Genomic DNA, 72,089 nt, shown 5'->3' with positions numbered 1-72,089 from the left:
TTGGAACAAACCATCATTTGCAGTCAACGATATTTCATGTTGCCCTGATAGGAGACGAAGATGCAAAGTCATTCAAGTGGTTGTTCAATACATTTGTACGGTGCATGAACAACAAGCACCCAACTTGCATTCTAATAGGTGAGTTCAAAAAAACCTCTTCAAGTTTCATCATCTTTTCAGTCTATGGGTATGTGTTGGGTACATTGGTTTTGTTTGAAAATAATATAAAGAATGTAGTTCAACCACTGTTAGCACAGAAGTCCAACTAGCAGTACAAGAAAGCAAAATTATCTGGCACATGTTTAGAAAAAAATTAGTTATGAATGTGAAGTTCAAATACATGAATCATAGAAGTTCAAGGACAAAGCTGTAAGATAAATATATGTAGCATGTTTAGAAAAATATAGTTATTTATGTGAAGTTCAAGCACTGCTACCACAGAAGTTCAACAACAATGCTTTAAGAAAAATTTGAGTGTGACACTACTAGTTTGTCCTACTACTAACAGTGAAGTTCAAGCACTGCTACCATAGAAGTTCAGCAACACTACTGTAAAGAAAAAATACATGTGACATTCTTAGATACCATACTGCTAGATGTGAAGTTCAAGTCCTTGTACAACATAAGTTCACCATCAGTACAAAAATGAATCAAGTTTCATTTTTTTAATTCATGCAGACCAATGCCCATCGATGGCGAAAGATATACCACAATCATTTCCAAACACCGTCCACAAGCTATGCCGTTGGCACATCATGAAGAAGTACAGGGAATACCTCGCGTTGTTGTACAGAAAGTATAAAACATTCAAAGAGGAGTTCACAGCTATATTAAACTGGCCGCTAATGCCAACGGAGTTTGAAGATGACTGGGCTCAACTCGTGCACAACTACAACCTGGAGAACGACCAGATGATGATGCAGCTCTTGAGTGATAGGAAGATGTGGATTTCAGCATATTACAAGAACATTTTCTGTGCTAGAATGACTTCCACACAACGAAGCGAGAGTATGAACCACGTGCTAAAGAAAGGGTTTGTCAAGGGGACCCAGAACCTACACAAGTTTGCTAGGCGGGTCAATGCTTGCATACAAACTCGGATGCAGAAGGAGAACGAGCAAACAATGACCAGCATGGTATGATGACAAGTACAAAACACCCCCATCATGTTCTGTTTACCTTCAACATGTGCACTTTGAATTTAAAAAAAATGAAACCCATGACTCTGCTTCGACTAATATCTCACTTTTTGACATGTGCAGACCAATCCTGTGACAAAAACAACTTACGGCTACGAGGAAGACATGTCTATCAAGTACACGAGAGCCGTGTACACCGAGATGAGGAATAGGATGAGAAAGGCCATGCTATTTCGCGCAAAGCATACAGCAGAGCCCACTAAGTACCTTGTGTACTACCACAACAAGCCTGGCCATGATGATGAAGAAAGATTTTCCTGGTCAAAGCATGAATTCCAGGTTGTAGTTGACCCAGAGAATGAAATATACGAGTGTGAATGCAAGCTCTGGACACACACAGGTGAGCGAAAAACAAACTCATTAAATAGCTAGACTAGTAGTATCATATCAAAATTTATGAAACTCATTGCTGGCTCACAAACTATATATTCTGCATTCATCACAAAATGCAGGCCTGTTCTGCCTTCACATCATGAACATACTGGACTACCTCAAGCCTGACAAATTTCCAAACAAGCATATCCTCAAACGATACACAAAGACTGCAAAATCACAACCAACCTTTGATACAAGGGACTACAACACAACCACATCGGATGGCAGCTCAAGGCTATCGAAGCAAGACATCTTGCTGCTACTGAATTTGATGGTTAACAAGAAAGCGATGAGATGTGACCAGCAATATGACAGAGCCTACTATGTTCTCAAGAGGCTCGTGGAAGAGCTTCATGCAATACATTCAGCAAATCAAGCGGATGCTGACGAAAGGATGGCTGAAGAGGACGCTGAAATTGAAGATGACCTTCATTATTATGCAGCGGAAATGCGCAAGGCCGCCGATGAAGCCAACCAATGCACGTAGGGTGATGGCCAATCAATGGAGCAGCGACAGCAAGAGACGATGAAACTGCCGTTGTATTCTCAAACAAAGGGTAGGAAGAAAATTACTGCAGCAAAGAAAAGTGACAAGAGAGCTCAAATAAAGGCACCACCTACAGGAAGAGTCGTCGTTCTCGATGAGAACGGAGTACCACATGGACACAGGAAATGTAGTGTGTGCAACCAGGTTGCGGGACACAACAAGCTGACCTGTCCAACACTCTTGGAAAGAAATAATGCTGAGGAGGTCAAGCAAGCCAAATCTCAAAAACAGCAGCCCAAAGTTATGGAACAAAAGAAGGGACCACACCCAAAGAAAGCAAGTAGCAGACTTTGTAGCATATGAAAGGAGTATGAACCACATAATGCAAGAACATGCCCGAAGCGCGCCGATGCTGAAGAGACAAGCAAAAAGACAAAGAAGAAACATAAAGCAAAACCTAGAGCCATCAACAAGAAAGTGGTGGAAGATGAAGAGGAAGATGAAGATGAAGACACCGTCGAAGAAGAGGAAGACGAAGAGGAAGAGGAAGACGACAATGAAGAGGAAGAGGATGATGAAAAGGAAGAGGTACATGTCAAGAAAAAACCTCTACCACCAAAGCCTAGGAGGAGCGCAAGGCTGATGAACAGTTAGAATAGGTCAATTAACACAATGCAAACTTATGTCATGTCAATGTGCAGAACATTATGTCATCCCCTGGTAATATACACTATGAAGTTCAAGTAATATTACTGCAGAAGTCCTTGTATGTTATGAGAGGAAGTGATGTGCTCGTGATGTATTGCATGAAAGTGCAAGCAGTAATAAGTTGAAAAATATACACTGTGAAGTTCAAGTAATATTACTGCAGAAGTCCTAGTATGTTATGAGAGGAAGTGATGTGCTGGTGATGTATTGCATGAAAGTGCAAGCAAGAACAAACATGAAAAACATACATTGTGAAGTTCAAGTAAGCTTACTGCAGAAGTCCTGGTATATTATGAGAGGAAGTGTTGTGCTGGTCATGTATTCCATGCAGAGTGCAAGCAAGAACAAAAATGAAAAACATACATTGTGAAGTTCAAGTAATATTACAACGGAAATTCTGGTATATTATGGCAGGAGGTGCTCGTGTTGTATTCCATAAAAGAGCAACCAGCAAATAATCATACAGTCTTGAAGTTCAGGTCACCTTACAGAAGAAGTTCTGGTATATAAAATCGATGTAGGAAAAAATATGCTTAAAGAATAAAGTTTCACCGCATAAACTAAGGTTAGCAAGCCTAAGACAGTGCATTCAAATGTGAAGTTCTGCTTGGATACGTGCAGAAGTACATGTACAATGCCGACAAAAGATAAAGAAATGTCAACAATATTTCTGCATAAAGTTATAGCTGAAATACATTCGCACTTGAAAAAACACAAAAAAACAAATATAGGTTCTATGCAAAAGAATACATATTGGTTGGGTTGAAAATTACCAATACATTACACAACACAGAATATCCTCTCCATCTAAAACCAGTAGCACAGCCACATCTCAAAGCAGAAGTTCAAGTCTATGATCATATGTTGGGGCCCGAAATAAACAACACAAAAAAATCAAGCAGTTCAACCACAACCGAGGGAGAAGTTCAGGTACATCTGTTGGGGCAAAAATATTCGACACATGGATACTGAAAAATGACGCGGTACATTGAAATTCATAAAGCCAAATCATTCTTCACACCAAATACATTTGTCCACAATATCATAAGTAATAGTACTGCACCTATAGATACACAAATCACTAAAACATTCTTACAACCAAATATTTACGGAATTGTTCCAATCATTATCAAACCTAAAAATCTGTACAAAATCAAATCTACAATGAAACTAATGCTTCGAATTCACGGGCCAAAGGACTGGATCTCTTTAGGGAGCTCTGAACGCATGACTTCATTCTTCTCGCTAAACATCAGAGTGTGCATGAACTCAGCCTTCCAGTCATCTGCAGCAGCCTGCAAATAAAGAAAGGTGAAACGATGGTTTAGCAACGGGTATCTAAAACCACAGCAGGAGCGTCTCGGCAAAAACACACAAGAAAAATCAAAGGATGATGAGACAAGAACAAAGACAGAACACACTTCCACATCACCAAAATCTTCAACAATCTCATCACCATCATACGAACAGCAGAACTTCATAGTAAAGAAACCACAATCATTACTCTTCTGCTTCAGAACATCGATGAAAGTCGGCCTCTTTGCAATAGTCACCCAGTTAGGCTGCTTGCTCGCCTTGTACGCAGCCTTGCCGTACACCTCCTCGAGCAACCCAACAAATCTCTTGATCTGTCAGAAATAACAAAATTAGATGAAGTCAAAAACATGTTAACCAAAATAGTTAAGTTCAGGTACATAAAAAAGCGACACTTGCATAAGATCCACCTAAACAAAATAGCAGAAGTTCAACTTCTAAATGATAGTCAGTTCAAGCAGTATTACCAAAACAGATACAACAACATATTTTGTCAACACAAGGCATAATAAACTTCATGTCAAACAAGAGAATGTGAAAGGAGGTTCAGGCTAAGAAACACTCACGATATTTTTGACAGTCCCCATGGAAACTCGATCGCGACGTTTCCATATTATCGTAAGGAAGTGAATCGGAAGTCAATGCTCCCACGATATCTATTCACCACATACACACTGTAGTGTGCCATTGTGCCAATTGGCTTGAATAGAATCAAGAAAACCTGCCAAGAATGAAAGGACCGGTGAACACAAACTATAAAGCATATGTACTGAAGAACTGGCATGAACAAAAACTTCTTGACAAACTCAGCAAAACGATGCACATGAAATTAAAAAAAGCAAGAGTTATGAAAACCTAACCAGCTTTGCATTAAGAAGGTCTTCTTCCTTGCGAACAAACATTGGGAGGAGACCAGCAGATTTTTTTGCATCAAACTTTGGAACTGTTGCGGCGTAGAAATCATACTCCAGGCAGTATTGTGCATTCACCAAAACACAATTAAAACACCTCCCAAATGCCACTACAACAAAACTATGGCAAAAAATGGAGATAGGGGTGCAAAGAACTAAAACCTGTATGAAGTAGGGACTAAGTACAACCCTGTCAGTATTAGTGAATATCTTAGAGGTCTCCGGCTTATCCTTCCACAAATTTATGAGATAATCCATTATGTCTCCTTCCATCTGCTGTCCTTCACCGAAAAGCATATAAAGGACACATCCTATGAGGTCAATCACATTCCCAGGGATGGTAAACATGCAGTAGCTTGTCCTGCAGAATACAAAAGGATGGTAAAACATATATTAGAAGTTCAGATACAACAACAAACAGAAGTTCAGATACTATAACTCAAAAGGCAAGAGGAGACATAAAACAGAAGTTCACATACTACAACAACGGCAGTTCGGATAATCCAACAACAAAAGTTCAGACACTATAACTCCAAGGCAAGGAAGAAATGAACAGAAGCACACATACTACAACAATAGAAGTTTCAGACACAGAGTAGCATCTCTGGCAGCAACAAAGTTAAGAAGGAGAAAACTCACTCAGAATACATCTCCACACCATCTTCACTCAGCACATACTGTTTCAACTTCCGGGCCTCGGATAGATGAGGGTAACTGTATTTTTTCAGGGGAGCGACAAGAGAACGCCACTTCAAATGCAATCTTGATGCTCTCTTGGAGGAAGTAATGTTGCCAGACTCAACTACCGGTTTCCTCCTGGTGATGACAGCATTCTTCCCACCTCTAATAGCAACAGTACCAGTAGCACATTTAACATTCTTCGAGTAAGAAATCTTCTCAAAATCATCATCGAACGAAATCACTTCTGCTTCGGCTGCTTCGACTGCATCAGCCTTCCTGGAGCAAGGGTTTTTTGGAGTACCACGAATACCACCAGCTTGCTTCCCCAACTTGGAAGGAATAAGGGTCCGAGGTCTATCATCATCTATCGGAGCTGTACTCATCGGTTCCTCCCTAGGCTGGTATTCCTGTGACCCGAGGAATGAGTAGTGGTAGTCGGTCAACTGCAATGGATCCACTGTCAAAGAAAAAAGGAAGAGAAAACATCACCATTAAATACAACTGAAGTTCAGGAACATCACAATGTGCAGTCCAACTAATAAAGATGACATGGTTACTACTCAAGCTGACCTAAAAAAATTAGTTGCCATAAAGAACTAAATGAAGTTCAGGCACACCCAAAGGCACAGTTCAACATAAACCGATGAACTGGAAATCATTCAACTACAGCTAACAAAACCATAGAAAGGCATCATCTCTGAAGTTCAATTAGAAAAGAAAATGCTCATGTCCATTTAAGCAATGGAAGCGCAGAAATTACTGAAACAAAACACACAAGCAAAATTAAAAAGATAGAAATGGAGTTCATGTACTAAGAAAATGCTCCTCTCCTTCCGAAACCAGTAGCCCAGCCAAATCTCAAGCAGAAGTCCAAGTTCAGAGAAAAAAATGAAGTTCGGGTAGAATAAAAGATGCAGTGCAGGTAAGCAGTCCAAGTTCCAAATACTTACATGTGTAGCAGCCAAACAGAGCTTGGAAGTCTGTCTCAAATAGGTTAGAAGAAGCGATTGAGTACAGCCACGTCTTCCTAATATCCGCGATATTCTCATGGGAATAATTTGCAAGAACGCTGTCATGATACGAATTAACATTCATAAGCATGAAGAATCCGCAGTCGATACTGCCATCAAACGCAGTAACAGAATAGTGTTAGAACAGAAAAAGAAAGCCAACAAATTAAACACGTCGCAGCTTAAGTACAACTATAGTTAAACAGAGGTGTTAAAGAGAAAAAGTGGAACTCATACTTGTTTTGCTGTTGGGGGACATCAATCCAATCTAGAGGGAAATTGTCAATGGTAAGAGGACTGAAGGGTGTCTCCCTGTCATTGCTGGCATCCTTCCAAAGCCTCTTGATGTTGTCGGTCATCCGCCGAAGCAGGCATACCGCACATTCATCTCCTGGTCCATAATAGGAGTCGAAAAGCTGGAACCTTGAATTCTTCAGGTCAAGAAATATTGAAACCCAATGACCAACACCACCCATGGAAGCAGGAATCTCAGGCGGGTCAAAAGTGGGGAAAACAACCTGAAGCATCATAAACACATGAATCATTAAAAACTGAGAAGTAATATCAAAACGGTACAAAGAAAAATAAAACAAATATTAACATAGTTGATCACACTGCAAAACTAATATAGAGGCAAAGAACAAGATATTGCATACCGAATCATGTGCATCCATGTTATCTGGACCACTCGCCATGAAGTACTTCCTCACACAGGAATCAAATTGACCTCTAAAAATCTTGTCCTAAAATAATGCAGACAACACCAACATATGAAAAAAAATACAAAAATGAGACAAACAAGTTTTAACTAAATTGGTAATGAACAAAATAGAAAAGAAATCGCTGTATGGTTGACTTACACAAACCCAATACGGCAGGATGAGTTTATCCGATCCCTAATACTTCGCACGTAGACAGTAGAGTGCACACTCAGTGTGATGCCCCTGATTCAATCGTACACTAATCATACACGCAAACGTGTACAATCAAGATCAGGGACTCACGGGAAGATATCACAACACAACTCTACAAATAAAATAAGTCATACAAGCATCATATTACAAGCCAGGGGCCTCGAAGGCTCGAATACAAGAGCTCGATCATAGACGAGTTAGCGGAAGCAACAATATCTAAGTATAGACATAAGTTAAACAAGTTTGCCTTAAGAAGGCTAGCACGAACTGGGATACATATCGAAAGAGGCGCAGGCCTCCTGCCTGGGATCCTCCTAAACTACTCCTGGTCGCCATCAGCGGGCTGCACGTAGTAGTAGGCACCTCCGGTGTAGTAGGAGTCGTCGTCAACGGTGGCGTCTGGCTCCTGGGCTCCATCGTATGGTCGCAGCAATCGGGTATAGAAAGGGGGAAAGGAGGGAGCAAAGCAACCGTGAGTACTCATCCAAAGTACTCGCAAGCAAGGAGCTACACTACATATGTATGCATTGGTATCAAATGGAATAAGGCTATCATATGTGGACTGAACTGCAGAATGCCGGAATAAGAGGGGGGTACCTAGTCCTATCGAAGACTACGCTTCTGGCCACCTCCATCTTGCAACATGTAGAAGAGAGTAGAAGGTAAGTCCACAAGTAGCATCGTGTAGCATAATCCTACCCGGCGATCCTCCCCTCGACGCCCTGTTAGAGAGCGATCACCGGGTTGTATCTAGCACTTGGAAGGGTGTGTTTTATTAAGTATCCGGTTCTAGTTGTCATAAGGTCAAGGTACAACTCCGGGTCGTCCTTTTACCGATGGACACGACTATTCGAATAGATCAACTTCCCTGTAGGGGCGCACCACATTTCCCAACACGCTCGATCCCCTTTGTCCGGACACACTTTTTTGGGTCATGCCCGGCCTCAGAAGATCAACACGTCGCAGCCCTACCTAGGCACAACACAGAGGTCAGCACGCCGGTCTAAATCCTATGGCGCAGGGGTCTGGGCCCATCGCCTTTTGCACACCTGCACGTTGCGAACGCGGCCGGAGAGAAGACCTAGCAACCTCCAATACAAAGGAAGTTGCGTTTCGCGGACCAACCCGGCGCACGCCGCGCAGTCGCTGACGTCAAGAAGGCTTCGGCTGATACCACGACGTCGAGTGCCCATAACTATTCCCGCGTAGTTGGTTAGTGCGTATAGGCCAGTAGCCAGACTCGGATCAAATACCAAGATCTCGTTAAGGGTGTTATTTTGAAATAACCACGGACGCCGACCAAGGCCAGGCCCACCTCTCTCCTAGGTGGTCTCAACCTGCCCTGTCGCTCCGCCACAAAGTAACAGTTGGGGGCCTTCGGGAACTCAGGCCCACCTCTACCGGGATGGAGCCACCTGCCCCTTCAGCCCCCAACATCGGAATCACTCGCGGGTACTCCTATGAGTTGACCCAACTTTAGTCACCACCTGTATAGCATGTATATATGTATAAGTATATACCTGTGATCACTTCCTGAGTGATCATGGCCCGATAGTATAGCATGGCAGACGGACAAGAATGTAGGGCCACTAATGATAAACTAGCATCCTATACTAAGCATTAGGATTGTAGGTAAAGGTAACAACAGTAGTAACAAGGACAGGCTATGCATCAGGATAGGATTAACGGAAGCAGTAACATGCTACACTACTATAATGCAAGCAGTATAGAGAAGAGTAGGCGATATCTGGTGATCAAGGGGGGCTTGCCTGGTTGCTCTGGCAAGAGAGAGGGGTCGTCAACACCGTAGTCGTACTGGGTAGCAGCGGCGTCGGTCTTGGTGTATAGCGAGAGAAGAGGGGGAAGAAACAATAAATATAATGCAAACAAATGCATGACGATGCATGACATGACAAAGCGTGATGCTAGGTGTGCCCTAATGCGGTACGAGGTGGTACCGGTGAAGGGTGAAAACATCCGGGAAAGTATTCCCGGTGTTTCGCGTTTTCGGACAGATGAACCGGAGGGGGAAAGTTGCGTGTTTGCTATGCTAGGGATGCGTGGCGGACGAACGGGCTGCATATCCGGATTTGTCTCGTCGTTCTGAGCAACTTTCATGTACAAAGTTTTTTCATCTGAGCTACGGTTTATTTTATATGATTTTTAAAAGATTTAAATCATTTTAGGATTAATTTAAATATTTTAATTCAACATTATCCAGAACAGTGATTGCTGACGTCAGCATGACGTCAGCAGTCAACAGGGGGTTGACTGGGTCAAACTGGCGTGTGGGTCCCGTCTGTCATAGACACATCACCCTAACTAACAGATTAGTTAGGTTAATTGTATTTTTTAGGTTAATCGCGTTTAATTAGTTTAACTAAACATGATTAATTAAGCTAATTAATTAATTAATTTTATTATTACTTATTTTTTATTATTATTATTTGAAATTCTTTTCTTTTTTTATAAAACATTCTAGGGGCAGGGCCCCACATGTCATAGGGCCATATGGCCTAGCGGGCACGGGCGCTACGGGGCGGGTCGGGCGTTGCGGCGCCCGAATGGGCGTTCGCCCAGATCGCCGGGGCAAGGAGGCCCGGGGCACCAGCGAACAGGCGCGGGGCGACGGGGTTGGGGGCGCGCTCGGCGGCGCGGCGCATGGAGTGCAGAGAGGGTCACGGGGGGACCAGCAGGGCGCAACGGTGCAAGAGCGGGGCCGCGCGAGGCTAGGAGGGCGAGGCCGCGGCCGCGGTGGGCGCAGCCGACGCGGTCAGACGCCGCAAAGTGGGGCGGGCGGCTCGGGGAGCCAGCGGAGCTAGGCCGTGGCGACGGAGGCGAAGCACCAGGCTCGGCTAGGCTGCGGGGAGCACGGCGGGGTAGCAGGCGGAGAAAGGCAGTGCGCGCGCGTGCGTTGCGGGGCCGCGCGAGGTCAGGGGAGGAGTGGAGGCCGGCGCAGGCCGGCGGGGCCGCAGCAGAGCGGGGGAGGGGATGCAGTGCGCGGGCAGCGCACGGGGCAAGGGCGGCAGGAGTGCGTGGGGCGAGGGGTGAGCGCGTGCGGGGCACGGCCACGGTGGGCGCGCGCGGGGCGCCGGTGCGCGAGCGCATACACGCGAGGTAGAGAGGAGGAGAGGGGAAGCTCACGGGGCCGGTAGGGTAATGGCAGCAGGTCGTGGGGAGGTAGACGGGGACAACGGCGTCGAGGAGGCAATCCGGCGAGGTAGTCGTCGACGACGGGCGGCGGGGCGGCGTCGGGCGCACGGGGTCGAGGGGCGAGGGGATCGGGATCCCGATCCAGATCCAGAACGACGAGGGGGAGTGGGGGGCGAGTGGGTGTCGGTGGGGCTGGGGTTTCGGGGCAGTGGGGGGATAAGGGCGCGGTGAGGTGGGCCGGCCTGGCGGCCCGGTGGGTAGAGGCCCTAGGGGGGCGCGGTGGCCAGCTGGGCCATTCGGCCCAGTTGAGGGGGGGCTTGCTCCTTTTTTTATTTTGTTTGTTTTCTTTTGTTTTCCTTTTCTGTTTTTTTTAAACCTTAATTGCTTTAGTTTAAATAAAACACAATAAGAGCCTCTAAATTAGTGTTACTAAATAGTCCACTACCACAAATAACTTGGCACATTAATTAAAGTAGTTTTTAATTATTTATTAATTTAAGAGCATTTAAATAATAGTTTTACCATTGTTTTATTTATTTTAGTGCATTTAACTACTTTATAAAAGTGTGAATTCTCCACCATAATTATCTATGCAATATTTGGCTCCACCCGAACATTTAGTTTTAATATTTGAAAACTTTTATTGCTTGCCTATATTTTAAATTTGAAATTTGAACTGGGTTTCGAACTGACGCGAGTTTATCAACAGTAATCGAGGTGACGTGGCTTCATTAGCGGAGGTTAACTGTAGCTTAGTTATCCGGGCGTCACAATTCTCCTCCACTACAAGAAATCTCGTCCCGAGATTTAAGAGGGAGAGTAAGGGGGAGATCTGGTTATGAAACTCTAACGAATCTTCTCGGTCTTGGTTGCTCTTCTCGAAGAGGTCAATCCATTAAGTTGATGCCTTCGTTTCCTATGCATCAATGCATCATGATGAAGTTGTTGTCCTTCCTTCGGGATCTTCACCGTACATACGAAAGGGTAAGAAGGGACAACTCTATATGGATGGATTCTAACAAGATCGAGCATCAGACGGTTAACTCAGGGATGAAGCATAAGTATCTCTCGATTTGAAACTTAAGAAGGTATCATCTGAAGTTTCAAACGGATAGGCATTCGTTCGATGCCTAATTAGAAGGTGAAAGGGTTTCAGGGCAATGAGAATAGGTATTGTGCCTCATACCAGAATAGATCACTAGACAGGTGGTCCATGAATTACATACGAAGTCAAGCGCGAGGAACAACCTTGCGAATAGGGGGTGTACAGGAGAGTCAGGTTTCGATCCTGTGGAGCTGTGGGTTATGGGCCCACCATGTGGGTTAATAGTAGGAAGAGGGGTGACGTCTTGCACGATCATGCAAGCAAGGCATGTCAGAGAATAACCGGTCAGTTATGTTGACAACATCGTTGGTACCAAGGGCGAGGGACGAAGAGAACCATTTTCCTGCTCGTTGAACGAGGCGGACCAATAGGCAAAGTTCTCGTCCATCGGCGGCTACCAGAATGTCACCATCAATAGTAACAGGGTCTTGCTGACAGAATTGTACAAAGAGGTGTTTACCTAAGTAGGAGAATATTACTACTTAGATCATATAGATCACAAGAAAGGTTAAACCAAACAATGGAAAGGAAATTATGATTATCAAATTAGACAGAATAATGGAAAGGAAAATGTGTTAAAACACATATTTCAGGGGCATTTCCTTCCCAAGGACAAATAGAGTATGATATCCATGATAGGATATAATGTAGAAAACCCTCTAGGTAGGGGGGAGAGAAATTTTCATGACATTACCGATACAACGGTGTTTGGATAATTGAGCAAGAAACAATTAGCATTGGGATAAGTGTTCTTGTTGAAAATTGGAGTAACACAGACATGCTTCGAGATAGCATTGACATGGTCTTCAAGCAAAGGTCGGACTTGGATACAAAAAGGATTCATCAGGAACAACATATAGAATAAGTCTTACAATATACTTGTGGAAGAATGGCTAACCTTGCTAGAAAGGAAACTATAACAAGTCCTCCGGGCAGGTGTGCTAAGCATGACATCACCTTACCGAGTCATATAAAGACCAATGTTATAACTCTTTGAAAAATGTTCCAACAATCATATCTGACCGAGATTCAATTCCGATTGGTGTCTGGATACCTCAGACTCAGTATGCCTATGAAGAAAAGGTGCAACACAAATTGATGAGATGACATTGTAAGATTCTCGGGAAATGAACTATGAGAGCGAGTTCTGACACAAGAGTTCATTTAAACCAAGGAGAGGATGAGGTGGCTGATGGGCTCAGGGACAATCCATCGAGATTTCCAAAAAGATGAATTTACACAACCATGTGAACAAGGAGATAACATTTGTCAAGTCAAATAATATACTGATGTATGCTCGAGGAAAACATACACAATTTGGTTGAAAGGTGCACCCAAAATATGGACCAGGTAGCACAGTTAAAATCATCACAATAATGATATAGCCAAATAGGGTAGGAAGGACATGATCGGGTACAAACTCGTAAGCAAAGAAGATGTATAATAGTTATTGAACCGTAGTGTGGAGTCGGTTCAATTATCGGTCTTTGAGTGTTTAATAACTCAGAGCCCATGAAAAATTGGAATCAGTGAGAATGTAGTACTTGATGAAGAACTCATAAGAGGTCAGGTAGTACTTGATATTATTGAGGTACCATGGTGTAATACTCGACAGAAGATCAAAGTAAAGGTTGGACTGGTGTAATGATCCACAGAAGACAAGTACTTAAACTTGCCCGTGAAATGGGGTCAAAGAAGAACATTTGGTCGAAACCACGATTGCAAAAGGCCGGATCCCAGATATAAGAACTTATACCAAGGGAAAAATTTAATTTAAGAGAAGCTTTAATGATAAGATCTACATCGTGTCCATGGGCATGAACACAAAGTTCAAGGTCGACTCCCATTTCTTCAATGCATAACCTTTCATTCACTGCTCTAGATAAAAATGATTTCGGTGTCAAAACCTACCTAGTGAATTACCAGAGGAGTATGACCCGTGAAAACTTTCGGGTTCACACAGATTAAGAAAGCCATAGGTTCAACCCGTCAAGGTATCGTGGAAAGATATACCACAAGCTTCAATCGTAAATACCACCAGCTCGAAAATAGAGCATGGTTTAGAAAACAGAGGATACAATTTACCAAAAGCATTATGTATCCGAGGAAAGGCTCACAAGGTTATTGAATAAGGAGGACACTGTCGAATAATATCCAATAAAGGATCTGACGGTCCATAGCGGAGCTGATGTGAGCATCGGCACACAATCAGTTGAAGAAAGGATGCAAGCGCATCATATTATAGAACACCTGAATGATTCGATGCTTAGATATCAAATGAATTATGATTTCCAAATAGAAGGATCAGAAGCAGACGCTCTGATCAAGGGTGGATAAGTTCAATAGACCTAAGAGTACAATTGACGGCAAACAGATTGGTCGAGAACAAGCTCATGTTCAAAAAAATGACGTCTGAGCCAGAAAGATAACTTAAAAGGATCAACTGATGATTGCGTGCATTCGCACTCATGCTGAATCAATAGGATCAAAATGACGGTGTCTAAGGATACCAACGAAAATTGCCAGACATATGGAAAGCATCCATAATTCAAGCAGACAAGTATTGCAGAGCAATAAGCTACTAAGGATTTTTGGAGGATCGAATAGTATTTCGAAGACCATTGTGAAACACATGAACAACTGGGGGATGAGCGGATACTCGATAAGTGCAAGAATTATCCATAGGGGTATTCAGGTGACAAAGAACAGCAAGGCAGTAAGCTCAAAGGATTATCGAAACAACGACGAGTATTTCAGGGTATCTTGTAATAACAAGACCAATTGGGGATGAATGTAAGAATAACAATGGCAAGTAGTTATCCATAGGGGTTGACGGTGGAAGGGGAATTGCAAACGCGATGAACACAAGTTCTCGGGTTAACAGCGGGGAGTATCTTCAGGGTCTTCACGTGCAACAGACGATCATCAGTAATAAGGGGCTCTCCGGGTGAAAGTGATAATGAGATCCTAATGTTAGATTTAGGAAAATTCATTTAACCCGATTAGAAGAGAGATCAGAGTTCTAGAGTATAGACGAGAAATAAAAGATCCTAATACCACCCAATGGCGACGTGGGCCCATGGGCTGCACAGCCAAATTAGTAAAATGTTTTGGAATGACTAGACTCAATTTCGGCCAAGGAGTGTGGAAGGGGGATTCCTACATGCAGTCGGCTCTGATACCAACTTGTGACGCCCCTGATTCAATCGTACACTAATCATACACGCAAACGTGTACGATCAAGATCAGGGACTCACGGGAAGATATCACAACACGACTCTACAAATAAAATAAGTCATACAAGCATCATATTACAAGCCAAGGGCCTCGAAGGCTCGAATACAAGAGCTCGATCATAGACGAGTCAGCGGAAGCAACAATATCTAAGTACAGACATAAGTTAAACAAGTTTGCCTTAAGAAGGCTAGCACAAACTGGGATACAGATGGAAAGAGGCGCATGCCTCCTGCCTGGGATCCTCCTAAACTACTCCTGGTCGCCATCAGCGGGCTGCACGTAGTAGTAGGCACCTCCGGTGTAGTAGGAGTCGTCATCAACGGTGGCGTCTGGCTCCTGGGCTCCATCTTCTGGTCCTAGCAATTGGGTATAGAAAGGGAGAATAGAGGGAGCAAAGCAACCGTGAGTACTCATCCAAAGTACTCACAAGCAAGGAGCTACACTACATATGTATGCATTGGTATCAAATGGAATAAGGCTATCATATGTGGACTGAACTGCAGAATGCCGGAATAAGAGGGGGGTAGCTAGTCCTATCGAAGACTACGCTTCTGGCCACCTCCATCTTGCAGCATGTAGAAGAGAGCAGAAGGTAAGTCCACCAAGTAGCACCGTGTAGCATAATCCTACCTGGCGATCCTCCCCTCGACGCCCTGTTAGAGAGCGATCACCGGGTTGTATCTGGCACTTGGAAGGGTGTGTTTTATTAAGTATCTGGTTCTAGTTGTCATAAGGTCAAGGTACAACTCCGGGTCGTCCTTTTACCGAGGGACACGGCTATTCGAATAGATCAACTTCCCTGTAGGGGTGCACCACATTTCCCAACACGCTCGATCCCCTTTGTCCGGACACACTTTTCTGGGTCATGCCCGGCCTCGGAAGATCAACACGTCGCAGCCCTACCTAGGCACAACAGACAGGTCAGCACGCCGGTCTAAATCCTATGGCGCAGGGGTCTGGGCCCATCGCCCTTTGTACACCTGCATGTTGCGAACGCGGCCAGAGAGCATAGCTAGCAACCTCCATTACAAAGGAAGTTGTGTTACGCCGACCAACCCGGCGCGCGCCGCTCAGTTGCTGACATCAAGAAGGCTTCGGCTGATACCACGACGTCGAGTGCCCATAATTGTTCACGCGTAGTTGGTTAGTGCGTATAGGCCAATAGCCAGACTTAGATCAAATACCAAGATCTCGTTAAGCGTGTTATTTTGAAATAACCACGGACACCGACCAGGGCCAGGCCCACCTCTCTCCTAGGTGGTCTCAACCTGCCCTATCGCTCCGCCACAAAGTAACAGTCGGGGGCCTTCGGGAACTCAGGCCCACCTCTACCGGGATGGAGCCACCTGCCCCTTCAGCCCCCAACATCGGAATCACTCGTGGGTACTCCTACGAGCCGACCCGACTTTAGTCACCACCTGTATAGCATGTATATATGTATAAGTATATACCCGTGATCACTTCCCGAGTGAACACGGCCCGATAGTATAGCATGGCAGACGGACAAGAATGTAGGGCCACTAATGATAAACTAGCATCTTATACTAAGCATTAGGATTGCAGGTAAAGGTAACAACAGTAGTAGCGAGGACAGGCTATGCATCAGGATAGGATTAACGGAAGCAGTAACATGCTACACTACTCTAATGCAAGCAGTATAGAGAAGAGTAGGCGATATCTGGTGATCAAGGGCGGGGGCTTGCCTGGTTGCTCTGGCAAGAGAGAGGGGTCGTCAACACCGTTGTCGTACTGGGTAGCAGCGGTGTCAGTCTCGGTGTCTAGCGAGAGAAGAGGAGGAAGAAACAATAAATATAATGCAAACAAATGCATGACGATGCATGACATGACAAAGCGTGATGCTAGGTGTGCCCTAACACGGTACGAGGTGGTACCGGTGTAGGGGGAAAACATCCGGGAAAGTATTCCCGGTGTTTCGCGTTTTCGGACAGATGAACTAGAGGGGGAAAGTTGCGTGTTTGCTATGCTAGGGATGCGTGGCGGACGAACGGGCTGCGTATCCGGATTCGTCTCGTCGTTCCGAGCAACTTTCATGTACAAAGTTTTTTCATCTGAGCTACTTTTTATTTTATATGATTTTCAAAAGATTTAAATCATTTTAGGATTAATTTAAATATTTTAATTCAATATTATCCAGAACAGTGATTGCTGATGTCAGCATGACGTCAGCTGTCAACAGGGGGTTGACTGGGTCAAACTGACGTGTGGGTCCCGTCTGTCATAGACACATCACCCTAACTAACAGATTAGTTAGGTTAATTACTAGCACATATGCCCGTGCGTTGCAACGGGAAAATTTGATGTTTTGTGCAAGCATAATGTCCCATGACACCGGATCCGCTATGAAGAACATGTTGCATCTCAACATCCTTCTACAAAATGAACATAAAAAATAGATGCAATTTAGCTGCGTCCATATTTTCTTTGCCGGACATAATCTCCTACTAATTCCATTGAAGTACAATCCTTCCATTCATTAACATGACATGCTCACCCATTTTAGTCGGAAATCAAATCCTTCCTTTTCTAATTTAGTAGCCCCACCACATTGAGGCCTACGGATCCTTCCTTTTAATTATCACACCTTTATACCTCAAATTCTTCCTTTAATTAGCACCATCTATTTGAATATTCTATTTATTAAGCCCATAGAAGGCCCATCAACGTACAAGTATCTGGCCCAGATATTTTTCACGGTCTCTACGCAAGCCCATAGAAGGCCCATCAACGTACAAGTACATGTAGCCCAGATGGCTTAGCTTGTGATTAGCGTGCGCTAAAACAAAACGAAATCAACTAAAAGGACTGATCCAAACCAAGAATACCTATTCCCTTTAATAGTAGGTATAAATATTTTTTTAGGTTAATCACGTTTAATTAGTTTAACTAAACATGATTAATTAAGTTAATTAATTAATTTTATTACTTATTTATTTATTATTATTTTTTAAAATTCTTTTTTTAATAAACGTTCTGGGGGCAGGGCCCCACATGTCATAGGGCCATAGGGCCTAGCGGGCACGGGCGTTATGGGGCGGGTCGGGCGTTGCGGCGCCCGACTGGGCATTCGCCCAAATCGCCGGGGTGAGGAGGCCCGGGGCGACGGGGTTCGGGGCGCGCACGGTGGCGCGGCACATGGAGTGCAGAGAGGGTCGCGGGGCGGGACCAGCAAGGCGCAACGGCGTGGGAGCGGGGCCGCGCGAGGCCAGGAGGGCGAGGCTGCGGCCGCGGTGGGCGCAGCCGACGCGATCAGACGCCGGAGAGCAGGGCGGGCGGCTCGGGGAGCCGGCCGAGCAGGGCCGTGGCGACGGAGACAGAGCAGCAGGCTCGGCAAGGCTGCGGGGAGCACGGCGGGGCAGCAGGCGGAGCAACGCGGTGCGCGCGCGTGCGTCGCGGGGCCACGCGAGGTCAGGGGAGGAGTGGAGGCTGGCGCAGGCCGGCGAGGCCGCAACAGAGCGGGGGAGGGGATGCGGTGCGCGGGCGACGCACGGGGCAAGGGTGGCAGGAGTGCGCGGGGCGCGGGGTGAGCGCGTGCGGGGCACGGCCACGGTGGGCGCACGCGGGGTGCCGGTGCGCGAGCACGTGCACGCGAGTTAGAGAGGAGGAGAGGGGAAGCTCACGGGGCCGGTAGGGTAATGGCAGCGGGGCATGGGGAGGTAGACGGGGATGACGGCGTCGAGGAGGTAGTCCGGCGAGGTGGCCGTCGATGACGGGCGGCAGGGCGGCGTCGGGCACACGGGGTCGAGGGGCGAGGGGATCAGGATCCCGATCCAGATCCAGAATGACGAGGGGGAGTGGGGGGCGAGTGGGTGTCGGTGGGGCTGGGGTTTCGGGGCAATGGGGATAAGGGCGCGGCGGGGTGGGCCGGCCTGGCGGCCCGGTAGGTATTGGCCCAAGGGGGGGTGTCTAGCTGGGCCAGTCGGCCCAGTTGAGGGGGGGGGGCTTGCTCCTTTTTATTTTGTTTGTTTTCTTTTGTTTTCCTTTTCTGTTTTTTTAAACCTTAATTGCTTTAGTTTAAATAAAACACAATAAGAGCCTCCAAATTAGTGTTACTAAATATTCCACTACCACAAATAACTTGGCACATTAATTAAAGTAGTTTGTAATTGTTTATTAATTTAAGAGCATTTAAATAATAGTTTTACCACTGTTTTATTTTTTTAGTGCATTTAACTACTTTATAAAAGTATGAATTCTCCACCATAATTATCTATGCAATATTTGGCTCCACCCGAACATTTAGTTTTAATATTTGAAAACTTTTATTGCTTGCCTATATTTTAAATTTGAAATTTGAACCGGGTTTCGAACTAACACGAGTTTATCAACAGTAATCGAGGTGACGTGGCTTCATTAGCGGAGGTTCACTGTAGCTTAGTTATCCGGGCGTCACACTCAGCCACATTAGATCGAAGCATTCCACGACGACCAAAGATATTGCAACTTCTTCGACAGAAGCTTCGCACTCCTTGTTCCGGAACATAATCATTTCTCTAAAACAAGCGAATAGATAGTAAAACAAGTTCAGCGGCAGGAACTCGGGAAGTTCATAACACATGTTAGCATAGAAGTTCAGCTATATCACAACAGGCGGTACAGTACAAAAGAAGCTAGAAGTTCAGCACCAGAGAAGTAAAAAAAGAAGTTCATGTACATAGAGTTGAGAAGTTCAGGTATGAAACCACAGGCACTTCACAGGGGGTACATGGATGATGTAAATATTGAGCAGTTGCACTCACCTCTTGGAACGATCATTCCTAAGCCTAGTTACACTGTAATAAAAGTCATCAACCTTCTTTCGGACGACAGCAAGGTCGCTATCTGCTCACCAAAAAGAAATAGCAATTAAGAGCAACACTCAAAGAACATAGATTCACGATAGTTTCAATTAAGTCCAATATTCAAGCGCAAACATTCAAAACATAAGCACATCTCAGCTACTACATCAGAAAAGATAAAACCACATCATCATAGACATCACAACCCATGCATTACAAACCTCCGCCCACATAGAAAACAGGTTCACTTAACATTCTTTACAACCCACACGACAAACAACAAAACCAGAAGTTCAACTTAGACCACACAGGCAGTTCACAGGAGATATCATGGACTAAACCAAACAACAAAAAGGGAAGGGGGTGGGGAAAGAAGAGAGAAGCATGATCCTCTCTTCATGGATCCTTGCCTAGACCAGTGGCAGCACTGGAATGATCAACCTCCTCTCCATAGGTATCGCTTTCGGTATCTTCATCGTCGTCTCCATTAGACGTTGCAGCGTCGTCAGGAAGGACACCAGCAGCAGCTAGAGCAACTGGAGAATCTGAAACAAGAAAAACTTTTGGTTGTGCCTGTACAGTATCAACATCAGCTGATGGCTCTGCTGCAGGAGACTTCTCCGGGCTTGCAGCAGCACTACCACCAGTTTCAATAGCAGACTCAACAGGATCTTTCTCCAAAATGATGTCTCCAGTTGTCTTGCGCTGCTCAGCATCAGAAACCTCGGCGCCAATGGACGACTGAGGTTCAGTCAGGACCACCTCGTTGGAGCAGCCGGTGCCTGAGACGGACATGTCTGCAACCTTCTCTGGAGGAAAACTAACATCATCATTCTACTGCTGCAAAAAGAAACAGAAAGTCCTTACAAAGGGCTGACCGAACCTCATGCACAGGGGCAGCAAGTACGTCTCAGGGGCAACAAGACAAATGGACAAGAAAAATGGTACCTTATTTTCACTGCCATGAACCTCATCAAATATTAGGCCACTAGCGGGAACAGGTTCATGCACAGGGGCAGCCTCATGCACACGAGCAGCTTCATGTGCAGGTAAAACATCCTCCTCAACCCAAGCATCATCATCAACAGCCTACAAAAAATCATGTAGAAAACAAATACCTAATCGGCAGAAGTTCAGATTGCATAATTAGAGAAGGTCAGCTATCACAACTGACACATAATGGAAGTCCAAATACAGTAAACATAGCAGGTCAGATATCAAACTACTCTAAGATACAAAAGGGAACAAAAAAGGGCCAGTCATGGAAGTCTAGGTGTTGTAGCAATTGAAGTTCAGGTTCTATAAACAGAGAAGGTCACCTAGGAACACTACTGCTAAAAAGAAACATTTTACGACACATCAAATCAATAACGATCGCCTATGACTACAAACTATAATAACTGAAAGCTAACATTGAACATTAGTGCAAAGAAATATCAAAAGCCAACATAAACAAACCTCTTTAGTATACTCCACATGGCCTCCTTCACAACCCGAACGAACAGAATCCTGCCTCTGAATCTGTCTCAAAACAACACTTGCCTCATCTTCAAAAGGCTTGCAATGAGCATCCTGCATTTCCTTGAACAGCCCAACGCTAGTCCGGGGGTGGGAAGTGCTCTGACAAAGCTCTTCAAGAAATCTAACTTCAATAGACAAGACCTCCTTCGAAGACTCAGCATCAAATCCATGTCCGGGAGGAAGAATCCCATCAACACGACTAAGACGCTCAGCAGTCGAAGTACACGAGCCAACTCCCCACAAACAGTTTCAAGAAGACTGTCTATCCTAACCAGAGAAACATTGGCAGCTTCAAACAAATTCTCGGAAGAAACTCCACCTGCAACACTCACACTAGCAGAAGAACCTCCTGGATCTACAGGGGGGCACCGGTATTAACATCCCGGGAGAATTCAAATCTTGGGGAACTTCCACTCCCTAGGCCGGCAGAACGAGGCATAGTTAGAACAGGACGTTCAATAACCCTAAAGAACACAACCTCAGCATGTGTCTTCCACTGCATACAAAAAAATTCAATGCGTCAGAAAACAAATGAAGGAACATGGGAACAAAAAATATACAAGACAATACCAGAAGTTCAAGTTAAACTACACAAGAAAAAATAATGCATAAAAACACTCACAGGCAGTCTCCCAAACACCCAGTTGGCTGGTCATCACCTTTCGTGACCAAGTCAGCCGCAGCAAGCTCAAGAAGCTTGGCCTGATCCATGAAATTGATGTGAGGGGTCCTCAAGTCAATATTAGGCGTCTTGCCAATGATAAGGCAGTCTAGATACATAAGAAGCGGCACGATGGCACAGCCTGTGACAGCTTTTCCTCTGCTAGTACCTTGCTGATACCTAACAATAGCACTCTAAATATCGTCAACAACCAACTGGCAGTAGTCCATGTCTGCCATATCCTCAAACACAAGGTTCTCGGCCATTGCTGCCTCCCTGGACACTCGTGTAGACGTTCCAGGGATAACCACCTTCATGAAAACAATAAGGTAAAACACCTGCACAGCAAGATCATCCTTCGTCTCATCCTTCACAAGTTCAGCGAGGATATTCCGCAAATCCTTTGTCTTGATGTCGTCACTCCTAGCATACCCAAGCTTGCCCTTCAACCTCATAACAACATCATCGAAACCGTCATTCGAGGGCCTAGGGGGTACGATTACCTTGAGGGAACCCAAAGATACGGTGATTAGCATCACTTGTAATACGTATAACCTTGTTCGCCTCACCCATGTCCAAAATCATGGTTGAAGGGCCAATCCTCGTGTAGATGTTGCCCATCAAAGGACGAGAAATGTTGTAATCAACCTTCAAGTCAAACACACAACCAAAACCAGCCTTGATAACCCTCATCTTGTGCCTAGCTTGTAGCATTTTCGCACATGTCTTGACCTCTCCTAGTGAGCAGCGAACCGTCTTGTTAAAATGTTTTGACTCACCTCCTCCTTGGCCACCTTCTTCAGGCGCTTTGCCTCCTCCCTTCCTCCTCTAAGGACGCTGCACAAGCTGATACTGAAAAAAAAATTACATTGACAAGGAAAGAAGGCAGAACAATGAGACACACAAGCTTCACCAAAATTCCACTAATGCCTACATACACACTACATCTCAGAAGTCCAACTATGTCTACATAGGCAGTACAACCATGTATGACCAGAAGTAAAGATGCTTTCAAATTGTTGGAAATTTACAAAGTAGAAGTTCAACCATGTATACCAAGGCAGTAATCAAACATGTATCTCAGAAGTCCAACTATGTCTACATAGGCAGTACAACCATGTATGACCACAAGTTAACATGCTTTCAAAAATGTACGAAATTTAAAAAGCAGAAGTTCAACCATGTACACTAAGGCAGTAATCAAACATGTATACCAACAAGTTAAGCTAATTTCTTCATGTATATACCCAGAAGTCCAACTATGTACACAAAGGCAGTAATACCATAAAAGCAAAGCACATCGGCTAATTTATTCATCTATATGGAGCAGAAGGTCAGCTATGTATGCCAAGGCAGTGCTAAAAACAATAAAACTACAGCAATAGCGACAAATGCTATAAAAACAGTAAACATGAGACATTCATACCTGATTAGCGGCAGCATCATCATCGTCGTCATCCTCATCATTAGCATTGAAATCAGCATCATCCTTGTCCTCTGGATTAACACGAGAACGCTTCTTCACATCCTTGTTGACCTTTGCAGGTGGAACCTTGAGCTTCATGCTACATTTCTTCCCCTTACCAGATGCACCAGCACCAAGTGGAGAAGGTGTAGGCGCGACAGTGGCAAGCACACGAGGACTACGGCGTGGCGTACCACCAAGGCCTAGACCTTCATCTTCAACAACTTCTGCGGGCCTTGAAACACGTGGGCTCCTCCGAGGAGTAACTTCACCAACAACTAGCTTCCTTGTAGCAGTCTTCTTGATTTTCTTCTTAACAAGGACAACCGTGCCATCACTGCCACACGGCACGTCTTCCTCAACGGTGAGCTCAGCCGCATGAACAGATCCAGGAACATCAGAACCTTTCTCAAGGCGAGCCACCCTCTTCTTCTCAAAATCTTCTTGCTTCTTCCTCTTACGTTGGTCCTCCAGGAGAAGCTGAAGAGGCACATCCTTGGGTTGCGTGACAGGTTCAGAGCCATCAAAAGACTGCGACTGCGTCTCTGACATCTGAAGAGAGCACAAAGGATCCGGAATGGAATCACAACCTTTGACTGACGGAGCCCCCTCCTCAGCAGCAGCAGGGGTTTCTGATAAACCCAACTCATATAAAACATCGTTGATGGTGTTCACAGCTTCCTCCTCTATGGACACATCTGCAAAGAACACAAAAAATTGAAGCAAAAAAAAGTCAGGAACAAAAACAAAAACAACTGACATGAACAAGCTAAAAAAACATGGCTCAAAACTTTAAAATGAAAATAAAAGGAGTTTCACATACTAGGTGAAGCAAGAGCTGTAGAAGCAAGATCCTCGAGGCTTGGAAAATTCTCAAGGATCGAAGCAACCTCGACAATCACAGTCAAAGGGATAATGGGTGATTTAGCCGCATCAGATATTGGAGCATCAGTATTAACCTCTGAAGCTCCATCTTGATCGCAGGCATTTTTTCAGAACTATTCAACTCATCACCAACTACAAAAAATGCAAGTAAAAGGCAGCTGAGTTCTAATGCACAATCCTACACCAAAGGGACTTCTACTTTGACAACAATGTCCAATACCAAGAAGTTCAACAATACCTAACAAAGCAGTAAACACAACAAACAAACTAAAAAACTACAAACTAAATATAAAAACAATCTACACCAGAGGGGCTACTACATATAACATGAATGTCCAGAAGTTCAACGATATATAACAAAGCAGTACAAAAAATGTGCATACCAGAAGTTCAACCAAATTTCATTATAAACAAACAATAATTAAAACCAAAAGTTCAACTATGTGACCCAAGCAAGTAGCACATAAAAAAGATGTAGCATGACCACAAATAGTATTTCACAGGCAAACTAAATATCAATACCATCAACATGATAACAAAACAACAAAGATATACACTACAAATATGAAACATCTAGGAAGTCCAACAACACTTGGTGACATAGTTTGACCTGCAAAATCATCAACTACAAAGTAAGCAAACACTATTCTAACTCAAACTAATGGTAAAAAGCATACACATAACCTTTCCTAGAAGTTCACACTATTAAGAATGGCAGTCCAACATGAATACTAAGTGAAGATATGGGCAGACATATATAAGAATAATGCTATTTAAAATACAAGATACAACTACATTAAGATACCTGGAGAAGGTTTTGAAGCCATGAAAACACAACCGCCTTGATGAATGCAACTCCAAACACTAGAACAACCTGGTAAAAACAGGGGATTGATTGCATATAGTTACTAGTTAGCAAGTACAAAATCATATAACAAAATACAAAAAGAAACGGAATCAAACTCTAGAATGAAACAACCAGAACATACCAACAAGTATAAAAAGATGAACAGTAGCACATCTAGGCAAGCACAAACAAAAAAGAATCCATAAACTATCTAGCATGTGAGAGACACCATATAGACTTCAAAATCAAAAACACTAAAACAAATTAGATACATCAGATCCAGCATCACACCACACCCTCTCTTACATGCATCTGAATGCTAAAATCAAGAAAGGGGAAATGAAATCCACACAAGCCTGAAGGGACAAATAGCACACACAAGCATCACATAGACAAATCTGGCCACGGGGGAATGCAATCCACCCACCACACGCACAAGAACCCTACCTAATCTACCACCAAACCATCAGAAGAAGGGGATAGAGAGGCGGACGCGAGAGCACACAGGAGGCGGACTCGACAGATCTGGCAAAACTAGAAGCAAGCATTAGGGCGGGCAGCACTTGTACCTCTCTAGACGGCCCCCGCACGAACGAATCCGCGACGGTTCTTCAACTCCCCACGACGCCACGCACACCTTGCAACCGCGCAGGCAGTTGCCGCCCTCGCTTCGAAGCAGGAGAGAGCGGGCTGGGCGAGGGAGAGCGAGGCGTGGGGGAGAAATAAGAGTGGGGGCATGCGCCGGTTACTCCACTCACGAGGGCAGGGGACAGACACGGAGAAATCGGGAGGAGTTGTAGGCGACGAAGGCAGCAGAGCGACAGAGAGGGGGGAGAGAGCGAGCGACAAGGGAAGAGGGGTTTTTTGACATGTGGTGGCGAGGGAGATGGTCAATTAATGCCTCTCTATCGTGGGACTTGCAACACAGGAGAAATTACAGTTTTACCCCCCCCCCAACAGCTAAAAAAGTAAATACATCTATAGATAAATGAATGCACCATTTGAATGCATCTATTATAATGAGATAAGATCACACAACAGCACTGCTGATATCCTCAAAACCCAAAATAGATGGCAAATACACTAGCAAAGGAAGAAACGTACATACATAAATATGCACCTAAAAAACACAAGAGAAAAGAAGTTCAAAAAATAAAGAATAGAAGTTCAAGTACTCTAATAAAAGAAGTAAAGGAATAAGAATAAATAAACCCAAAGAAACAAAAAGAAGAAGTTCACGTACAAAAACAGATGAAGTTCATATCTAACCCTAAACCCTAAAAACCCTAAGATAGATAGTGGGGTCACAGATGTGACGGATTCGCCTCCGCATGCGATGACGCGGCACGCCGCGTCGTCGCCTGCTCCAGCTCGTTCCTGTCTCGGCCTCGCAGGGGGAGGGGAGGGGGTCCCGACCCCCTCCCCCCTGCTCGGCCTCGCGCTACCGCATTGTTGCGCGCTAGGATTTGACAGGACGGAATGCGGTTATTCTGTTTCCACCCCCACCGCACGCACCCTAAACCCTAAAAACCCTAAGATAGATAGTGGGGTCACGGATGTGACGGACTCGCCTCCGCATGCGACGACGCGGCACGCCGCGTCGTCACCTGCTCCGGCTCGTTCCTGTCTCGGCCTCGCAGTGGGAGGGGAGGGGGGTCCCGACCCCCCTCCCCCCTGCTCGGCCTCGCGCTACCGCATTTGTCAATACACGCAATGCCGATTTCAATGTCTACAAAATATTTAAATACAAAAAATAACAACCTCAAATTAACATGTTAAAAACGATTATCACAAAGAAGTTCAGGATAGTTATTCAGTGAAGAACAACAACTATTATAAGTACAAAAACATACTAGAAAAAATAAAAAAATATGCATATCCATCGCCCAATTACATGGCTATTCATGGGATTAAGTCAAAAAAATCCAAACCAATGCAAAGAATGAAAAGTAACATAAAAAAGAAGGGAATACAGAGGACTTGCTTTATTACTTTGAAAAGAAGGAAAAGCAGAAGTTCACGTATAAACAACATAGAAGTCCAGCTTCTACAACGACCCTTACATGATCTGGAAAAAGTGCATGCATACTTGGGCTAATCCCATGATTGCTCACGAGACAAAAGTATAAAAAAGAACATCTAAAGAATTAAAAATACAAAGGAAACCAAACAAAGAAAATATAGAGCACCATGCACCTTCGCCTTGCAAATGTGGAATGCAGTCTGGAAAACCAGAAGTTCAACCATTAATAAAAAAAGAGAAGTCCAGATCTTACCGAAGATAGTGGATGATCAAAAAACTATACCAAAACATAGACTAAGGGAAAAGAGGATGCATGTGCCTGTGGTCCAGCTCCACACTTACACACTAGCTACAACAAAAATTGCAGAAGAAATCTAGTAAGGGTTTCTGATACAAAGGACTTGCTGCATTATTTTGCAGCGAAAGAAAAGAAGAAGTTCAGGTATGACAACGCAGAAGTCCAGCACAGAAACCCGGACAAACCCAACAGGATCCACCTGATCCTCCCCCGATCCCGATACCGAGCCGCCCCAGCCCCGACAGGATCCAAGGAAGGAAAAGAAGAAGTTCAGGTATGAAAGGGCAGAAGTCCAGCTTGTAGACTGACCATTAGAAGATCTAGAAATAATGAACAAACGAAGTCGTCTGAAGCATAAAATCATCTGCACAAGATTGCAACACGTCTGCACCCCCTTGGAAATGATCTGGCAACTACCGTTCGACAACTGAAATGACCAGAGGGCAAATTTCAAAACCGCAAAAATAACCTATGCAAAAACCCGCGGGAGTGCCAACATCAAATCGCTAGAAATCAAACCGTAAGGACCCTCCCGCGGGTGAAGAATAATTTATTCTACACCCTCGAGGGGAAGCAGCTAGGCGCACCACAAAGGTGGCCAGCCAGCCCTAGGGCTCCTGCCCTGGCCTGCGCCCCCTGCCATAATTCCCCTAAGGGGGAAGGAAAGAGGAGGAGAGGGAAGGAAGGAGGAGGCCTACTCCCCTCTTTCCTTCTCTCCCCTAGAGCCGACTGCCATAGAGGGCTGGTGTGCTCCCTTCTCTTGGCCCATATGGCACATAAATCTCCCGGGGCTTACCGGAACCCCTTCCGGTGACCCGATGACTACCCGGTATGCCCCGAAACTCATCTGGTGTCCGAATATCATTGTCCTATATATCAATCTTTACCTCTGGACCATTCCGGAGCTCGTTGTCATGTCCGTGATCTCATCTGGGACTCCGAACAACATCCAATCACCAAATCATATAACTCATATAACACTATATCGTCAACGAACGTTAAGCGTGCGGACCCTACGGGTTTGAGAACTATGTAGACATGACCGAGACACCTCTCCGGTCAATAACCAATAGCAGATCCTAGATGCCCATATTGTCTCCTACATATTCTAGAAGATCTTTATCGATCGAACCTTATGACAACATACGTAATTCCCTTTGTCCATTGGTATGTTACTTGCCCAAGATTCAATTGTCGGTATCTTCATACCTAGTTCAATCTCGTTATCAGTAAGTCTCTTTACTCATTCCGCAATACATCATATTGCAACTAACTCATTAGTCACATTGCTTGCAAGGCTTCTTATGATGTGTATTACCGAGAGGGCCCAGAGATACCTCTCTGATAGTCGGAGTCACAAATCCTAATCTCGATCTATGCCAACTCAACAAACACCTTTGGAGATACCTGTAGAGCATATTTATGATCACCCAGTTACGTTGTGATGTTTTCTAGCACACAATGTATTCCTCCGGTATCCGAGAGTTGCATAATCTCATAGTCGAAGGAATATGTATTTGACATTAAGAAAGCAATAGCAATAAACTAAACGATCAATATGCTAAGCTAACGGATGGGTATTGTCCATCACATCATTCTCCTAATGATGTGATCCCATTATCAAATGACAACTCATGTCTATGGTTAGGAAACCTTAACCATCTTTGATCAACGAGCTAGTCTAGTAGAGGCTCACAAGGGACATGGTATTTGTTTATGTATCTAAGTTTCCGGTCAATACAATTCTAGCATGAATAATAAACCTTTATCATGAGTACGGAGATATAATAATAATAACCATTTTATTATTTCCTCTAGGGCATATTTCCATGATTTCTGCCCTGCCTATAGAGAGCATCCACTTTAATTTCAAGAAAACAAAAACTACGCGAGCCCAATAGTGAGTTTTAATTGTCTTTCCTAGGGTGAAAGTTGATTAAGAGTTATCATAGACCCTCACTCGTCAAGGCAAAATGGAATATTATTTTTCTTCCGAGACAAGTCTAATACATTTGCACATACGGGCAGAGCCATCTACTCTTTCGTGCCTCTTTCTCACCCCAAGTGGAGGGTTCACACTCATGGTCATGTATTCACGCTCTCCTCTAGTTGACAGGTACATTGACATGCTTTGTCGGTACAAACTTCAACAAAGGTGGTGGTTGATAACTCACAAATCTAGGGGGATCAATTGTAGATATTTTGATAAGTGCGAGTGTTGAACCCAAAAAGAACTAGGGGAATGGGCCAATAAAAATTAGCAAGGAATTAGTGTAAAATATGCAAAGATTGTTTACTTGTTTGTTTGATCGAGAGAGCAAGTGCAATAATGTAAATTGCAATAAAATTAAATGGGTGCAGCAACTGCCCGATAGTTAATTCTTCTAAAGAGAAGCCAATGGTGTTTCTTATACGGACAAAATCATTCTCGTTGACTGTTGATAAATAAGCATCACTATGATTATATGGACAAGATCTATGTAGTAACCATGGTGTTCTCACCTATATTATAGGGACCAAGGTAAAATTTAATGTCTTGCTTTGTATACCAACTTTTTTTCTTTACTGGGATCATTAATACATTGCATGCATGCAAGGAAGGAATAGGAAACTGAGTGGAGTGTCATTATGACTATATGCATGTAAGTATTAAACATGTTGCTAGTATGAGCAATATCATTAACTTTTGTTTTGATTACTGTTGGTGGCCTTGTAGAGATGCAAAATGTATTTTTCATAGTGGCCTTGTATAAGTAAATGGAGGGAGTAGTTACTAATGTAAGTGCATCTAGTGCCACCCCTAATTGGATTTGGAGTATTGATGACAAACTTGGTTGAGGGACTAATGTGTTTGTGAGATTCACGGGAGCACAGGTAGAAGTCCCTATTGATTCGGTTTACCCATCGAAGATGACCCCTAAAAATGTAAGAAGACATTGGTGGTTTGCGAAGACATTCATGTCGAAGATAATGATGTGAGAAGACATTCACTTGAAGACAATGGAGTGCAAAGACATACTTTGTTTCGTAGTTTCATTTTACGAACCACTGAACTGTTAAGTGGGGTCCAGGTGAACAAAGTCAGAAAACTGACGTGATGCTCAACCCAAAATCATGTCTTCGAGAAAATACAAATGAGAGAAAATCTTATCCCGAATTGGATGAGTCAGCTTTGCTTGTAGCCCAAGTTAAGTTGTCGCGTGTGTTTGAAATCCAACCGTTGGACACGTGTCGGTTGTCCATTGACCCAGGGTCATTTCAGACAAATCATGTCGGGTTGCCCTGGCTATAAATAGCCACTACCTTCCACCATAAATTGGTGGTTGTTGTGAGTTAGTGCACGTATTTTGTCGTTTGAGAGCAACCCACTGATGACCCACAAGTATAGGGGATCTATCGTAGTCCTTTCGATAAGTAAGAGTGTCAAACCCAACGAGGAGTAGAAGGAATTGATAAGCAGTTTTTAGTAAGGTATTCTCTGCAAGTACTGAAATTATCGGTAACAGATAGTTTTATGATAAGGTAATTTGTAATGGGTAACAAGTAATAAATGTAAATAAGGTGCAGCAAGATGGCCCAATCCTTCTTATAGGAAAGGACAAGCCTTGACAAACTCTTATATAAAGGAAAGCGCTCCTGAGGACACATGGGAATTATTGTCAAGCTAGTTTTCATCACGTTCACATGATTCACGTTCAGTACTTTGATAATTTGATATGTGGGTGGACCGGTGCTTGGGTACTGCCCTTCCTTGGACAAGCATCCCACTTATGATTAACCCCTCTTGCAAGCATCTGCAACTACAAAATAAGTATTAAGGTAAACCCAAATATAGCATGAAACATATGGATCCAAATCAGCCCCTTATGAAGCAACTCATAAACTAGGGTTTAAGCTTCTGTCACTCTAGCAACCCGTCATCTACTTATTACTTCCCAATGCCTTCCTCTAGGCCCAAACAATGGTGAAGTGTCATGTAGTCGACATTCACATGACACCACTAGAGGATAGACAACATACATCTCATCAAAATATCGAACGAATACGAAATTCACATGGCTACTTATAGCAAGACTTCTCCCATGTCCTCAGGAACAAACGTAACTACTCACAAATCATATTCATTTTCATAATCACAGGGGTATTAATATGCATAAAGGATCTGAACATATGGTCTTCCACCAAATAAACCAACTACCATCAACTACAAGGAGTAATCAACACTACTAGCAACCCACATGTACCAATCTGAGGCTTTGAGACAAAGATTGGATACAAGAGATGAACTAGGGTTTGAGAGGATATGGTGCTGGTGAAGATGTTGATGGAGATTGACCCCGTCCCGATGAGAGGATCGATGGTTATGATTTCCCCTTCCCGGAGGGAAGTTTCCCCAGCATAACAGCTCTGCCGGAGCCCTAAATTGGTTCCGCCAAGGTTCCTCCTCGTGGCGGTGGAGTTTCGTCCCGTGAGCTTGCTTATGATTTTTTCTCGGACGAAAGACCTCATATAGAAGAAGATGGGCACCGGAGGCCTGCCAGGGGGCCGACGAGGCAGGGGGCACGCCCCCCACCCTTGTGCATGGTGGGTGGCCCTCCTCCGGTACTTCCTTTGCCCAATATTTTTTATATATTCTGAAATGTGCTCCCGTGAAGTTTCAGGACTTTTGGAGTTGTGCAGAATAGCTCTCTAATATTTGCTCCTTTTCCAGCCCAGAATTCCAGCTGCCGGCATTCCCCCTCTTCATGTAAACCTTGTAAAATAAGAGAGAATAGGCATAAGTATTGTGACATAATGTGTAATAACAGCCCATAATGCAATAAATATCGATATAAAAGCATGATGCAAAATGGACGTATCAACTCCCCCAAGCTTAGACCTCGCTTGTCCTCAAACGGAAGCCGAAATTAAAAAATATGTCCACATGTTTAGAGATAGAGGTGTCGATAAAATAAAATACGGACATGAGGGCATCATGATCATTCTTATAACAACAATATATATATATATATATATATATTGTCATATGATCTCTTATGCTAAAGTAACAATTCATTTACAGTTTCAAGTATGAATCATAAAGTTCATTGAAAACTAAAAAACTATAATCTCAGTCATTGAAGCAATTGCAATTTATCATAACATCGGAAAGAGTCAATATAAGAGCTTTTCAGCAAGTCCACATACTCAACTATCATTTAGTATTTCACAATTGCTAATACTCACGCAATACTTATGGGTATGAAGTTTTAATCGGACACAGAGAAAGATAGGGGCTTATAGTTTTGCCTCCCAACCTTTTACCTCAAGGGTAATGTCAACAATAATAGTTCATGAAAACTCACATCCAATTAGCTATATATATCAAGATCTTTCCAACACATTGTGCTTGCCAAAGGATAAAATGTAAAAAGGAAAGGTGAAGATCACCATGACTCTTGTATGAAGTATAAGACAAGAATAAAAGATAGGCCCTTCGCAGAGGGAAGCAGTGGTTGTCATGTGCTTTTATGGTTGGATGCACGAAATCTTAATGCAAAAGAACGTCACTTTATATTGCCACTTGTGATATGGACCTTTATCATGCAGTCCGTCGCTTTTATTTCTTCCATATCACAAGATTGTATAAATCTTATTTTCTCCACACTAATAAATCATACATATTTAGAGAGCAGTTTTTATTGCTTGCAACAACGACTACTTACTTGAAGGATCTTACTCAATCCATAGGTAGATATGGTGGACTCTCATGGCAAAAAATGGGTTTGAGGATATTTGGAACCACAAGTAGTATCTCTACTTGGTGCAAAGAATTTGGCTAGCATGAGAGGGAAAGGCAAGCTCAACATGTTGGATGATCCATGACAATATAATTTATTTCGGATGTAAGAAATCATAACCCATTACGTTGTCTTCCTTGTCCAACATCAACTCTTTAGCATGTCATATTTTAATGAGTGCTCACAATCATAAAAGATGTCCAAGATAGTATATTTATATGTGAAGACCTCTCTTTCTTTATTACTTCCTATTAATTGCAACGATGACCAAAACTATGTTTGTCAACTCTCAACAACTTTTATTCATCATACTTTTTGTATGTGAAGTCATTACTCTCCATAAGATCCATGTGATCTCTTTAATTCTTTTAATTCTTTCTCTTCCCCTTTTTTTATTTTTTATTTTTATTCCCTCAAGATCATAGCAAGATGGCAAAGCCCTTGACTCAACACTAATCTTTATTATATATAGCTCACGGACTCGATTACATAGAAGGATCATAAAGCAAAACTCAAAACTAGATCATACTAATACTTTCTGCTACTAGATCAAAATATTAACAAAAGGATCGAACTAAGAAAAACGGTAAAGATAAAAGTGTGATGGTGATACGATACCGGGGCACTCCCCCAAGCTTGGCAGTTTCCAAGGGGAGTGCCCATACCAGATACTCAGTTCTTCTTTTTTGGTGGAGAAGATGATGGCGATGATGGATAGCCGCACATCGAGCGTAGGAGATCCTCCAATTTGCGGATGATGCCCTTGAGTGCGATGATATGCTCCTTCAACAAAATATTTTCACTTGTAAGATACTTGTTTTGAATGCGAGCTAACTCAATCATCTTAAAAGCTTCAATCTCTGTTTGGGTAAGGAGATTGTGATGAGGTTGAAGGATGTCTTCGTCTTCTACTGCCAGAACTTTATCTCCCATGGCCTTCCTGATCCCATCATCCTTGTTGATCTCCCGGGGTTCTTCTCTCTTTAGCTCTATCTTCATTAGCCAAGCATCGTTTCCCTCATTGTTGGAGGAAGGAGACAACATGATGCCTGGCCTTGACAACCCTCGCAAAAAATAGCTCGAAACAAAAACATGAGATATTTGCGTGGTACGGTGGTCAAAACCTTCGGGAGATTATATAATGATTTTTTACCGACCAAAAGATGTATCGTGCAAGAAAACAGAGTCCGGAGAGCACACGAGGTGCCCACGAGGCAGGGGGCGTGCCCTCCACCCTCGTGGAAGCCTCATGTCCTTCCCGGACTGCTTCTTATTTTCCTATTTTCTTAAATATTCCAAAATGGAGAAAAATTGCTATTAGAACTGTTTTGGAGTCGGTTTACTTACCGCACCTCATACCTATTCCTTTTCGGAGTCTGAAACATTCTGAAAAGTGTCCTTTATGTATTCCTCCAGGGTTACGGTTTCGATAACATTAGTTTCAACATTTATAGGATTACCTGAGATATAATGTTTGATTCTTTGATCGTTCACCACCCTCGGATTTGTGCCTTCGAAGTTGTTGATTTTTATGGCACCGGAACGATAGACCTCCTCGATGATGTAAGGACCTTCCCATTTTGAGAGGAATTTTCCTGCAAAAAATCTTAAACGAGAGTTGTATAACAATACATAATCACCTACATTAAACTCACGCTTTTGTATCCTTTTGTCATGCCATCTTTTAATTTTTTTTCTTTAAACAGTTTGGCATTCTCATAGGCATGGGTTCTCCATTCATCAAGTGAGGTAATGTCAAAAAGCCTCTTCTCACTAGCAAGTTTGAAATCATCATTGAGCTCTTTAATGGCCCAATATGGCTTATGTTCTAGTTCGAGAGGTAAGTGACATGCTTTTCCATAAACCATTTTATACGGAGACATACCCATAGGATTTTTATATGCAGTTCTATAAGCCCATAGTGCATCATCAAGTTTCTTGGACCAATTCTTTCTAGATCTATTAATAGTCTTTTGCGAAATTAATCTAAGCTCTCTATTACTCAGTTCTACTTGACCACTAGACTGTGGATGATATGGAGATGCAATTCTATGATTAACATCATACTTAGCAAGCATTTTACGAAAAGCACCATGAATAAAATGTGAACCACCATCAGTCATTAAGTATCTAGGAACTCCAAAGCTCGGAAAAATAACTTCTTTAAGCATCTTAATAGAGGTGTTATGATCAGCACTACCGGTTAGAATAGCTTCTACCCACTTAGTAACGTAATCAATAGCAACTAAAATATGTGTATACCCATTAGAGGAAGGAAACGGTCCCATATAATCAAATCCCCAAACATCAAATGGTTCAATAACAAGTGAATAATTCATAGGCATTTCTCGACGTCTGCTGATTTTTTCCAATTCTTTGGCATTCATCACAAGACAAAACAAACTTACGGGCATCCTCGAAGAGAGTAGGCCAATAAAAACCGGATTGCAATACCTTATGTGTAGTTCTATCTCCAGTGTGGTGTCCTCCATATGTCTCAGAGCGACACTTGCGTAGGATCTATTCATGTTCATGCTCAGGTACACAACGTCTAATAATACCATCTACTCCTTCTTTATAAAGGTGTGGGTCATCCGAGAAGTAATGTCTTAAATCATAGAAAAACTTTTTCTTTTGTAGGTATGTGAAACTAGGTGGTATGAATTTAGCAACAATGTAATTAGCATAATCATCATACCATGGAGCAGTACGAGAAGCATTTATGACAGCTAATTGTTCATCGGGAAAGCTATCATCAATAGGTAGTGGGTCATCAAGAACATTCTCTAACCTAGACAAGTTGTCTACAACGGGGTTCTCCGCTCCCTTTCTATCGATAATATGCAAATCAAATTCTTCTAGCAAGAGAACCCATCTAATAAGTTTAGGTTTAGCATCCTTCTTTTCCATAAGATATTTAATAGCAGCATGATCAGTGTGAACAGTTACTTTAGAATCAACAATACAAGGTCTAAACTTATCACAAGAAAATACAACTGCTAAAAATTCTTTTCCAGTAGTAGCATAATTTCCCTGGGCACTGTCCAGAGTCTTACTAGCATATTGGATAACATTTAATTTCTTATCAACTCTTTGTCCTAGAACAGCCCCTACAGCATAATCACTAGCATCACACATAATTTCAAAGGATAAATTCAAATCAGGTGGCTAAACAAAAGGTGCAGAAATCAAGGCTTTCTTAAGTATTTCAAATGCTTCCACACAATCATCATCAAAGACAAATGGGGCATCTTTTTGTTAGAGATTAGTCAGAGGCCTAGAAATTTTAGAGAAGTCCATAATGAACCTCCAATAAAAACCGGCATTACCAAGGAAACTTCTTATACCTTTAATGTCCTTAGCACACAACATATTTTCAATATCATCAACTTTAGCTTTATCAACTTCAATACCTCTTTCAGAAATTTTATGCCCCAAGACAATACCTTCATTAACCATAAAGTGGCACTTCTCCCAATTCAAGACAGGATTAGTTTCTTCACATCTCTGCAAAACTGGATCAAGGTTGCTTAAGCAATCATCAAAAGAAGTTCCATATACGGAGAAATCATCCATGAACACCTCAACAATCTTTTCACAAAAGTCAGAGAATATAGTAGTCATACATCTTTGAAAGGTAGCAGGTGCATTACATAAACCAAAAGGCATACGTCTATAAGCAAAGGTACCAAAAGGGCAAGTAAAAGTTGTCTTTTCTTGATCCTCTTTTGACACAGGAATTTGAGAGAAACCAGAATAACCATCTAGAAAGCAAAAATGTGTATGTTTGGATAATTTTTCTAGCATTTGATCAATAAAAGGTAAAGGGTAATGATCCTTTTTAGTAGATTTATTTAGTTTGCGGAAATCAATTACCATTCTATAACCTGTAACAATTCTTTGTGGGATCAATTCATCTTTATCATTAGGAACAACAGTAATACCTCCCTTCTTAGGGACACAATGGACAGGACTTACCCACTGACTGTCAGCAACGGATAAATTATACCTGCCTCCAGAAGCTTTAGTATTTCTTTTCTTACCACTTCTTTCATCTTAGGATTTAACCGTCATTGGTGATCAACAACTGGTTTTGCATCTTTCTCCAATTTTATTTTGTGCTGGCATAGAGTGGGACTAATGCCCTTAAGATCATCAAGAGTATATCCAATAGCCGCATGGTGTTTCTTCTGAGTTTTCAATAATTTCTTTTCTTCATGCTCTGAAAGGTTAGCACTAATAATAACATGATATATCTTTTTCACATCAAGATAAGCATATTTAAGAGTATCAGGTAAAGGTTTAAGGTCAAACACGGGATCACCCTTGGGTGGAGGAGGATCCCCTAGGATTTCAACAGGCAAGTTGTGTTTCAAAATAGGTCCCTGTTTAAAGAATACTTCATCTATTTCTCTTCTTTCATTCATAAACATATCATTTTCGTGGTCGAGCAAATATTGTTCTAAAGGATCATTAGGAGGCACGACAATAGAAGCAAGACCAATAATTTCATCTTTACTAGGCAATTCTTTCTCATGGGGTTGTCTATGAAATTTAGCAAAATTAAACTCATGAGACATATCCCCCAAACCAATAGTAACAACATCCTTTTTGCAATCTATCCTAGCATTAACAATATTCAAGAAGGGTCTACCAAATATAATGGGACAAAAGTTATCTTGTGGGGAACCAAAAACAAGAAAATGAGCAATATATTTAACTTTCCCACACAAGACTTTAACATCTCTAACAATCCCAATTGGTGAAATAGTGTCTCTATTGGCAAGCTTAATTGTAACATCAATTTCCTCTATCTCAGCAGGTGCAATATCATGCATAATTTCTTTGTATAAGGAATGAGTATTGCACTCGCACTAGCACCCATATCACATAAGCCATGATAGCAATGATCTCCTATTTTAACAGAAATAATAGGCATGCCTACAACAGATCTATGTTTGTTTTTAGTGTCGGGTCTAGCAATTCTAGCAGCTTCATCACAGAAGTAAATAACATGCCCATCAATATTATCGGCCAAGAGATCTTTAACCATAGCAACACTAGGTTCAACTTTAATTTGCTCAGAGGGTGTAGGTGTTCTAGTATTACTCTTACGAACCATAGTTGAAGCTTTAGCATAATCCTTTATTCTAACAGGGAAAGGTGGTTTCTCAATATAAGCAGTAGGAACAACAGAATCATTATAAGTGGTAGTCTTTTCTTCAACTTTAATAGGTGCAACTACTTTTACTTCAATGGGAGGATTATATTTAAACCACTTCTCCTTAGGGAGATCAACATGAGTAGCAAAGGATTCATAGAAAGAAGCTACTATCTCAGAGTCAAGTCCATATTTAGTGCTAAATTCACGGAAAGCATCGGTATCCATAAAAGATTTAACACAATCAAACTTAGGTGTTATACCTGACTCCTTACCTTCATCGAGATCCCAATCTTCAGAGTTGTGTTTAATTCTTTCCAATAAATCCCATTTGAATTCAATAGTATACATCATAAAAGAGCCGGTACAAGAAGTATCGAGCATGGAGCGATTATCGAGAGTAAGCCGAGCATAAAATTTTGAATAATAATTTCTCTTGAGAGCTCATGATTGGGGCATTAATATTACATTGACTTAAGACTCCCCCAAGCTAGAGCGATGCTTTCTCCTTTGCGAGGCCAAAAATTTATATATATAATTACGATCACGATAAACAAGATGCATATCATAAAACTTCTGATGCAATTCCAATTTCAATCGGTTGTAGTTCCATGATCCCATATCATCACATAGCCTAAACCATGTCAATGCCTTTCCCTTCAAAGATAAAGGGAAGACCTTCTTCTTGATAACATCCTCGGGCATACTTGCAAGCTTAAATAATCCACAAACTTCATCCACATAGATTAGGTGCAAATCGGGATGTAGTGTTCCATCACCTGTGAAAGGATTACCTAGCAGTTTCTCTGTCATACCCGAAGGAATTTCAAAGTAAACATTTTTAGTAGTTTCAATAGGTTGAGGAGAAACTCTTTGCTCTACTGGTTGGGCTGAAGATACCCCAAACAAGCCCGTCAAAGGATTATGTTCCATAGTAACAAGTGACAGTAAATTTTAGCATACTATATAAATTTTTCCTTACCAAATTCCACCTACCAAAGACGCTTAACTCCCCGGCAACGGCACCAGAAAAGAATATTGATGACCAACAAGTATAGGGGATCTATCGTAGTCCTTTTGATAAGTAAGAGTGTCGAACCCAATGAGGAGTAGAAGAAATTGATAAGCAGTTTTCAGTAAGGTATTCTCTGCAAGCACTGAAATTACCGGTAATAGATAGTTTTGTGATAAGGTAATTTGCAACGGGTAACAAGTAATAAATGTAAATAAGGTGCAGCAAGATGGCCCAATCCTTTTTATAGAAAAGGACAAGCCTGGACAAACTCTTATATAAAGGAAAGCCCTCCCAAGGACACATGGGAATTATTGTCAAGCTAGTTTTCATCACGTTCATATGATTCATGTTCGGTACTTTGATAATTTGATATGTGGGTGGACCGGTGCTTGGTTACTACCCTTCCTTGGACAAGCATCCCACTTATGATTAACCCCTCTTACAAGCATCTGCAACTACAAAAGAAGTATTAAGGTAAACCTAACCGTAGCATGAAACATATGGATTCAAATCAGCCCCTTACGAAGCAATTCATAAACTAGGGTTTAAGCTTCTGTCACTCTAGCAACCCATCATCTACTTATTACTTCCCAATGCCTTCCTCTAGTCCCAAACAATGATGAAGTGTCATGTAGTCGATGTTCACATGACACCACTAAAGGATAGACAACATACATCTCATCAAAATATCGAACGAATACCAAATTCACATGACTAATTATAGCAAGACTTCTCCCATGTCCTCAGGAACAAACGTAACTACTCACAAATCATATTCATGTTCATAATCAGAGGGGTATTAATATGCATAAAGGATCTGAACATATGATCTTCCACCAAATAAACCAACTACCATCAACTACAAAGAGTAATCAACACTACTAGCAACCCACGGGTACCAATCTAAGGCTTTGAGACAAAGATTGGATACAAGAGATGAACTAGGGTTTGAGAGGAGATGGTGCTGGTGAAGATGTTGATCGAGATCGACCCCCTCCCGATGAGAGGATCGATGGTGATGATTTCCCCCTCCCGGATGAAAGTTTCCCCGGCAGAACAGCTCCGCCAAAGCCCAAGATTGGTTCCGCCAAGGTTCCGCCTCGTAGCGGCGGAGTTTCGTCCCATGAGCTTGCTTATGATTTTTTTCTCGGACGAAAGACCTCATATAGCAGAAGATGGGCAACGGAGGCCTGTCAGGGGGCCCACGAGGTAGGGGGCGCGCCCGGGGGGTACGGCTTGCCCCCCACCCTCGTGGATGGTGGGTGGCCCTCCTCTGGTACTTCCTTCACCCAATATTTTTTATATATTATGAAACATGCTCCCGTGAAGTTTCAGGACTTTTGAAGTTGTGTAGAATAGGTCTCTAATATTTGCTCCTTTTCCAGCCCAGAATTCCAGCTGCCGACATTCCCCCTCTTCATGTAAACCTTGTAAAATAAGAGAGAATAGGCATAAGTATTGTGACATAATGTGTAATAACAACCCATAATGCAATAAATATCGATATAAAAGTATGATGTAAAATGGACGTATCACCCACCTCCGAAGCCTTTGAGAGAGAATCTTTGTGAGGACAAAACCCAAAACACCCAGAGCCCAAAGAGTGTTTGTCATCACTATAGTCTTTCTGTTCCGTGTGAACAGAAGACTTATTACACTTGAAGACTGTGATCTTCTAGTCGGTTAGGCCTCGCGTTCTGAGCATCCAAGAGTCATTGTGGATTGCCGGTGAACAAAGTCTGTGAAGGTTTGAAAGTCTACCTTGAAGACTTACCTGAGTGATTTGGCGAGGTCTGAGTCACCTTAGCTCAAGGGGAATAAGGTGAAGACGTGGTCTTCTGAGTTCAAACTCAGCCTCCCTAACTAGATGTACAATTGTCACAACAACTAAAACTAGTCTACCAAATCCTCATCTTCATCGAGCAACTGGTTCTATCACTTCACTCCTTTACTTATAATTTAGCTTCGTGAAGTCATTGCTTGCCTGCTTTGCTTGAATACACTATGTGAAGCCATTCACTCGGATTGCATATTTGGCCTCACGCTGTCTTCCTATTCTGTTCTGGTCTACCTAGCAGCTATTTGTCTTTGTGCATCTTTTGTACTGTACTTTGACTCTATTGCATGGCTAGGGGTAGCTTCTGTTTCGTTGTATCTTATTTAGTTATTGTTTCAGTTGTCTTTCTTCGAAGACATTGCATGTTTCGAAGACTTTCATAAAAATTGCCTATTCACCCCCCCCCCCTCTAGTCAATAGCTAGCACTTTCAACTAACAACATAGTTCCTCTTGGGTCCTCAAGAACGGAATGGACTACTCACAATCCATCATAATGAACATGATTATTGGGGCAATGATATGGATAACAATCTGAACATACAAATCATCCATCAATAAACCACTAAGCATCAACTACAAAAGTAGTAATTAAGACCATGAAGTGATCTTTTTTATATCTGGCATAATAGTTCATACATTTAAAAGGGTATGGTGATGGAGATGGAGATGGAGATGGTGAAGATGGAGTTGGTGATCTCAACAAAATAAGCCCTCCGGGAGAGAAATTGCTATTGTGTCTTTCAACCTCGCTCCCACGAGCGTAAAACCCCGCCAAATAGAATCAAGGTTTTTGGGATGATATAGGACCAAGGTTGCTTGAGAGGGGCCAGTGGGTACCCTATGGGCCAATGCGGTGGATCTACGCAGCCCAAGGCATGGCCATGTGGTGGCCCATGTGGGCCCCGCAGACCATGCCCTGGCCTTAGCCTGCCCCCACACTCTCCTTCTAGGAATGTCTCTCAATTTTTTTCTTTGTTGATCTTTTTGGTGCTTTATGGCAGTTTTCCAAAACTTCCCCCTCCTCGACCGCAACATGCAAAATAAGAGGAAATAGGAATAAGAATGGCGTGATAACATGCAAAACATGGATACTAGTGAGGGATTTATAATAGGAAATAGTGATGCAAACTAGACGTGTGAGTGGTGCACAACAAGTAGGCCTGCAAGTGATGTGATGTGGCAAGGAGGCATGGACACATCCGACTGGACGATGGGAGAAAAGGAACAACACAAGACGAAACTCTTGAACTGAATGTTGAAAAGAGAGAAGTACCCATGTCCAACTGGATGAAGATTAACTTTTTTGGAAAGGAGGATCAAATCCTAGCATCTACATCGGCTGATTCACACAACTATAACCAATTAATTATTCAAGATGCAAAACAAAGGTAATCCCAGCATACCATTTGAATGCGGCAAATGTCCATCCCATCTAGTAATGCCTCTCCGACATTGAACAGGTGCAGACACCGAGGACACAACATGCGCGACGCTCTCGACCGGTGAACTTCTTCAATGCTAGCGCCAGTGAGAGGTCATGTCCGCTCTGGGCTGGTGTAAATGTGGAGTTGACGCTTTAGAGAGGAATGAATGTCGGCAACGGCTTCGGGCAGGAAAGGGGGTGAGCGAGGGGGAGGGTTTAGGGTGGGTCAAGGTTTTCGGACATGTACGTGGCAACGGTTCAGACGCCCGCAATCCCTCCAGTTTGCTTTCAATTTGCATGAAAAAGGACATTCGAACCAGCGAGCAGACTGATATAGAACTGCGTTCAATGGCAAAACATGTCCAACCTGTGCAGTTCAAATGGATGGGGCGGCTTGAGGTTACACATTATATATGCCCTTATCTCTCGCAACCTCCTCCACGAGCAACGTATGTTCCTTCATACTTTTTTTATCCTGCAAAAAGTCCTAGTGGCCAGACTGTTCGAGCCAAAACAGGCCTGACTCTCCGGCCTGTAAGTTTTTAGCCCATATGGCTAGAGTTTTCCCACCACCACATATGCCCCTCCGCCACTTAGTGGAGAGGTTGACTAACACAAAAGGAAGAACCCTAGATTTGAGAAAAAGCTCCCTCTACTTCTCCCCACACCAAATCGAAGATTCTAAGAATATTTGTGATAGTTCTTGAGAGAGATTTCACCCGAAGCATAGATCCACTCCTCCTCTCTCTTTTGGAAAAAGTAATTTGTGATTTGAGCAAGTTTTAATAGCATTTCCCCCTTGATCTTCTTACACCTGGAGGTTGGAGACTCCTAGGAGGTAGGATTCTTCCGCGAGGAATCAACTTGTGATTTACCATCATGAAGTTTGCAAAGGTTTGGAATCCACCTCAAGGTCTACCACTAGTGGTTTAGAATCACATTTGCTGTGATATCTCAAGGACGAGAATAGGGTGATCCTTGGTGTTGGTTTGCCTTCGTGGTAACACCCATCTCCCCGACATTGACCGGCTTACCTCCAAGAAGGTGAACATCGGAATACATTCTCTTCAACGTGTCTTTGTTTATCTCTAATCCCAGCTCCCTATGGTTTACACTGGTCACTTGGCATTGCATTCAGTATAACTTGTTGAACACATTATATCGTATTGCTTATCTCACTGTAGCAGCTTTTTTAGGCTCACATTTATATTCACATAGTCTAAACTCACTAATAGTCGACTAAATTTATAATTACGCATATTCACCCCCTCTAGGTCCATATAGCTCCTTTTAACACCACAATCGTGTCATTCTACCCTCTTATGAGTAGTGCTAGAATTGATCACACTTGCAGTTGTTGTGTTACCTCCACCCTAGATAGGTGCCAATATTTTGTCAATAAATTGTGTGCAAGCTGCCAGTCTTGGGGCTTTAAAATCACATGTTTTATCAATAACATGCTTTACATCATATGGCATGTATCCCCCTAGCAACATGTCATCCATCTGAGAGGAGACCTTGCATTGGACTTTCTCTAGTAATGTAAGATCAGTTACTCGCGTTTCCTAAGTGAATAGGTTAGCGAAATATGATCGCATAAGAGTATTGGGAGAACAATACCTTCAACCCATAAATTGTGTTTGTTTTTAAACGACTTATACTTATACGATTTTGCCCTGATCAACCATAAGGGTCAAAAAATGGGGTGTTCTTGTCACTAATTCTGAGCAAGATGACTCCCGAGTGTTGCATCCACTGGATCTCTTCCAGTTCAAGTAAAAACCCAATAAGTTCAAGAATGTCCTTTCTTCTTACTTTGATTCGTCATCTACATGGGCTCACATCACATTTTTTCTAGGTCTCACTGAGCCTTTCTCAATCATTTTTTCTCGGTTTCTTCAAAACATGTTGGTCCTAGTCATGGAAAATTCCATGCATGTACCTAGCTTGCCCAACACCACCTTTCGTTGCATTCAGACATGATTCCTCCCATGCTCGATGGACCATGTCACTAAATTAGGTCTCCTGCAACCAACACACCTCAAAGGCCCCCTAGCCTTTCTGTCTACTTGTTGAATTTTGGTGGAAGTTATTGTCCACCATAATAGTGGATGATCAGAGTGATTATACTCGAGACTTTGAAACCCTTCATAAGGGAATGTTAGCTACCAACCATTGTTGCATGCACCCTTGTCCAACCTTTTCCATTATACGACTTCGATGCCAAGTAAATTTATCTTCAAGGAACCCCATGGCCTCTAGATCAGTGTCATAAGCTCCTCCTAGAAAGCTTGCATTTATTCGGTTTGATTCCTTCTTCTTTTCCATGATCAAGCAGTATCACATTCAAATCACCCATCATTAGCCAGGGTAAATCATGTTGGACCTTTAAGTAACTCATATGTTCCCATGTCGTATGTTTACCTTCTAGCTTGAACTCACCGTACACAACAGGGAACGTCAACTCTCTATTCCAAAATAAAATAACACTAGCCTTCCTTCCATCGCTAGGATTCACCATAACCGATTCCATATGAAGACAACAATACCAACACTCTGTCGAGAAGTGTTCTAACTGTGTCTCCGACACAAAACACCAATGAGTTAAATCTATGCTAAACGTCTAACAAAGCACAAACTATCGGCGTTCCCCAACCCCCTGTAGTTTGAGGCTAAGGCTCAGGCGTTACTTCATCGCGGAGCCCGTCGATTTTGAGTTTCCCAAAGCATTCATGTTTCCTTCGCCATTGCCATCGTTCTTAGACCTACTGGGGGTCTCTTTTTGGGGGTGGGATGGGAGTGTGGCTGGGCAAACTTGGTGCATTTGGATCATCAAACTGTTACACTAGCCACCCAACCTTCGTAGAAGTGCCCTCATGCGGTAACAAAGTAAGAAACACGCTCTTCTTTTTACGTTTTGCGTCTAGAATATCCGTATCACCCCCTCCTTTGTTGCTTGCATTAGCAAACAACAACTACAACTAATTTTCGGTGCTTTAATAAGGCTAACACGCATTCGAGTTTTCCTCCTAAATGTCTTCCTGGCAATGGACCTCGTTCTCTCCCTTATCAAAATCATCCTCCCGTGTGTTTTGCATAAAACTCAAATGAGCCTCTGCCCTGATTGCTTCGTCCTTTGGCGGGTCCTCGCTCGTAGCATCATCTTAGAGATGGTCACCAACTCCAATGAGCGGGTAGATTCTTGAAGACCAGAAAGCTTGGAAATGGATGCCATCACCATGCTTCTTGAAAGTGTACCCAATCATGTTGGCATACTGAGCACCAATCAGACAAACATCATATTTCACGAGAACATGCTTCTCACCATGTATGACTAAAACTTTGTTCTTGCGTGGCTTTCGAACATCCAGTTTAATACTCATGCAAAAAAAGTTTCTTGAAAAATCCTGAGATGCTTACTCAACAGTAATGAATCCAACAACCATGCTAGTAAGGGTTTTTAACATACTGATAAACATGTCCAGGAGGTCGTGAATCTGAATTCAAATATTCACATGACATAGATTTGATGTGGATGGCTTTGTAAATCCATCATAAGGTGCTAGAACTAGGGCGAAGCCTTTGTATGTCCATGGAGCCACTTTCATCTCCTTTTTCTAGTCACGAGGCAAGAAAACTGCATTGTGTAAAGGTTCTAATCCATATACTTGATCTTCACTTCTTGAGCTACGTCCCATGACAATCGCATGTTCATATAAAACCAAAACTTACTCTATTCTATGTTTGTGCCTATCCGGCTATAGTCATCCAACAGGCTGCCTCCATCCATTGCGGCACCTCACTCTCAAACACAACAACATCCAGATAATCTCCATCGAGGCATAATTCCTTCATCATTGCTTGTAGATCACTTTGGTCCATCGTCGCAACCTTCAATGTCTCAACTGCCATGAAACCCTAGCCCAAGAGTATCTATCGGGATAAAAATACTAACACCCGATCACCACGAGAACCCTAACCAAGGTCGGGCGACGATGCACAATCGCCCCTTGTCCCGCCCGAGCGAAGAACAAGCAAGAGAGGGCGGGGAAGGGAAGGGAAAACTCAACACGAGTGGAGGCGACGAGATGGCAGAAACCCTAGCGGGGAGGGAATTAACATTCTCTTATAAGTTTGGGCAGCCCTAAAAAAAAGTTTGAGCAGTTTACGGATGGATACATGAGAGCGAGATGCATCCACATCCGGATCCGGCCTGCCCTAATAAACTCGGATGCCTTTTCGCTCGGACCCACCTTGCTGCCATTAAAAAAAAGCAGGGCACTATACAACGCAGAGTACGAACACGCATTCCTCCGCTCCCCACCAATCGAGTCGCGAGACAGTTCCCTTACATAGAACTACTCCGACGGGACGGACCCACGTAACAGGGAGACGATTTCCCGAACGCAAAGCTCATGCAGTTTACCGACTCGCCCGGCCTCGACTTGACCCACCCGCAAGCTAATTGCAGGGGGCCCAGGGGCCGGTGAGACGGGTCCAGAAACACCGGGTCTAGGGCTCTAGGCGGCGGCCACTGCTGTCCGTCTCCTCCTCCTCGCCCAACTCGCGTCCGCCTCCGTCTCCGCATCCACTTATAAAAGCCACCCGCCCTCCCGTCGCCTCCCTCTTTTCCTGTATTTCTGCCAGAGAAAAGAAAGAAATCACACCTCCCATCCATCTCAGGGCGGCGGCGTGCGCGAGTTCGTCTCCTGCGGCTCTCCCCATGGCGGAGTACGACGAGCAGGGCATGGCCATCGCGGCCGCCGAGATACTTCTCAGCCTCCGGAGCAGGACGCTGGCGCGGTGGCCGGACTGGGTTCCGCGCCCGTCCAGCGACCTCGCCCCGGCGGCGGCGGATCTCCAGCGGCTGGAGGAGGCGGAGGACGAGCTGCCGCCGATTCCGGAGGGGTGGCCGAAGCGGCCGCGGTTGCCGCCCCGTGCGGTGGCGAAAGGAACCGCGTGGCTGCTGTCGTGGGAGAGTCCCTTTGCGCGGCTGGGGCAGCCTGTTGTCGCCAGATCCGGCGCGTGCTCCAGCGGGGAGGAGAGGGCGCGGTCGCACCCGCGCGTCACGAAGGTGAAGCGCGAACCTTTGGCGGCGCGGAGGCCGGAGACGCCGCCGTACTACGTCTCGGCCGCCGGATCCGGCCCTTCCACGAGCGGCATGGACCGGGCGCGGTCGCGGCGGCGGCCGCGCGTGAGCGAGAAGGCGCAGGCGGCGGCGGCCGCGTGGACGGACGGCCCCATGGCGGCATCGAGCCCGGAGACGCCCTTCGACTACGCCAACGCCGCTGGATCAGGGGCGTCCTCGAGCGGGGACGAGGTGGCGCGGTCGACGGCCAAGCGCAAGGCGCAGGGGTCGGGCGGATCCGGAGTGCCTTCCAGCGGCGACGAGGGGTGCAGCTCGCCGGCGAAGCGCGCGCGGGCGGACGTCTCCATCGCCGTCGCCGGCGCCGGCGCCGTGCAACCCGCGGTTAAACTTGAGGTGAGTTTTTTTTTTCAATCGCCTTATCGCTTTCTCATTCTTCGCGGTTTATTCGTCTCGCTTTTGGACTCTGGAGGCCTTTCTTGCATGCCAATCTTGTTGAAGTCGCGTGAATTGCAGCTGTATTCCCCCCTCGGTTCTGCGAGACTCTGTCTCGTTACTCATCAATCTGTCGAGGAAGTTCCTTTGCCGTGATCTTTTTTTGGCCGTCCCATCGTTGATGTGTTCATACGGGTTGCGTGGTGTTCTTCGTTTGAATCTCGGGGGCTATTGTGATTCTAACCGGACAGTATGAGCTGGGTAGGGGATGGAGTTCTTGTGTTCCGGCGCCGGAGAGGATAAATCATTCATTCTCTGGCAACGGACTCCGGCCCCCGGGGTCGTTTTCGTGAGCGTATGGCTTTTGTGTGGACCCTTGCCTTGGCCGTTGGCACCGTGTCTAGTGTAGCTGGAGGTGGCCGATGGGCGACGAGGCAGGGTAGATAGATGGAGTAGTTCTGTTATACGCCGCATTTATCGCTTTTATTTATTCCTCGCTCCATCCAATCCAGTCAGCAATAGGGCGAGAAAAAAGGAAGCAGCAAGCGTGAAATCTTGAGTAATTTCTTTTTTTTAAGTGTTCAAATCTTGAGTGATTTCGTAAAGTCGATTGTTGCGGGGTTTTGAATTGGAAGGCGAATTGATTAATTATTGTGTGTGTCGTTAGCTGCGGATTTGGAATTACTCAATTAGTACATGTTGTGTGTGTGTGTGTTTTCGCTGTGGACGAATGAATCCCCATCGCCATCATGTGATGGCTTCGCTCCTTCCTCTGCGCGTGGTCCCGCGTGTCATCTTGGGCCGCCTGTTTCCCGCACTCTCCGCGCGTGTTTCTCACACTGGAGGGGTAAATTTCGTTTCCTTCTGACTTGCCTTGCAAGATTGTAGACTTCCTTCGGGGTTCCGGCGCTGTTTCCCGTGGGTCCGGCCAGTTTTTGTGGACCCGGCCCCACGGAGTTCCATGGCTAGTTTGACACCGCATGTCATCGGGCTTTTCCTTTTTTGTCGTCGTTTATCTTCAGTGGAAATTAACGCGAAGATTGGAAGCTGGGTGAAGCTTTTTTAAATAGGGAAACAGAAACTTTTTCCTGGCTCTGCTTGCGCCAGGGTTGTTGTAAAGTGGTGCGTGTGCCTTTACGTGTCAGTCCGGGATGCGGGTCCCTTTGGCGACCGACGTGCACAGGGGTGGGGTGGGGTGCAGCCCATCGGTCACCAACGTGGTCATTGGATGCCGCAGTGACCACTCCCTGGTCCAGCATGGGCTCGTGAGTCGCGACTGGTGTGGTATCATGTCACCGCACCAGGCCCGCCAGGGCTGCGACTTCTTTCCTTCAAAAACGAAGTCCAACTCTACTACAGTAACTTTCTTCTCAAAGAAATTACTACTCGTATAAGTGTGCTGGCTTATTTGTTGCTAGTAGCAGCTGTCTCGATGCCTTTGCATTGCATCTATGCGAGTACGGAGTATAGTACAACTATTTTATTCCGCGATGATTTCTTAACAGTGATTCCACGTGATTCCCTCGGATCTCGCATCTTGCCGAGATCCGTCTGGTTGTTGTCATCCTGTATTTGATTAAGCAGTGTTCTTTCATATCTTTCTCGATTCTCCTGGAGCTTCCAACTAAAATCATTTTGGTTGATGTTGTGCAGGATCAAAAGACCGAGAACAATTACCGGGACGAGAAGGGCCACTTGCTGTTTGACCTCAACGAAGATCCAAGCATGGCGGAGGAGTGGTGAGAGGCGAGGATTTTGCTAGCTAGTTGGTGTGTGCTCGGGGCAAATCAACCCAGCTGCTCATGTGTACATAAAGGGCAAACCCAGTAGAAGAAGAGCCGGTGAGGGCGGGTTAAGCTGAGAACGGAGGGGGCTTAGAGGGTATACTCATCATTAGATTTATATCAGGGTTAACTTAGTCTGCTCTGCTCTGTTGGACGTACTGCATGCGACGGTGCGCTTCTGGCTCGCTTGCCCAATGCCGTGTACTGCAGTCCCTGTTATTTTCATCTTTGTTTATCCTGTTTGTTATCCGAATCAACTGATACCGTGCATGAATTGAAACAATAATATATACTCCATTAGATATTTTCTTCTGTTTGTTTCATGTTGGCTATTTGCTCAGCTGCTGCTTAGGAGGATTTAATTAAAGTACGTTTTCATGTTGGCTATTTGCACAGCTGCTGCTTATTAGGAGGATTAACAGTCCGTTTAATGGAATTGATGATTTACAGGCCGGCATTAGTGTTATTTTTTAGCTTAAACTTTTTCATGAGCAATGGTAAACTCTTTAATGGAATTGTTTGTTCCATGTTGGCTATTTGCTCAGCTGCTTCTTGTTAGGAGGATTTACAGTCCGTTTAATGGAATTGATGATTGGCATTAGTGTTACTTTTTAGTTTAAACTCTTCCATGAGCAATGGTACACGCCCGTCCACTTTTTCTGTACAATAAAGGTCATATTTACATGAACCTATTTATTTAATACTATATGAAATGGTTTAGCACTGTGATTGACTTGGCTGGGCCTTCTTGTGACTTGTGAGCCGTTCGGGGCAGCCTGTCGCTTGGGTGGTTCAACTGAGGTGGATTTGCCTGCGCCACTTTCTCCTTCCCCTCCACTGCTGTAAGCTTGGCCCGATGGGTTGGCCTTGTACAATGCTAAATGCTTAGAAAGGTGCTTGAAGAAATAAACCAGGTTTTTTCTTAAGCATTCGGTGTCTATTTATATAGGGTAGATGTTTAAAAGACTGGTTTATACAAGACCTAATTAGACGCCTACCGTACACAAATAGGCACCAGTGCTTATGAAAAGACTGGTTTATTTCTTAAACACCTTGCATCGTATAAGACTTAAATGATCGAAAATAAAAAGATTTCTAATGTTTCAGGAAGTATCTTAAAACATTTAATGGATGTCATTTTCCTATGTAGGATCCTGTATTTAAGGCGAAAGGAATGCCACTTTACAGGTCCACCAACAAGCAAAATTTGGCAGTTGGAGATATAATTTTACCATTGAAATATTTAATTTTGGGTTTTTGACATTAAAAATTGTTATTTGTTGCACGAGACATCCATCATCTCAAAAGAGAGTGAAAAAACTCGCCGTCTACCTTTCCAATCTTGTTTATTTGCATCGTGGATCTCTAATGTTTGAAATCATTATGAATTTTGGAGTTTACAACAGTCACTCGTGGTTTTAAAATTGCCTTATTACATAGGCAAAACTAAATAAATTAAATATTGTTAAATCTCGAAAACCATATTAGCCAGACATATGCTGGTTGCATGTGCATGAAGCACAATCACTAGAACATATTGAACAAAACAAAATAAGCTAAATCTTGTTAAATCGCAAAAACATATCAGCTAGACAAATACTAGTTCGATGTGCATGAAGCAGAATCATCAATTAGAACATACTCCAATGTAGCCTGAAAGGTTAAAACATTTTTTTGTATGTCCGGCCTGTGTTCTGTAGGGTCTTCGAGTTCTTCATCACTTGTAAAGTTGGGGCAGCGGCGGCAATCGGAATAATGGTTCCTCGCTTTCATCAGGATAGTGTCATCGGCAAATTGGAGGATAGTGTCGATCATCAGGGATTTGTTGTTGAGATTTGTTTTTGTTCTCTTGTACACACCCACCCGATCAAGCTCATCTTGATGCGTCTTCCTCATAGAACTTGTGAGGTTTGTGTTCCCCTACTCTGTCAAGCCAGATTTGGGATTCTATTATGGCCTTCCTTAGTGATAGCTTCTTGGGGGCGACGATCTATCCATACCACGGTTGTCGATGTTTTTTGGTCTACATCGGTGACATTTCTACTATTTGTTCTACAACCTCATGTGTTTCAACAAGGTTGCTCTAGTAAGATAGAGGCCTAGAGGTGGGAAGGACCTCTTCTAACAGTGTGCCACTAGTGGATGCAATAGGAAGATGATGCTTGTTTTCTTCAAACACTTCCATGTAATTTCATATTCTTGTATGGTCTGGTTGATGAGAACATCCCTATCATAGTTACACCCCTACCACTTGCTACTACATATACTGGACCAAATACTAGAGCTCGCGCACACCAATTAAATTATCAGGTATTTATGTTCCTTGGTAATGATTCTAATGTTCACGAGAATATGATGATGCCTAAATTAGATACATTTGTGTTATTTATGAATGAAGGGCCTAGCATGGACAAGAGCTATGAACACTGGAGCATGATCAAGTGTGGAGAAGAAAACGGGCGCGCAGGGAATTCCAGTGGAGTTTTCAACACTTTGAAGCCACCATGATGACATACAAGGACCGGGATGAAATATACAAGATTTCCTCTCATAAATTTTGTCTATAGCTTTATTTAGGTGCTACGCCACCTTATTTTTGTGCCAGATCCTTGTATGTTCGAAATAGCTCTTTATCGGCAGTTTTAGAGTTCGTATTATAGGGGAAACGACTCAGGAGGGATTTTAGTACCACCTTGCCAAAGGTGGACGAAATTTCCTCTCTTTTCTCCTATAAACACAACCCTCAGGGCGTCATTTAGATTTGGGTTCTGTTTAGATTAAAGTTCACTATAGCTGCAACTCATGTACTTCGTTTGTGTCCAACGACCAGGCCAAGACGCTTCAGAACCCCACTTTCATCAATAAAGCTTTCATCTTAAATTCATAATATCTAGATTTTAATCTCGGTTTATTACTTATTCTTCATTTGCGTGCACGAAATAGACCCTCGTGGTCAAGTTGATGATGCTCCGGCGTGGTCAGTAACCTCTCAAAGCGATTGCTAAGGTGCAAAGTCTTCACAGGTTCGTAGTCGGATTGTCAAAGTGGACTTCCACCAAAAACGATAGTTATCATCTCATCGAAGGATTGAACACCTTCGCCTATATCACTGTTTTTATTTAATATATGGCCTTGGGCTTTTCCCAAAAATAAGTCAAAATAGTTTTGCAAGGAACAACGTTGTAAGTACATCATATAGACATATGTACTTAAATGACCATGCCTCTCTTATGACAACATCAGGCCAGATCTACCCTCTTCTCTAATCAGTGTTGGTCCTCCTTGCCAAGTGTGATCAATCGCTAGTATCCATGTGGTGAGGAGCTATGCATTATTGGCTTCTTGCTGGCATTTGACTGTGCCATTTATCTCCCAGCTTGTTTATTTCATGCAGAGTTCCCCTTAGCAATATATTTAACCAACGCGCAACTAAAAAGTGGAGAAACTATAAGTGCAATTTGCAGCTTATACCTTAAACAATTAAAACAGGAGGAAGGGGATAGGTGTGAATATGAGGCTAGACAATATCACAAGGTTGAAACTTAGATGTCTATTACATGAATTCTCATTAAACGAAATATATGCTACCAACTATAAGTGTGTATTATGCTTTTACAATTTCCTTTTGATCATTTCTATGAATTCATTCATGCAAAGTCGTGAAAGAAGATCGGCACACTAGGTGTAGCGTTTGAAGAACAAGGGAGGAATTATTTTATTTACAAAGAATCGAAGAAGCATTCATGGAGTCACCCATCTCTTCATCTCTTCTTTCTTAACCAGGAGGTCTTGCTCTCTCAAGACTTGAACTTATGGTAGTTGGATATAAGGGAACCGGGTTGAATGGCTTGGAATGACTTGCCACAATAAAGGAATAGAAAATGAATGGCTTAGACAAGGAAGCTACAAATAAAAAAAGAAATCTAACTATTAAATGAAAAATTAACTAACCAATGACTATATATGAGTGATCTACCCAGAGCCGCCCGATCTAAGATCAAGGGCTACCAGTGCTTACCACTTTGGGCACTTAGGCCGTCTCATGTGGGACATTGGATTCTAGACCAAAGGCCCATGGTTTGAACCGGTTCCTTGTTATAAAGATTATATCTTGGGCGTTGAAATGAGATTAGACGACAAAGATATAAAGGAGTAGTGAGAGGCTCATTAGGCAGCCCGGAGTAAGGACAGTAGCTGAGAAGGGACAAAAAATAGCATATACGACTTGATTGCTAGAGTGAGAGGAGAAGGCGATGCATGATTCAGGTGTGGTCTGTGCTATCGATGCAGTTGTAATCCATGGTTGAGGATCGTCGGAACATCGATGATGGCATGGTTTAGCATCGTCATAGTTAATATGCTCGAATGGGTGCACCACCATGTCTTGGAGGTATAAGGTTGATTAGAGTCTCTCGGTAGAAACAAGTGTCTAGGGAAGGAATATAGACGACTCACCTATGTGATGACAACGCCAAAGAGCTGAAACTTGATGATAATGGCACTAACCATAAAAGGATAATCTTAGCAAATTTTGAGGACGGAAGTTGAAAAGGAAAATAGACGTGTAGGGCTTTCCACTATTTGGCTATTTATAGGCTAGAAGGAGAGATTAGGTCATCAGTGCCAACCATTGGCACTGAGAGCAGTAAGTTGGTTTGGACAATTAAGGCAACCAAGTTAGTTTTTATTGTCTGAATGGGTTCTCACTATAATATCTACAATTTTCGTGTTAATGGCAAGTTGACCTCATGAATATCATACGATCTCTTCGGTCTTTTTAGTCTTCTTGCCTTTGAATTTCTGCTTGTTAACTTCCTTAGAAAAGAATTATTTATTTGTAGCTTCCTTGTCTTGACATCTAGCCGCGAGGTATCACTTTAATAAATGATAATTCCCCTCCTCACTTGTGCCTTCCAGCTGCACAATCTCCTTCTGCTGATGACGTTGCCCCACATGGCGAGCATTAATTCCGCTAGCAGCACAACCACATCTATAAGAAACACGTCCATGGTTTAGAGCATCAACATCTACAACCTCCTTTTGGCATGTCTCTATTTTAATTCCTAATATCTATCCTCCCCGCTTCATTGGACTTTGCATTTTAGCCCTTAGTTTTTGGACGCTAGCACGGAGTTGACGTTCGCTATGTGTCCTCTCCAGCGCGACGTAGTATGCCCATAAGGGTGTTTAAGAGCGAATGAAATGCACGCCTCATGTCATACGAGTGTTAGCCCCTCGCGTGTGATGGCCTGATGTGCCTTCACTCTGTTGGGCCTCCCGAGTCCCAGTGTTGCCATCACAAAAGAAGACATATAAAGGACAGAAAATTATCATATACTTTCGTCTAGAATAGACAACAGTAGATAGAAAATTCATAAAAAGTCCACATACTTTCATATATTAAAGTTGTCACCCTCTTTAATACCCCTCATCAAAATCCATAACCAATACTCAGTAAAATGCATGTTCAAAATGAAAAGGTTACCATTTTCTTACCATACATATGTGCAAAATTTATGGTGTTATATTGCCATACCTCTCTAATGCCAACCCCATACCCTCTCAAACCCCAAACTGAAAAAGGTTTAAAAATTTGCCAGAACAAAAAGGGAAAAAAGTTGCCATGCTATTTATGCTAAAATTAGTTAATCTGGATGGACACATGGCAAAAATTTCTAAAAGTTGCTATGTTATCCGTGAATTTCTAAAGTTGTCATCTTATCCTTGATTTGCTTTCTCTAAAATTTTCCATGTTACCGTGTTTTCAAGATTTTCGTATTCATAAGTATAGTTTCCATGGTTTAGAGAACAAATTTTCTAAGATGCCCATGTGTATCCTTGATTTCCAAAAAAAACATCATATCCCTTAATTTTTCTTAGAAGTTGTCATTACCATGTTTTATTGATTTTAAATACACATATAGATAGTTTCCATTATTTATAGAACATTTTGCAAAGTTGTTATGCGTATCACTAAATTTCTAAAGTTGTCATGTTACCATAATTTTAAGTATTTATATACAAACATATAGTTGTCATGATTTAGAGAACAATTTTTTCAAAGGTTGTCATGATTTTGAAGAACGAAATCTCTAAAGTTTCCATGTGACCAATACTAATTTTTGAAAGTTTCCATGATTTAGAGAACATAAGTTCTAAATTTTTCATGTGACCTGTACAAAATTTTCCACATTTCCATGATTAAGAGATCAAAATTTCTAGAGTTGTCATGTGACTAGTACAAAGTGCACACATGAAAACCTAGAAAAAGTTTCCATCCATGAAAAACTAAATTTGCCAGGCGAGTGACACAAAACTAACCATGCATAGAAATCGTAAATTACCACACTAGTGACACAAAACTAACCATACACATAAATCTTAAATAGCGAGCCTAGTAATAAGGAAAGTTACCAAGTATAAGCATCTTAAAAACAAATAAGGGGGTGGATCCTTTTGCATATCCTCCATATCCTTCAGGGTATGTTGTGGTATGAAGTTTGGTACTGCCCAAAGGTACTATACCAAAAGTTTCCATGCTTCTCGCAGTGTCAGCTATTGTAGTGTTGTACCTGGTGATGGAGCTAGTCTGGCAGGTGTCTTGTCCGTATTTTGCTACCGTGCAGGAACCCAGGTGCATGTGTCTGGACGTGTCACACAAACATGTTGATCCACATTACCTGGAGAGAAAAATGGGGGAAACATGAAGTTAAAAAACATTAAGTTAAAACAAAGTGTACGTATTGTTATGCCTAAAAATCTCACTGGTGATGTCAATTTTAGTTCAAGGTATGCTTTTTTTATTTTCCACTCCAAAATGGTAGAAGTTGCCATAGGGGAACTATGATGGGATATACTATATGGTATTTTATGGATCAAAAGAGCAAGCAAGGGGAAACACTAATCATGATAAACACATGGAAATTGCTATAATCTTAAAATGGTAGCAATCATGGATGAAAACATAGAGTTGCCATCCAAGTTAGCATATTGTTGCCATGGATGAAAACCTAAACTTATCCTACATGAAACCACTAGGAAAGTTCCCAGAAAATCCACTTTCAAAAATCACACAAAAAATTTGCCATATACATATACATTAACAAAAGTGACCATGTTGTGTGCGTATAATTGGCCAAACTCCAACAAGAAGAAAGAAATATCGTATACAACCAACACTAGTTGCCACCTAGCAAGCTACATACCATTCAAGCTATTAAAAGCAAGTTACCGCTTAAAAATTGTAAATAGTTACAGTTGAAACTAACATAAAATCAAAAGTCCATGGAGTCATGGTGGTTCCATAAAATGTAAAGTGGTAAAAATGAGGATCAATTTGCATACAAAAACCTACATGTGGTTGTTTTCACATGGGTTTTGTAAGTGCATCTAGTGCCACCCCTAGTTGGTTTTGGAGTATTGACGACAAACTTGGTTGAGGGACTAATGTGTTTGTGAGAATTGCAGGATAACACAGGTAGTAGTCCCTCATTGATTCCGTTTACCTACCAGAGATGACCCCTAAAAATGTGTGAAGACATTGAAGACAATGGTGGTCTGTGAAGAGATTCACATTGAAGACTATGACATGAGAAGACATCGCATGAAGACTATGGAGTGCAAAGACATAGTTGTTTCATAGTTTCCTTTTCTTCTTTGTTGAGTCATAGGAACCACCGCACTGTTAAGTGGGTCCCAAGTGAACAAAGTCAGAGTGACCGCAGTGATGCTCAACCAAATCCTATGTCTTCGAGCGAAGACAATGAGAGCAAATCTTATCTAGAGTTGGATAAATCAGCTTTACTTGTAGCCCAAGTCAAGCTGCCGCGTGTGTTTGAAATCTGACCATTGGACACATGTCAGTTCCTTAGTGACCCAGGGTCATTTCGGACAAATCAGGTCGGGTTGCCTCCTGGCTATAAATAGCCCACCCCCTACACCATAAATTGGTGGCTGCTCAGAGTTAGTGCACGGCTTTTGTCGTTTTGAGAGCAACCCACCTCCAAAGCCTTTGAGAGAGAAACCCTTGCGAGGACAAAGCCCTAAACACCCAGAGCCAAATAGTGTTAGGCATCACTGAAGTCTTTCTTTCTGCGTGATCTGAAGACTTGTTACACTTGAGGACTGTGAATCCTCCAGCCGGTTAGGCGTCGCGTTCTGAGCATCCAAGAGTCATTGTGGATCGCCGGTGAGCGAAGTCTGTGAAGGCTTGGAAGTCTACCTTGAAGACTTACTAGAGTGATTGGGCGAGGACTATGTGTCCTTATCTCAAGGGGAATAAGGTCCTTATCTCAAGGGGAATAAGGTGAAGACGCGGTCTTCTGAGTTGAATCTTAGCCTCCCTAACCAGATGTATAGTTGTCACAACAACTGGAACTGGTCCAACAAATCCTTGTCCTCACCAAGCAACTGGTTCTATCCTTTACCTCTCTTTACTTACAGTTTCGTGAAGTCATTGCCTGCTTGCATGATCTGATTGACTTCATTGTGTGAAGACTGTTGTTGTTTGGCTTCACACTATCTTCCATCCTGATCCATACTACCTAGCTGCTGATAGTCTTCGTGCTTTCACTTCATTGCTTACTTGACTATGGCTTGTCTAGTGTAGTCTACCTTCCGCTGCATATCAATAGGTTCGTTTCTACTGTTTGTCTTCAAAGCCCCCGTATTTTGAAGACTTTCATAAAAATCGCCTATTCACCCCCCTCTAGTCGATAACTAGCACTTTCAATTGGTATCAAAGCAAGGTGCTCCCTTGTTCTGTGTGATTCGGTTTAACCACCTGGAGTTTTAGCTATGTCGACTGCAGGGATAATCAAAGTCTCTACCGCGTGCCCTATCTTCGATGGCACTGATTACCCCTACTGGAAGAATAAGATGCACATGCATCTTAAAGCCATTGTTGTCGATCTCTGGTATGTCATCAAGAACGACGTTCGCAAGGCTAGTGAAGGTGTCACCCCTGCTGATGTCAAGAAGTTCATTCAACTGGATTCTACTGCCAAGAACATTATCTCCGGTCACCTGACCAAATGACAGTATGGTCATGTGAGTGCTCTGGAAACTGCGAAGCTAGTCTGGGACTGGCTCTCCAAGGTTAATGAAGGCGTCTCAACCCAGAGAGACTCAAGGATTAGTGTTCTTCACAACCTCTTCAACCGCTTCAAGAGAAATGACAATGAGAATGTTCAGCTAACGTTTGATCGCCTCAATGACATCACAAATGAGCTTCATGCACTCGGCGCCACTGATATCACCAAGCATGAAATCGTTAAGACACTCTTAAGATCACTCGACAGCTCATTTGACACCCTGGCCCTGATGATTCAAGAATGCCCTGACTTCAAGACCCTCGATCCGTCTGACATACTTGAGAGACTCAACACACATGAGTTCTAGTTATCTGAGAAAAGAGATAGCTATGGTCCCAACTATGGACGAACTCGTGCTTTGAAGGCAAAGGCTGTTTCCTCATCTGAAGAAGAATCTGACTGCAGTTTTGAGGATCCTGAAGACATTGGAAGGGAACTTGCCATGCTAGTGAAGAAGTTCCATAGGTTCACCAAGAAGAAAGGCTCTAGACAGTCTTCAAGATCCAGCTCAAGAAATGATGAAGCTTCATCTCATGACTACAAGAAGAGAACGTGCCACAAGTGCAAGAAACCTGGTCACTACATCTCTGAATGTCCTTAATGGGACAATGAGAACAAGAAGAAGAAGAAGAAGAGCAATGAATGTGATCCTGATGACAAGAAGAAGAAGAAATCCTCAAAGTCTTCTTCCAAGTTTTCGTCGAAGTCTTCATCACACAAGAAGAGCTCATCCAGCAAGGCTCGTGCGTTTGTTGGCAAGGAGATGGATTCAACGGAGGAGTCTGCATCTGAGGAAGTGGAGATGGAGTCTGAAGAGGAATCTGATTCAGGCGTGGCAAGCCTGGCTCTAGCTTCAGCATACGTCACCAAGTCTATCTTCGACACTGAAGACAAGGGCCTCGTCACCAACGCTGATGCTAATGATGAGGATGACTCTGCACCCACCTATTGCTTCATGGCCCGTGGTTCCAAGGTAAACTCACGCGATACTTACTATCAAACATCAAGTGAAGATGACTCTGAATGTGAATCTAAACATAGCTACAAAACACTTGCTAAAATTGCAACACAGCAACAGACTGCTATGGAACATACTCAAAATTGCTAGACAAAAGCAATGACCTGTTGGACGCGGAAATGATGCGATCTTAGTCCTTAATTGAAGACATTAAAAATCTTCATGTTAAGTACGAGGAACTTGAAAGTCGTCATGAAACGCTCTCAACAACTCATGAAAAGCTTTCCTACGATTATCTTCAAAGGAAGCAAGAACTTGAGAAATTGAGAGCGGCTCATGAAGATCTTCAAAAGAGAATGAGTCACTCCGTGCTCAATAGATCAGTTCCGCTCAGGAAGGATTCGAACCACCGTGTCTAAAATGTCTTGAGCATGATAATGCTACTTCTGTTGCTGAATGTTCTACTGCTACTACTGTTGCAATATCTTCAACTGCTGATGTGGTAACTAACCCCTCTGCTGAGGATACCACTACTATTGCTGATGAGAATGCCAGGTTGAAGACATGGCTTGAGACAGGAATGTACAAAAGTCTCAAAGGGCATCACACACTATGTGATGTCCTCAAGAAACAGATTTTGAACCAAAACCCTAGGAAAGAGGGTGTTGGGTTCGAGAAGAAAATGAATGTTGATGGTTCTTACTAGAAGCCTGAGCAGTACACCAAAATCACATGGGTTGCCGCAAAGGGACCTTCAGTGGATCCATCTACCTTATCTGGCTTCACTTGTACTAACTCGATTATCATTGATGAATCCTTTGATGCAAACTATAAACTGTTTAAGAATCAGAATGGTGAAGTGTTTGCCAGGTATATTGGTACTAACTACAGGAATGGACCACCTTTGAAGAAGATCTGGGTGCCCAAGAGTTGTATTGAAAATCTTCAGGTGAATGCCATCATGACACCACCTGGGAAGAAGACAAGCCCCAGACCAAAGGCTTCACATGGTCCAAAGGCTTCATACAGACAAAGGACTCACCAGAGTCACCCTAACACTAATGTTTTGCAGGGAAACCATGCTTAGGCCTATGAATATGAGCGTGTTTCATCAAACCGCCATGTTCATAAGACCAAGAACTATTCTGCCTATTCTTATGAGTATTTTTCACCTCCTGCAAGACTATTTGCTAGGGCTCCAAAGCCAAAGTTCTCAGATGCTGCACTTAGACTCATTACTTCGAAGCCACCCCTGAAAATGTGGGTGGTTAAGAAAACTTAACTCTCTTTTGCAGGGAAGGGTCTCCAGCCGGAAATGAAAGGCGTCAGATGCTATTGCTAGGGACCTAAAACATCTTGTGGGGCGCAAGATAAAATGCACAAATGGTCTTACTATGTATTTCGTTCCTGAATCGCTTGCCAATTATCCTATCAGTCCTAACCTAGATCTGAGCTTTCATAATCCACTTGCTCGTCAAATGTTTATGCTTCACAATACCCTTCGTGAAGCCTATCCCCCTAACTGCACTGTAGGGTATGACACCAAAGGCTTCAGAATGGATTATTGATAGTGGATGCACTAATCATATGACTGGTGATCAAAGTCTTCTTATGGACTCAACCTTACGTCCATCTGACAAGAGTCACTTCACATTTGCTGACACTGGTAAAAGCAAGGTATTGTTTCTAGGTAGAGTTGCAATCTCAAAGGATCAGCACATGGATAAAGTGATGCTTGTTGAATCCCTTGGTTTCAACTTAATGTCTGTCTCAATGCTTTGTGACTTGAACATGATTGTGATATTTGGAAAATATTTTTGCCTTCTTCTAATGGAATCTGACAAGTATCTAGTCTTTGAAGGGTACCGAAAAGGTGATCTGTACATGGTAGATTTCTCAGCTGGACCACAGTTGGCTGTATGTATTCTAGCAAAAGCTTCAGAGTGCTGGCTCTGGCATCGGAGGCTAGGGCATGCTGGCATGAGGAACTTGTACACTCTCGCAAAGAAGAAGCATGTCGTAGGCATCGAGGGCGTCAAGTTCAAAAAGGATCATCTGTGTGGTGCCTGCGAAGCTGGGAAGATGACTAGGGCCAAGCATCCTTCGAAGACAATCATGGCGACATCACGTCTTTTCGAGCTGCTTTACATGGACCTATTCGGCCCTACTCATTACTCCACCCTTACTACCACTGTTTGTCTCTATGGTTTTGTCATTGTTGATGATTACTCTAGATATACCTGGGTGCATATAATTCTCTACAAGACTGAAGTGCAGGATGTCTTCAGACGATTTGCCAATCGTGCCATGATGAACTATGGCATCAAGATCAAGCACATCAGAAGTGACATCGGCACAGAGTTCAAGAACACCACCCTCGACACCTATCTTGATATATTGGGCATCACTCATGAGTTCTCTGCTCCATACACACCTCAGCAGAATGGCATCATGGAGTGCAAGAGCAGGACACTCATTGAGATGGCTCGGACGATGCTTGATGAGTACAAGACTCCAAGTAAGTTCTGGCCTGAAGCTATTGATACTGCATGCCATGTCATCAACCGTGTTTATCTTCACAAACTTCTAAGAAGACATCATATGAGCTACTGACTGGTAAGAAGCCAAACGTAAGCTACTTCAAAGTATTTGGTGCTAGGTGCTAGATCAAAGATCCGCATCACACTTCAAAATTTGCACCGAAAGCACATGAAGGTTTTATGCTTGGTTACGGAAAGGATTCGCACTCCTACAGAGTCTTCAACCTCTTTCACTATAAAGTGGTTGAAACTGTGGATGTGCGGTTCGATGAAACTAACGGCTCGCAAAGAGAGCACCTGCCAAATGTGCTAGATGAAGTCTCACCAAGTGAATCCATCAAGCTTATGGGGACTGGAGAAATCATACCTTCAGAGGCACAAGCTGAAGAGGAACTTATCATTTCTGCTCCAAATCAACCTGAAGACTCTACTTAGCCTGAAGCCAATGCTGAAGATGAAGACAATGATCAGCAAGGACAAAATCTTCATCCAGTTCATCCTCGTGTTGCAAATGAAGTTCAGATTGAGAAGATAATTGATAGCATCAATGCACCTGGTCCACTCACTCGTTCAAGAGCAACACAACTAGAAAATTTTTGTGGGCACTTTGCATTTGTCTCTATATCTGAACCCAAGAAAGTTGCTGAAGCCTTCATGGAACCTGAGTGGATTCAAGCTATGCAAGAAGAGCTTCAACAGTTCAAGATGAACAATGTGTGGGAAATAGTCAAGCATCCTGACCCACGGAAGGATAATATCATTGGCACCAAATGGATCTATTGCAACAAACAAGATGAGCATGGTCAAGTTGTCAGAACAAGGCTCGTCTCATTGCTCAAGGGTACACTCAAGTTGAAGGGATTGACATCGATGAAATGTTCGCTCCGGTGGCTAGGCTTGAAGCCATTCGCGTTTTGCTAGCCTATGCCAATCATCACAACATACTCCTGTATTAAATGGATGTGAAGAGTGCCTTTCTCAACGACAAGATTGGAGAAGAAGTGTATGTTGCACAACCACCTGGCTTCAAAGATCCAAAACATCCTGATATGGTATACAAGCTCAACAAGGTACTGTATGGCCTCAAACAAGCCCCTCGTTCTTGGTATGACACACTCAAAGACTTCCTGAAGAGCAAAGGCTTCAAACCTGGTTCCCTGGATCCCACTCTCTTCACGAAGACATACGATGGTGAACTGTTTGTGTGCCAGATCTATGTGGATGACATTATCTTCGACTGCACTAAGAAAAGATACAGTGATGAGTTTGGGCACATGATGCAAGAGCAATATCATATGTCCATGATGGGTAAGCTGAAGTTCTTCCTTGGTCTTCAAATCCGTCAGCAGAGCAATGGCATCTTCATATCTCAAGAAAAATACCTCAAAGATTGCCTGAAGAAGTTTGGAATGCAAGACTGCAAGGGATACATGACGCCAATGCCAACCAAAAGTCATCTCGGTCCCAACGACAATGGTAAAGCGTTCGATCAAAAGGTATATCGCTCCATGATTGGTTCTTTACTCTATTTATGTGCATCTAGGAGAGATATCATGCTTAGCATTTGCATGTGTGCCCGATTCCAAGCGGCACCAAAGGAGTCGCATCACTTAGCTGTGAAGCGAATTCTTTGATATTTGGCTTACACCCCAACACTAGGATTATGATATCCAAAGGGCTCAGATTTTGATTTAGTTGGATTCTCAGATGCTGATTATGCTGGTGACAAGGTTGATCGCAAGTCTACATCAGGCACATGTCACTTTCTTGGACGATCTCTTGTCTGTTGGTCTGCAAAGAAGCAGAACTGTGTATCTCTCTCCACTGCTGAATCTGAATACATTGCTGTTGGATCTTGCTGCGCTCAACTTCTATGGATGAAGCAAACCTTAAAGGACTATGGCATCCATCTGAGGCGTGTGCCACTCTACTGCGATAATGAAAGCGCCATCAAGATTGCCAATAACCCAGTTCAATATTCGAAGACAAAGCACATTCAGATCCGTCATCACTTTCTCAGAGATCATGTCATGAAGGAAGATATTGATATCATTCCCGTCAACACTGAAGAGCAATTGGCAGATATCTTCACAAAGCCCTTGGATGAGAAAAGGTTTCGCGTTGCGGTGTGAGATAAATATCTTAGAATCCTCGACTGTCATGTAATTGGACACACATCCTAATGCTTATGCATGTGATGACTTAGATGTGCAACACACGAAGTAACGTATATCTTCAAATAATGAAGACATACACTCTAAGTGTGAATACATTAATGCGGAATTTGACTTTGGAGCGCCATGAAAATTGTGCACCGTGTCTGGGTCTAATACTTCCTATACGGTGGGTAACGCCACCACCAAACTCTTGCTTAAGGTGTTTCATTAGACGTCACATTTGCAAAGTCTTCGCATTTGGTTTGTCTTCAACATTGATTCGACTTCATGTTTATCTTCACAATGTTGATTTGGTATCATATTGGTATATACATATATTGGTGTTCTGTCCTCTACAACATTCACTTATAGCTATGACTTCATGTTTGAATCTTTTGACCTAAGTGAATGTGATCGGACCCTAACCCCCTCTATGCTTCTACCTCAGATTCTATCTATCCAAATCATATGCATTCTATTGAAACCGTCGATTGTCTTCTCTGAGTCCTTGTCAGCAGAAGACACAGAGACAAAAATTGAATCTGTTTTAATGTTATATCCTTATTGCCTGAAAACCAGAGAAGCGGGAACGACCACCCGACAATCCAGGCGTGTGTGTAAACATGGAACGACTTCCAATGTGTTGCATGCATGCCACGTGTCCTTCAGGTGTGAACCGCCAGGGGCACCTGCGTAATAACACTGTGCCGTCCCTGTCCTTATAAATACACACCTCAACGCGGTCATTATCTCTTCTTCCACCTCTTCTCCTCGCACCAAAACCCTAGCGCCTCCGCTAGCTCGCGAGGATGCCGAAGACGAAGCGCTTAGCTGTCGCGACATCTTTGACGCTATCTTCACGCCGGTTGCGGACCTCGTCCTCTCCGCCACCGCCATAGGTGTCTTCCGTCGCCAAGTTAGGGCACGGGAGATTGAACTGCTCGGCCTCCCTCTCAACTTTGTCTAACAGTTCTTCGTGTGGTAATTAAATCTCACTTTTACTACCCCTTTTGATTCGTTAGATCCATCCACTTCAACCAGAAGTGGTTTCTAAGCTTACAAATCTGGATCTATCTTGTTTTGCATCTCATATCATGCCAAGTATATTCACTTATGCTTCACTCCTAGTTAGATTCCTCACTTGTACTTATTCTTGGATTCGTACAAATCTGGAACCAACTCTCATCAAATAAGTGAATGTCTTCGCACTATGAGGTCAATGTCTTCAAACTGATTTATCTTCAAAATCTTCTAAGAATGCATACAACCTCTTCCCCTTCCCTCGCACCTCTAATGCTGTCATAGGTACATGTCCGTGGGAGAATCCCTTGGTTCTCATAGTCAGCATTCGTTTTGTAGCGACCAGACCTCAAACAGTCTGATCTCTGTGCTCCGGTGTCATCCCTGGATCAGTAATGCTGACACCACACAGTACTCGGAGGATTTATAGCAGAGTAGCAATCACACACTTATTACATTGAGTGTCTCAAAAGAGAACTTATTACAATAAATATGGCTTAAGGCTATCTAGTGACGATAACAGCGGAAGGCTTGGAAGATAAGTGAGACCATCAACTCCAACGGCATCACTGAGTATAGAACCACGACCTAAAATTCCTCAATCGTCGTCTGAAAAGTCTGTAACATTAACGTTGCAGCCCGAAACGGGTCAGCACATGGAATATGCTGGCAAGGTAACACATAGAGAGTAATGGAATGCAACAACTATACTATATGCATATTTGGCTGGTGGAAAGCTCTATGGTTACTGTTTTTGCGTAAAGCCAATTTTTCCCTACTTCAAAGGAATAGAATTGATTACTATCATGGTGATTGTGAAACATTGAGAATGGTTGACAGCATTCTCAATCCCAATTAAGTAACATCATTAAAATCCATCAAAATTAATTTAGAGTAACATGTTGAGATTCACATGAAAATCTAGGTACTAGATACTCAAGAGGTCCATAACCGGGGACACGGCTAGCCATGATTAGTTTGTTACACTCTGCAGAGTTTGCGCACTTTTCCCCACAAGACTCGATCGCCTCCGTTTGGTTTCTCGCACTACATGGTGTTTGAGAAGACGGATGACCGAGACATAGTCTTTCAGAAGCGCTAGCACCTTACGATCGGGTAGACCGTACCAGCTACAACCCCTACATCTGCTAGTCTACCACTGTAAGAGTTCGCACAACTTAGTCAACTATGCCAGAGCCCGTAATGGCTTGTGGCTGCACACGGAAGTGTCTAGTATGAATAATCTCATGATCCCTTTGAGCCTGGGTGGCGGTCCAAGAAAACAGGCAAGTCCTGAAAACCCCAGGTGCCTCATCCACCCAGATGTGTGTTAGGTTGCCACCTTAGATAAACCATTAATTAACAATCTCACATCTGTCATGGATATCACTCACCCAATCCACGTCTACCTAGCATAGCATGGCATAATAAGCAAACGTAGAAGTAACTCCCAAAGGTTTGATAATAAACAGGTAATAGGTACTACCTCATCTACTTCCCATCCCACAGTTTAATTAGGTCCTAATCATGCAGTGTGTGAGGATTGATCTAATGCAATAAAACTGGGTTGTAGAAAAGGTATGATCAAAGTGTTACTTGCCTTGCTGATGATCCGCGTAACCTAGAGATTCAACGTAACAGGCGGCGCACTCCGGGTATTCTATCGCGGACAAACAACAAGCATACAATAAGTACTCATCTAATACACAGGTAAAACTCAAATAGAAGATCTAACCAGAAAGTTCAACTTAAGAACCCTGGTTAGCAAAAAGAATCAAATCGAACGAAGCAAAAGAAAACAAACGGCGAAAGAAAACAACTTCGTTCTAATAATCTGGATCTAGGGCAAATTTTACAGTAGCAAAAACTTGTTTAAGTTGATTATTCGGAAAGAGGGTTTCGAGACGAAACTCCAGGCGCTTGAATCGCCTGATTCCGATAAACGAGCGAAAAGTTATACTAAAACGAAAATCGGATCAGAAATCGCGATCAGAAAATAACCGCGGAAAATCCAATGAAAAAGAAAAACGACGAACAGAATTTTTAATTTTTTTTAAAAACTGCACGGAAAACGAGGCGGCGGCGAACCTCGAAAGGCGCGCGGCTCCGGCGGCGGCGGCGGCTAGGGTTTGGGCGGCGGGGCCGGGCGCTGGCTGTCTCCCGGGCCGGGGCGGTCGCTATTTAAAGGCCCGGCCGGCGGTTTCCTGGCCGGGTACGGCCCGGAGTCGGTTACGCGTTTTTTTTATAAATCCGCTCAGAAGAAAAATAAAAAGAAATACTAAACGGACTCCAAAAATCACGAAATAAATTTTGCCGGGTTCCTAAAATCAAGCCCGATAAAGTGAACATTTATCTAGGCCCAAACTACAACTTTGAAAAAACGCGCATTTTTTCTAAATTCAAATAAAAATACCGAAAAACTCCGAAATAAATCTTATTTGATTTTTTTATTAAGTCCTCAATATTTCTATATTTTGGGAAAGTCATTTTATTCCCTCTCTCATATTTTTGTAATAGAAATAATTGATGATAAAATAAATAAAATCAAATGATCCTGTTTACATAATTTGAGAGAACTCAAATACGTAAATAACGAAATCCCCAACTCTCCGTGGGTCCTTGAGTTGCTTAGGATTTTCTAGGATCAAAACCAAAAGCAAAATAAAATATGATATGCATGATGACCTACCCCCTTAAGATGAATCTCGCCCTCGAGATTCGGGTTGGCTAGAAAATAGGTGAGGGTGGTCTTTGAGCAAATCTTCCTCTCGCTCCCAGGTGGCTTCATCCTCCGTGTGGTGGCTCCACTAAACTTTGCAAAACTTGATAACCTTGCTACGAGTAACTCGGCTGGCAAACTCGAGAATCTTGACTGGTTTCTCCTCATAGGTCAAATTATTATCCAATTGAATTGCTTCTAATGGCGCTGTGTCTCTCAAAGGTATGTCAGCCATCTCCGCGTGACACTTCTTCAACTGAGAAATGTGAAACACATCATGCACTCCGTCCAATCCTTCTGGCAATTCCAACTTGTAGGCTACTTCTCCCTTACGCTCCAAAACTCGATATGGCCCTATAAATCGTGGCGCTAACTTCCCCTTAACTCCAAAACGCTTAATCCCTCGAAGTGGGGATACTCGGAGATAAACTCTGTCTCCAACTTCGTAAACTGTCTCCTTGCGTTTAGAATCTGCGTAGCTCTTCTGCCTGGACTGGGCTACCTTGAGCCTATCGCGAATCAACTTCACCTTCTGTTCAGACTCCTTAATCAGATCTGGTCCAAACAACTGGCGGTCTCCAACTTCGTCCCATGACAACGGTGTCCTGCACCTCCTTCCGTACAAAGCTTCGAAAGGTGCCATCTTCAAACTGGTCTGATAGCTATTATTGTAAGAGAACTCTGCATATGGCAAATTATCGTCCCAACTAGATCCATAATCTAGTGCACAAGCTCTCAGCATATCCTCCAAAATCTGATTGACTCTCTCGGTCTGTCCATCTGCCTGCGGATGAAAAGCCGTACTAAATTCTAGCCTAGTGCCTAAAGTCTCATGCAACTGCTTCCAAAACTTTGAGGTAAACTGGGTTCCTCTATCCGATACAATACTCCTCGGAACTCCATGCAGACATACGATCCTCGTCATGTATATCGTTGCCAACTTAGCACTAGTGTAAGTGGTCTTTACTGGGATGAAATGTGCTACCTTCGTCAATCGATCAACTACGACCCAAATCGAGTCATAGCCTGAACGAGTCCTTGGTAATCCCGTGATAAAATCCATGCCTAGCTTATCCCACTTCCATTCGGGTATCGGCAATGGTTGCAACAATCCTGCTGGCTTCTGATGCTCTGCCTTTACTCTCTGACATACATCACAAACTGCTACATACTCCGGAATATCCTTCTTCATTCCGGTCCACCAGAAAATATCCTTCAAATCCAAATACATCTTGGTATTTTCTGGGTGAATCGAATACGGTGAATCATGGGCCTCTTGCAGAATCAACTTTCTAATCTCCGGGTTACTGGGCACATAAACACGGTCTTCAAACCATAGGGTGTCGTGCTCATCCTCACGAAATCCTTTAGCTTTTCCTTTGCTCAGTTTCTCCTTTATAGCGGCAATCTCTTTGTCAGTTTTCTGAGCTTCTCTGATTCTATCCATCAGAGTTGACTGAATTTCCAACGCTGCTACATAGCCTCTCGGAACTATTTCCAAACATAGTTCACGAAAATTATCTGCTAACTCCTCGGGTATTTCTCCCGTCATTAACGTATTGACATGGCTCTTACGGCTCAATGCATCAGCTACTACATTAGCTTTCCCAGGATGATACTGCAACTTCATATCATAATCCTTGATGAGCTCCAACCTTCTCCTTTGTCTGAGATTCAACTCCTTCTGTGTGAAAATGTACTTTAAACTCTTGTGATCCGTGTACACCTCACAATGATTTCTGATGAGGAAATGTCTCCATGTCTTCAATGCATGCACTACGGCTGCTAACTCCAAATCATGCGTAGCATAATTCAACTCATGGGGCTTCAGTTGTCGTGAAGCATACGAAACAACTCTTCCTTCCTGCATAAGCACTGCTCCAAGTCCTCGACGTGAAGCGTAGCAATACACCTCATAATCCTTGGTTTGATCTGGCAAAATCAACACTGGTGAGGTCACCAAACGTTTCTTCAACTCCTGGAAACTAGCCTCACACTCCTCAGTCCATCTGAACTTAGTATCCTTCTTCAGCAACTCCGTCATAGGCTTTACGATCTTTGAGAAATTCTCAATAAATCTCCGGTAGTATCCTGCGAGTCCAAGAAAACTCCGGATCTCTCCAACTGTTGTTGGTGCTTCCCACTTGGTCACGGTTTCAACTTTAGCGGGATCTACTGCTATACCTTCTCCAGATATAACGTGTCCGAGGAATCCTACTTCCTTCAACCAAAATTCACATTTGCTGAACTTGGCGTATAATTGGTGTTCTCTGAGCTTTCCAAGTACCAAACGCAAATGCTCCTTATGCTCCTCTTCATTCTTCGAATAAACCAGGATATCATCAATGAACACTACGACGAACTTATCCAAAAACTCCATAAACACTTTGTTCATCATGTTCATAAAATAGGCAGGCGCGTTAGTCAGTCCAAATGACATAACGGTATACTCATACAGCCCATACCTGGTGGTGAAAGCTGTCTTAGGAATATCCTGTTCTCGAATCTTCAATTGGTGGTATCCTGATCGCAAATTGATCTTGGAAAATACCTTAGCTCCTTGCAATCGATCAAACAGATCGTTGATCATTGGTAGTGGGTACTTGTTCTTGATCGTTACTTCATTCAATCCTCGATAATCAACAACCATCCTTAACGATCCATCCTTCTTCTCCACTAAAAGTACTGGTGATCCCCAAGGCGAAGAACTTGGGCGAATATATCCCTTATCCAGTAACTCCTTAATCTGCTTCTTGATTTCCACCAAATCTTTTGCTGGCATCCTATAGGGTCTCTTTGATATTGGCCCAGTGCCTGGCAATAGCTCAATCAAAAACTCAATGTCTCTATCTGGTGGCATGCCTAGCAACTCTTCGGGAAATACTTCAGGAAAATCCTTTACCACTGGTACTTCCTCCTGCACAACTCCTGTTAGGCAATTTACTTGGGTACTCTTTGGTACATGCCGGGATACATACTTGATCCTTCTCCCTTCTGGTGTGGTAAGCAAAATTGTCTTACTAGCGCACTCAATATTCCCTTTATACTTTGATAACCAATCCATGCCTAATATCACATCCAATCCTTGAGATTCTAATACTATTAGGTCTGAGGGAAAAACATAGTTACCAATCCTTAATGGTAACCGATCACACCATAGACTTGCCACATACTCTGCTCCTGGCGAGGTTACTAACATGGGTGACCTAAGGGCTTGGGTTGGTAGGTTATACTTATCCACAAATCCCCTTGAGATGTATGAATGCGATGCACCAGTATCAAAAAGAACGAGTGCAGTAAATGACTTAACCAAAAACTTACCTATTACTGCATCAGGCTGAGCTTCAACCTCCTCCACGTTAACGTGGTTCACCTGTCCCCTGTTGAAAGGGTTCGGCTTTTTTCCAGAACTTCCATTGCCATTTTGGCCTTCAGGACATTCATTTGCAAAATGTCCTGGCTTCGAACACTTATAGCAAGTGACGTGGCTCA

General features: G+C 43.2%; 1 protein-coding gene across 1 annotated transcript; it reads left to right on the top strand.

Annotated features, from left to right (window-relative positions):
- Positions 1 to 47,428: 47,428 nt before the first annotated feature.
- Positions 47,429 to 50,416, top strand: LOC125521177. Its single transcript, XM_048686222.1, has 2 exons — positions 47,429 to 48,289; positions 49,982 to 50,416. Exons 1-2 carry the CDS (start codon positions 47,531 to 47,533, stop codon positions 50,069 to 50,071), a joined length of 849 nt encoding a protein of 282 aa, XP_048542179.1. The 5' UTR covers positions 47,429 to 47,530; the 3' UTR covers positions 50,072 to 50,416.
- Positions 50,417 to 72,089: the final 21,673 nt, after the last annotated feature.

This window comes from Triticum urartu, chromosome 7 (assembly GCF_003073215.2).
Source record: "Triticum urartu cultivar G1812 chromosome 7, Tu2.1, whole genome shotgun sequence".
In the NCBI taxonomy this organism is placed as follows: domain Eukaryota; kingdom Viridiplantae; phylum Streptophyta; class Magnoliopsida; order Poales; family Poaceae; genus Triticum; species Triticum urartu.
Note: the sequence above shows the minus strand (reverse complement) of the source record. Positions and strands in the feature narration are given on the sequence as shown.

Excerpts from the sequence above, each read along its gene's own strand:
- LOC125521177 (XM_048686222.1), top strand. The coding sequence starts at position 47,531 with ATGGCGGAGTACGACGAGCAGGGCATGGCCATCGCGGCCGCCGAGATA. Across the intron at positions 48,290-49,981 it reads AACCCGCGGTTAAACTTGAG|GATCAAAAGACCGAGAACAA; the intron begins GTGAGTTTTTTT and ends GATGTTGTGCAG.